Below are 72,089 nucleotides of genomic sequence, written 5' to 3' on the forward strand. Positions count from 1 at the left end.
AAATTGAGTCTATTGGGAATTTTAATACGCCGGCCAACTTTAATGACAACCTCAGGAGCTACTTTGGTTATCATCTTCACTGGAATCTTGATCTGAAACAACTGGAGTTGCAGCAAGTTGAGTGTTTGTGTCTTTATCCTTTTGTTGAGCAATGAATGGTAATTTTTCAGAACTTCTGATTTTCAAGGAATAAAGTCTCAGGAATGGTCTTAATTTTCCCCCTTGAGCTGTTCTTACTCAGGCGACTCTTGAATGTCCATCTGCTCCAGGGAGGACTTCAGTTGCAATTCCTAAGGGCCAGTGAAGGTATTTTCCATCAGTTTCAAGGAGAATTATGTCTCCAACATTCAAAGATTCATCTCGGGTATGACGACCTTTATGCAATAACATTGCTAAGTATTCGTTGCGAAATCTCGTTCTTAAATCATGCCGTAGTTTTTGAATAAAACGTAATCTTCTATTTAGGCTTTTACTGACGATTTCGTCTAAATCAGTTGTATTACTATTAGGAATGCCTTGCAAGAAACAAGAAGGTGTCAATGGCCTTAAACCCTCTGAATTATCTTCGATATATGTAAGAGGCCTGGAATTTATTGTAGCTTCACAATCACATATAAGAGTTTCCAATTCTTCATAATTAATACTCTTTTGGCCCAAAATTCTCCTTAGCATTTCTTTTAGCATGCGGATCATCCGCTCACCCCATCATGCAGCAGTTGGAGGGTTGAAATTCCATTTAATTTTCTTAATAGTGGAAAACGACATGATCTTCTTCCAATCTCGATTTTTAAAGGCATTAATTGAACCAACGAAGTTGGTGCCGTTATCAGTGTAGATTATGTTAACTCGACCTCTCCTAGCAAAAAATCTTCTTAAAGCCATTATAAAGGCTTCCGGGACAAGGAATTGACTAACTCAAGATGAACAGCTCTATAAATAGCACAGGTAAAAAGGACAATCCATATCTTTTCTCCAGAACGCAAAAACAATGGGCTTGCCAAATCAATCCCTGTGACTTCAAATGCTGCCGCAACTTTTATTCTATTTTTAGGAAGAGGTGCTAAAGGTGGCTCAGTAAGCTTGGCTTAAAATCTTTGGTAAGTGATACAATGAGAGCTTCCTTGTTTTGCTATTTTATTGACAGAAATAATCCAGTAATTTCCCCTCAAATTGGAAATGAGAGTTCGAAGTCCGGCATGTTGCAACTCACAGTTCTTCTGTTGTATCAATCGACGAATAATTTCATGGTTACCCGCCCGGCAACAATATTGGACACTTAAAATTCTCTTCTTCATCTCCCAGTATGAGCTGAGTTCTAACTTTAAGAACGTCAAAATCGTCTTCGAATGTTTGCATATTTTTCAATGCTTTCATCTTGCTTCCTTCAAAACTTTCCTTTTGAATTAGCTTTAGCAAAAAGTTTTCAGCTGATTGGACTTCTTCATAGGTTAGTTCGGTCTCCTTACATTTTTCTTTAAGGCGACAGTTTTTTATAAAACATAGTATCCACGCCAGCATTCTTAAAATCTTCGTATATTTCGAGAAATAAAGTAGATTGTCAGTAAAGTTAACCGATTCATGCTCCACATTACTGACTATTGCTTTCCTTTTCTCTGATTCAACTAAATTTTCATCAATAACTTGTTTTTCATTCAAAGGCGAGAATTCTTGTGACTTTGATAACCATTCTGGACCTTCCCACCACTTGCTCTTCAATAAAATCTTTGCATCACAACCTCTTGAAGGAAGGTCTACCGGATTCATATGACCTGGCACGAAATGCCAGTTTTCAGAATTGGTATATTTTCTTATTTCAGTTATCCTATTTCGTAGAAATGTATTCCAAGAATTCTCCCGTTTAATCCAAGTTAAGACAACAGTCGAGTCAATCCAAAAGTATACTTCATTAAATCTTAACTCAAGTCCATCCTGGCAATATAATCGGGATAATATATTCCTGGCAATATAATGGGGATAATATAAGAGATTCCAACAGTTTTAATCGAGGAATTGTAATTTCCTTTGTTTATGACACTCTTGATTTACTTGCTACTAATTGAACTGAAATTTTCCCAGTATATTCAGCATGTAAGAAAATACATGCGGCATAAGAGACTTCACTGGCGTCACTGAAACAGTGAAGATTTATCTGACAATCTTTAAAAGGATTTGCAATGAGTCTTCGTGGAATTTTGTAATCTTTTAGCAGATTTACATATTTGTACCAGGCTAAAAATTCATTACATATATCTGGTGGAAGCAAATCATCCCAATTAATTTTTCTTTTCCATGTTTTTTGTAGAATGATTTTTGGAATTAGAGTAGTTGGATTCGTAAATCCTATTGGGTCGTAAATTCGTTGAGCAATAGATAATAATGTTCGTTTAGTTCTATTTTCTTCTGAAATTTTAATAGCACTGTTACAAGAAAGTTCATCATTTTCAGTATCCCAGGAAAGTCGCAGTATTGGAATATATCTCTTTTTTGTTTCTTCTACAATTTTTTCAGAAGTAACCTAGCCTCGTAAATCAAATTTGACTGCAGACATCAGTTCTTTAGCTTCAGAAATAAATTTGGCCGCCTCTTCTCTAGTTTCTAAAATAGTTATGCAATTATCTACATAAAAAGATTTTTGAAGTCGACAAGCTGTTTCCTTCCTAATATCTCGAACATTCTCTAGATGATGAGCTGTCGTTGCCTCAAGTAAAAATGAGCTAGGAGAAGCACCAAATACCATTCGGCAATGTCTCAGGGTGATCAGTTCTTCTCGTCTTGAAAAATCTTTCCACCATAAAAACTTAAAATAATCTCTATACTTTGGGTTCAGGCTGAATTGTAAGAAGGCCTTTTTAATATATGATGTTATACCAGCAACATTTTTACGAAATTGCATTAATAATTTTGGTACTAATTCTAATAAATTTGGACCCTTTTCTAAACAATTATTCAAGCAATTTCCTTTAGAGTCTTTTGTTGAGGTATCGAAGGTAATAGTGAGGTAAATAGTGTCTTTATTCTTATCTTCATCTACAATTTCGATGATTCCCTCTCGAATCTACTCATTAAATACATCATATTATTCGCTTAAATGTCCTGATCGAATAAGATTTTTTTTAGTTGACATCAAACGCTTAGTGGCTAATTCTTTGTTGCTTTCTAACTCTGGATATCCACTTTTCCAAGGCAAACATACTTCATATCTCGTCTTCATTTCTTTTGATCATATAGAGCTGATATAAATGGAGGAAGCTAGTCGCTTGTTTCTAGTCTAAACAAGTGTACGCACCATGAGCCAAGTGAAGTGTGAGAAATCTGGCCTTTTTTGGAGCCATATCGCAAATCTTGGCATACTCAAAAACTGCCGCGCAACGTTTTGTTTCCCGGCATTGGGTCCGGTCGGTTTTCATTTCAGGTTAACATTTCCTAAATATATATATATATATATATATATATATATATATATATATATATATATATATATATTCATTCTTTGAAAACTAAGCAATCTGGTTTCGAAAATAATGTTTTCTTTTTTACATCAGTAGCCGAGTTTATTGATTTAAATTATGTTTACTTTTTTATTTTGTTTTTGGGCATTAATTAAAAGTGAGTATTTTTCTTCTTTAAAGAAACATTTTATTTCTTTACTTTACCTCAAAACATCTTTTAATTTTACATTGCATATTCAAATACTTTTATCATTATCTCATGCAGATAAAAAAAAAAAAAAAAAACTTTTTATAATAAAAGCAGATTATAAAAGTGACCCAGGTCTTTTTTTTTTTCTGGAATATTCTGAATAATATTTATTTTTGCACAAAAAATGAAAAAGATATTAATTAAAGCTGTTAAATTATTTTGAAATAATTTAGAAAGAAAAAAAAAACGCTAGCTCAGAATCGAACGCAGGTTTCCTGAATGCTACGCCAGTGCCCTAATCACTACACTACTACGAGCGCTCGTTCAGGTAATCCATTATTAATATATAAGCTAATTTGAAAGTTTTAAGGATGACAATTGAGTCTTAATATTTTCATTAATAAACATTCTAAATGTATACTATCACTATACAAAATCTCATTCCGAACTCAATTTTAAACCTCGTGCCTTCTCCTTGTTAATATCAGTTTTAAATATTTCGCTTCTGGTTTATAGTGTTGGCAGTAACTTTGCTTCTAACTACCGCAGAAACAAAATTAAATCATTTTTGGAATCTTAAATGTATTGATTTAATACAAAATAATAAGGAAATTCGAAATTTTTACGAAAACGGTGATTTTAGGGTATGTGCATATCGGAAGTTATTAATAAAGTTAACATTCAGACAAAATTTTTATCTGTAAAGATAGCATTTCTTTCTTTAATAGTTTATCTTTAGAATATCAATTAGTTTCTTATTAGATCTTAATTAAAATTCATAAAAACATGCAATTACTGCTAGCACATTTATGAAATTTTACTATAGAACATTTTCAATAAAACGTTTTAGTTCCACGATTTCATTCACAATGATGATTTAATATCTTTTACGGTATAATACGATTCGAATATTTATGGTAAAAAAAAACCAACATATTGGAAATAATAAGGAACTTTATTTGCACTAAAATAAATACACAATTATTAATCGGTCAATAGTGTTTTTTTACCATTACCAATTACCAATAGTGTTTTTAAGTAAACACTTGTATTGGCGAGAAAAAATCACGCCAAGCTTGCAGCCAAGCACTTGCAACACATTCGAGATTAAAATAAAGCAAGTAACAAAATATAATGCAGTTACATCAGTTTAAATGAAGCTTAATAACAAATTAAATAAATTTAATACAATAACTAAACCAAACTATGAAATATTATTCAGTTTTAACGCCAAAATCACTGAGTGATGGAGGTTACGAAATTTTAAATTGACTTAAAATAGATATAAACAGAATAGGTTAATTGTACATACCTGTGAAATGATACAGAACTATCCTTAGAAGCTTTTTCTTTGCATCCAATTGCACAGCAATAATTAACCATGGCTTAAATAAGTTTTAAAATCCAACAGTTAAAAGCGAGAAAAAATCTGCCATTGAAATATAATGGGGAACGGAGAATGCGGTTACAGTGAACACAAATTCTGTCCCGAAGTCACGTGATTTTATCTTGTCCTACACCAAAGTAGAGTTGCACTCCCTCTATTAGTATCTCAGCTCTATGCTCTTGATAGTTTTACGAAAAAATTCAGCTGTTTCTTCATGGCTACCTGCCTTGATTTAATTTCTACAGGATCTCGTATACCAATGGCATCTAGGCTCCATAATTCCGTCAAATTTAAATTGGTAGCATAAATAATATTCTCCAAAGATTTTGACTGTTTCGTTTGTTTACCTTGAAGTGTACATCCGAGTTTTGTTTTTATGGCTACTAAATTTGTATCAATGTGTTCAATTGATCTCGTCAGCAATGTACCAAGATAATCTGCTGCTAATAATAAATCTATTTCAGGAGTGTCTTCCCCTGTATCACTTAATTCTATATTTTTTCTCTTCAAAATGGGGAAAATTTCAGGATTTACTAACACAAGGAATAGTATCACATATTTTCTTTTAATCTAAAACGGAAATGCTGTGCCTGAAATTTGAACACAAACCTTGCAATGTAATGTTATACACATTATGGGACTTTTGTTTAATTTCACTGCCCCCCAAAAGTCCATGACTTAACATTTCTTGAACTACTGGTTCCAATCCCAGTTTATCCACAATATCCTTTTTTTATGAAAGATATCTGAACACCGGTATCGAATAATCCTCGGATAATTAAAGATCTGTCTTTATTGATTATTTTCACCAATACCGCTAACAATAATGTAGTTGAATTCCTTGGTAACAAGAGAATCTTGGCATCTAATTCAGGTGATGGATTTTGTTTCGTTTGATTTATATTTGAACACATAATACTGTGATGTTTTTTTCTTGCATATAATCCACTTCAAATAGGTCCTACAAATCTTCGAATTATGACCTGGTTTCAAACAAATAAAGCACGCACCTTTCTTCTTTAATATTTCTCTTTTCTCTTCCAGTGACATATCAGGAGCTTTAAAACATTCTGTTGTATTATGAAATGACTTATTACAAAATATGCATTGCTTGTCAATTTTATCAGCTCTTTTCTTTTCACTAGATACAATACAAGCTGCCGTAGGAGTTTTATCTTTCGGTTTAATTCTTCGGAACACTTGATCCTTCGCAAAACCGGATCGAGCAAGTTGTAATCTCTCATCATTTTTGACTTCCGCTCGAAGAAATTCTAACAAGTTTCCCAAAATATTCGGCTTGACTTTATTTTCAACTCTGCTACGTGTACGTTCCCACTCTTTTATAATCTCTTCTGGAAGAGATGACTCTACTAATGGATACAGCATTGCTTCGTACTTTTCAGATGCCACTCCTAATGGCGGCGGAAAACTTTCAACTAAATCTCTTGCTGATGAACCAATTTCCGTCGCTTGCAAAAGATATTGAAATTTATCATCCGAATCAATACTATCATCATCGTGAATTTTTTTGAATTGTCCTCAGAATCCAAGCCAGTTCTATATATCGCCGTCAAAACGTTTTAATTCTAATTTGGGAAGGCGAAAAGTTCGTTTTGTTTCATTTATAACACCGGAACTATCCCTATTTTCTACTTTCGTAGCCAAAACAAAATCGACTTCCGTGTTCACAGCAATCCATTGATCGCGATAATTTTCCGTTGTGTTAAGGTCATTAGAAAATTCTTCTTCATCAATATTTTCCATTTCGGATCATTTTACTCTTATTTTTTCATCTAATTCAAATAACCTTTCAGGTTTATCACTTAAAATATTAAATACCGGTATAAATTCAATTTTACTTACTGCTTAAGTTTTCACAGCATTTTCAACAATTTTGTAAATAATCGCCTGAGTTGTGTTCTCTCCCTTTTTAGATAATCCATAGTCCTGTCGCGGATGCCAATTTGTAAAATATCTTCAATAATTACTATGGATGTGATATGAGAGAACACTTTAATCGCTAATATTTAATCGGAAAGTTTCGAAAGCATATTTTTATCGAAAAAACGAAATTTAAATTAATTACATTGGAGTGGAGTTGAGTTGCAACTGGTAAGACGCTTACACTTATCCTGTAAAAAAAGTCCCAAGCACAAATACATACTTGCAGAAGGAGAAAAAAAAAATAATTAAATAGAAGACATTTCAAAATTATATTACGTTACCTATTCATTTTTTGGCACATAATAATGTAAATGAAATATTTAAGCTAATTCTGTGATACACTAAGCTAAATTAAAAGAGCAAGTGAAATACGTTACTTTAAAAGCACAATCAGATATGAACAGTGGTGTAATTAGAATGGGGCAGGCAGAGCAAGTGCCTTGAGCACCATTACCAATGGAGGCAAAATTGTGGAATAAATTAATTTCATTTAATAGAAAGGTACTTTTATTAACTGACTTATATGGTTTAAGTTCTCGAAAATTAAAATGGAGATTTTTTATAGCTCATTTTAATGTTTTTTAAATATTCATTTAATATAAAAAATTTCCAAAATTTAATTCATTGAGCAAACTTCGTCTGTGGCATTGATAACCGGGCCATTAAGTGTTTGGAGAAAGTTTTTTAATTAATAAAAGTAAAATTACATGTATCACCATGATTTAAACGAATCTTGCGAGCAGAATATCATACATTAGATTTCCTGGCCTCTGAATGAAAGGGAAAGAAAAAAAATTCGGCATGACATCGGGTACGATAAGAGCTCAGACACGTAAATTTTTGTTCACCAAATTAAAACAGCGATCAGGGTGTTGGGAAGGATAAAATACATTCTTCGGAATATCTGTAAAATAAACTGAATGAGAAAAACCAAGAATATATTTCGTTAAAAATAAAAGTCCCAAACATAGAAATAAGAAACAATGAAAACCTGGCTAAAATAAAAGATGCTGTGTGTAAAATAATTAACTATTTATTAATTGAGTATCTTGAGGGTGGATTGGATTTATTTCAATATAAGTTATAGACAAACAGATATAAACTTTGAATAAAAGAACTACAAAAAAAATACACTTTGACAGTTTTTTTGATCTCTAATAAAAAACATTGGGAAAAGCTGCTCTTAAAAATCAAATTCTTTGTGACAAATGGGGTTATTGCTCTGTCTAATTATATGATTCAGTTGGAGAAGTTTTCGTAGCTAGGAAGATAAAATTCATTTAATATATAGAATAATTGCTAAATAGTATTCAAAACTGAATGATTAATAAAAAAAAATGGCAAACTCACCGAATTTTAAAAGAGAAATAAAAATTATAAATTTCAGAGAACTTCAAAATATTTTCAGATACTAAAATTGCGTGCCTAATTTTTAATTTTATTTTTAAAAATGATACTTACTAATCTCCCCATCTTAATTTAATTTCAAAGTACTAGTTTTCTGTCCCTAAAAAAATTATTTTAATATCAGTATTTAAAAAAAAAAAAAAAAGACGATTTCTAGATATGATGGAACATTAAAATAAATAAATTTCAACAATGAAAACTATTGTAATCAATCAGATTTACTAATATATTATAAAATTTTCTAACATTTATAGAAAATTGTAAAGCAATTGAATGTACCACTGAAAAGATGAGATTTTTAATTAACAAAAGATGTAACATTTATTTCTGCATGTCAACATCTTCAGAAATTATCACTACACCCGATAACGTTTTGCTTCATTTTTTTTAAATTAGTAAAAACTGATCACAGTCTTGAAAAAATTCCTCCGGGATGCATATTCTCAACTTCCAAAAATGTATTTACATCAAATAAGATAACATAAAACCAGATGGTTTGGACTATATTGCACAAACAAACAGATAGTGATACATTTATATATAAATGCATTTATTTATACATTTATATAGTGATACTTTTATACATTTTCCCTTGTAATTTTAGTAGAGATATTACCAGAATGAATTTTAAAAAAGGAACAACTCATTTTTCTTACAGATATCATAAGAACATATAAAAAAATAATGGTTTCAAATATTTTAATGAAATTTGTGTACCTTGCTCAGGAAATTTTTGATACATTAATGCTTTTACCTTTAAAAAAAGCTTAAATAATAAAAAACAGAACAGTTGTTTGTGCAAAAATATAAAATGAATATGTATTTCGTTGATCTCATCAGAGTCGAAATAAATTTTATGGAGCCATCACAATGGCGCTTAACTCCAGCAACAATATTTTGGGGATCCCTTGAAAATAATAACATACATTTCAATTTGTCAGTTATTACATTTTAAAATGCTTTTACACATCCCAATTATATTTTGTGTTATGACTGCCATTATAATTGTTATATTATTTAAATTTTATTCTATATCTGACTGAATAATTAAAAAGCATGGATTGACAGCTAGACAATATTATTTCAAGAGGGTTTTTATGCAGTTATTTAGATTTAATTTCTATGAAGGCACTATTTAAATATTTGCACTAGCACCACTTTATATAGGTACGGTTCTGGAAATGTGGAGGGAATGTTGCCTGAAAAGTGCGAAATCTGGAAGATATTAGGCAACATAATTTCTTAGATATCTTTATAAATATACCAGTGACATGCAAATGAAGTGTGAAATTCAATCAATAAAAAGTGGCATTCATTTGAATTTTTATTGAGTGTGGTCATGAGGTAAGAAATATTGAATGAAGTAAATAATGCATGCAAGATAACACAAAATTTTAATACAGATAAATATAGTACAGTATAAGTATAGTATTTTAATACAGATACAGTATAGTGCATTCATATTTACATATTTTTTGAAAAGTAGTATACATTGAGATTGACATATTTTTTAGTAATTGCAAAGAAAATACCTAAGGGATTGAAAATGATAACTGAATACAAAAATTTATGAACTGGAAGACACACAAAATTTTGTTGGAAAAAATTAATTCAACATTAGGAAAAGAATATTTACAAATTTACTGTTTTCTAGTTGTGCAACAAAGCTATTAATTCTTTTAAGAAAATATTCAAAATTTATCATAATATGTGGCATGCTGTTATTTCTAATACAATTAGAAAAATGCCCCTAAAAATTATTAGAATTATGCTTAAAGGCTATATGGACTTCCAAGACCAAATTGAATGCATTGATATATTTAATGAAATCAAAACTTATTTTTGAATTTTGTTTACAAGGCTCACAATATGACAAATATTGTGTTACAATATATACTGGAATTGTATCCAAACTTTTTTACAGTTCTGAAAATTTTCTCAGGATAGAAAATAATTAGAATCTTGCATTGGTCAACAATAATTTATCACCTTAATCAATTCATCCAACAAATTCGAATTAGGTAATAAAATAAATTATGACGATTTTGTCAACAAATTTTTATAAAACATAGGAGAAAATAAATACACTTCTAGTGATTTACATAATAAAGTGTAGTTTATAAAGCAAAGATTTTAATTTCATTTATTAACAATTAAAATATTCCTACAAAATAATTTAATTATCTAATATTTTCACATATCCCTTAAGTCTTTACAATAGCAATCTAATATAAAATAAAGTGTAATAATTTATATGAAATTTGTTTACATGGGATTACATGTGAATGGCAATGTTTAGATGGTTGCTAGTAAGATCCTAGGCTCAGCAGCCTTTCATCTTCCATTCGGCTGGAATAAATGGATTATTAGCCAGACAATATATGCTGAGCATAATATTAAATTATAGGAGTGCACTGACAGTGATCAGCTGGAGAAACATTTTATTCTATCAGAATTGTTGATAAAAACAAAGACAAAAAAAATCTACAGAGGGAAAAAAGGATACTTAAATTATTCACTTATAAATAAAATTATATATTTCGTATCCTAATATGTGCATTGGCCATTATCAGCAAAACTTGAATGGTCAGTCTGGCAGATATGCGGAGAATCAAAGGGCACTTGTTATTGAATTTCTCACCAGCTTCTGCTCTTGTTTGGTTTTACCCTGGCTAATTTATATCATATATTAATAGATGTCATTACATATTTGGAAATGAAGTTATCAAATTACTCAAAACAACCTTATTAAAAAAAGTGAAAACAGCCTTTAAGCAAATCTAGAAAGTGGAAACAGGTTTATGGATGTATGCAACGGTAAGTTGCAAGTAGAAAGATGAATATTATATAGATGTTGTTGTTTTATAGATATTGTATTATATAGCTTGCAGTATGAATATGATTCTTCTTTGCTAATTCTTAAAGAACTAACATATTCATACTTCAGGCTTCTTTTTGCAGTTCAATGTGTTTCAAAAACTACTTTCATATAAATTAACATATCTTTATGAGTCAATTTAGCATCACTGCCATCATTTTATTGTTGATTAAGCTTATCTATGTCCTTTGAAACAATTCTTTATCTAATAACTAACAAAATTAGTCAGTCTTATAGAAAACACAAAGAAGACTTTAAACTATCTATCACAGTAGTCAGGTAGAGTTTTCAACAACATTAACTGCATGACAGCCAAACTGTCTACCCAATGTTTGGATTCCCAAGAACCAACACAAAGAAACAGCAAACTCAGATTAGTGAAAGCTACAGAATATATTGTTCAAATTAGTATTTTCATTTATTTCACAGTCAATTACCATTGAAATGGAATGAGGGATAATAAAACTCTCTATATAAAACTCTATGTATAAAAGAATGAATTGCATAATATCATAAAGTAGAAATTCTATTTTGGTTATCAAAACATAACTCAACCTCTGCTCTTTAAAATTGTTAGCTAACATATAATACTTAAATTTACAAGCTCATGAAAATAATTTCAAAAACAATTTTTATAGACAGTAATAATTATCAGAAGAATACAATCATTCATCACTAAATAACAAGCTTAAATACATTCCATTTGAGTTTCAAAAGTGATAAGCTTTTTTAATTTGATTATGCTAATGTACCATTTGGAAGCAACATTACAAGTATTTTGGGACAGACCTAGTAATTTTGAACCAGGATCAGAATTAGTGCGATATCTGAACTAATACCCTCTTCACAAACTTGCACACAACAGTAGAAACTAGCAAGAGAAGATTTTGCCTTGTTGTCTTAACTTGTACCCGATTTGCTTATACAACGGCTCCACCATGGAATAAAGATTCGAAACAGGGACCCTCCGTTTACAAAGAGAAATTACCACTGACATCAGAACTGAATGATCACTGAAGCTAGAATATTAAATACCAAATAAAATGCAATTTGTCTTTCTGATTTTGTTAATTTATATTTAAATTAAGCCAAAAATCTGTAATCTCTGTATATAAATAAAACAATAAAGAATAAATTATCTAAACAATGAAAGTTTTGCTTAGCAATATAATTCTGACATTCAACTAAAATCAAAGGTGATTTGAGAAATAAAAACAAATTTTTTTCAGTAAAATAATTTGAAAAACAATATTATCTTATACAATGCGGTTCAATATTCAACAGCCCTATATTTATTTGTACTTCATAATTTTTTTAAATTCCTTCCATAAAGTGCTATTGAATCTCATTTGAAGGAAAAGTAATTTTAAATTTATATGCAGATAATTTCCGCTCAACCGCGTAATTGTTTCACAGCAGAAACTCGCACATACAAATTCGCGAATCACTGGAAAAATGAATTGAATCCGAATTCGCGAATCATCAGAATTTCCATAATGGGGGAAAAAAAAAAAAAAAAAAAAAAAAAAAACACAGAAACTTCCAAATCCAAAAATATTTTTCGGCAATTTTTAAATATAGTAAAGGTCTGTCTATATACATTATCACGACTTAATAATTAGTAGACTTCAATATTCAGTAGTTTGTTGGTATACCTTTTCTTAAAAAAAATAAAAGGTTTTTTTTTTCCTCCTGTTTTAAAACTTCTCTTTTTATATTTGTGAGGAACATTTTTTAAAATTCATTTTGAGATTAAAATCTGTGAATAATCCACAATTTACTGTATATAAATTTTTAAAATATTATATATAATATTTTAAAAATTTATATTTATATATATATATATATATATATATATAATTGCTATTAAATTTTATTATGGAATATCGTTTTCGGACTTGGACTCCAAATATAATATGAACTGCTTTGCCTTTTTCGGTTATTAGGTATGCGATAGAACCGTTCACTTCCGTCAATCCGGATCTTTACAATAGCTCGAAAGTCGAAAGAACGAACTTCAAATTCCTAAGGAAATTGACAAACCAGAAAGGTAAGAAAAGTTATAATTTCATTTTAAATAATACGTAAATAATCATTTTACGTTCATTTTCTGTAAAATGTTGAAAGATTATTTTGCATTTTCTAATGAAATTTGTTGACAGTCTAAAAAAGAAAGAAAGCACATTCAGTTTCTTAATTTTGATTCTGACTGAAATAACGGTATTAAAAATGCGTGAAAGTATTGCTATTAAACATTTTCAGTATGGAAAATAATTACATTTTATTCTTCTTCAGTAAAATACTGTAGGATGAAGGCAATATAATATAGCTGAAAAGATGAAATAATGTCGGTCTGAGAAGTAAACAATGTTTTTAACTTCAACTATGAGTGAATTAACTGTATCAAAACATGCTAAAATATTAATGATAAACCTTTTCATTTATATAAACTTTGAAGTATTAGTATTTATAACACATTTTAACAAAAGTACAACATTATTCTTTAGTTTGACATATTTCTTTTCCATTATATAGCTAAAGTTGAATTCCACGTCTTATTAGGCAGTAATAATGTCTTCAAGCCATAGTGATGAAGAAAAGTCAAGGTATTTATTGTCTTTCTGTTTGATAATTTTTATTGTTGCGAATTTAATACTAATTCTTTGAAAGTAATAATTATGAATTTTTTAAGATAGTACAAGTTAATAAGCAAGTAAGATAGCACAATACTGATCAATATAAAAAACAATTGTTAAATTTTAAAACTAAGCCTTTAAAAGAGTCATTCAAATGAAAGTGGGATTCAGGTATTCTCCTATGGGGTATAATTTTGAGATTTCTCTGGCAGAACATGTTTATGTCCGCCATTAATTACCAAATTACATTAGTTAATCTTGGAATCAATGCATTAAATCAAATATTCACTAGTAGACCATGAAAAATAATGTTTTTAAACTCACCAAACTGAAATACATGTTCTAACTATATTAATATGCTAATTCATTTTTGACATTTCAAATAAAAATTTATGAAAATTTCTGATTTTTTTTTTCAAATTTTAAAATCAAATTTATAGTCTTCATATTTCGCTATGCATGAGAATATCAAAGCACATATCATAAAGTAATTTCCCCCCACCCCTGAGCAACAGGTATAGTCATCCACAAAAATAATGGAACACCTCTGTTTCCCTACTATTTATTTTCACATCTTCATAAAACCGGTTTCAATGGAAGTAGATTAAGAGGATACATTTGTTTAGATAGATAAATTAATTGAGTGAACCAATTATAAGTTAATTCATTAGAATCTCAAAATCTTAACATTATGCCTACTTTTTTTTATTTTTAATTAATCGATCATAATGAAATTAGCCATGAAAAAAATTCAAATGTCATAAAGCTTTAAAACATTGAACGTCCAATGTGAAAAACTTTTGGTGCTATCTCAAAAAATATATTTCACAAAAATAATTTTTTTTTATTTGTTTAAAGAACATACTTTTACTCCACATATAGATGAAATAAATTTATAAATGAAAAAAAAAATCTATTTTTTACTCATCTTTAAATTTTTCTGTGAGACAAAAGTGAACTGTAACAAAGTAAAATTTTTACATGACAGCAAAGCTAAGATAATAAAACATTGGATTCCCATAAATTATGCATACCTATAATAGTTTTTGAAATATTTCCAAAAACTTGCAAAATTCCCACTGTTGATTCATGTCTTGATATGCTTTTTTGTTTAAGGACTATATATAATTTCGAATTGTTTCTATTGATCTACTCATCAGGAACATTATTTTTAACTGCAGTTATAAAACTGCTTTAGATAATTTCTAGATCTGATGATTTTATATGAAGTAGGATTTCCTTTCTTATCAAAAATAAAAACATTTTATCAATTGATATAAAATCTGTAGAAAAAGATGTAGATCTAAAAGATGTAGAAGAATCTCTTATTAGATGAAAGAATACTTATGTTGCTAGATTGCAATTTTTAACGAATCGTTTAAGTTTTGTCTTTCTTTCCAAGATTTAATGATAAATAATTAGATGTACAAGTAATGCATTTTTATAATATTTTAAGTAAAATTTGGGCAGAAATTCTATAATTTAAATACAAGATTTCAAATAAGCGGCGATACAAATTGTTTTATTTATACATGACAGACAAAGATAGTTATAAATTTCTTTTTCTCATATTAAAAATTTTCTTTTTGAGAAATGAAAAAAAGAATGCTATTTTATAATTATTTATAATACTGTATTGGAATTACAATCAAGACATTTGGTTAAAATTTCTATCTCATCTGTGCTTCAAAAACAATTATAAACTTTTCCTGAAATTTCAAATTGAGATGGTATAATTCAAAGAAATTAAATCATTGAATCTATGTTAAATAGTAGACAACCAATTATCACAAAATTTGAAGTAAATAAAATGTATCTTCCCTTTTCTTGTTGCAGTAATAAATGCCTGTGCTTTGATCTGAAGTAGTAGTATAATTTATAGACAGCTTCATTTTAGAAAATACCAGAGGTGGTGTATATCAAAGTCGATACAAAATAACTGTTTTTATGATAATTATCTTCTCTTGTGATATGAATGTGAATTTCTTTTCTTTCAAACATATTCCTTTTTATATCCCTCCTGCGGCTAAATCAGCCATTTATTCTAATTAAATCTCTCGTTTGAAATTGTCAAATAAATGTCTTTTATTCTTTTATGTTAATTTGGTTATAAGAGATTAGCAATTACAATAACAAAATTCTCATTCAAATTAGAATAATAAATCGCTTGTTCTCATCACATAACCTTATTATATAAAGATAACTAAAATAAGTATTTAAAAAGACAAAAGTTATGTAGCAATAACACAAAGGTATATTAAAAAATATATAATGACATAGTTCATATTTGATACAATTCTGTTGATTGCATTTTCTTGCTTCTTTTTATGGTTTTTGATGTCTGTAATAGGATATGAATGAGAAACTTCATTATCACTAATTTCAGACACAAATTAATGGCCATTTGATCCTTTCACTTACTGCTTTTCTAACTTCGATTGCCCTCATTATGTCTGTATTGCTGATGTGTACTACTGATGAAAATATTCTAAAGGCAATTCATCTTTTAATTAATTTAAAGTAAATAAAAATGTCTTTTCAACATTAACTGATTAAATTGAAAAATTCAACATATAACTGCAGTTTTAGTGCTAAAAGTATACAAATTTTTTTTATATATATTTAGCTTGATGCATCTTAGGGCAATTTCATTTGAACACTCAGGAATTGACAGAATAACAGGCAGTCAACCCTTAGATAGAGCTGGTTAAAATTTTGATATAGTTGTTTAAGTCTTATAATAAAACTTTATACCAAATTTCATCCATCCAGATTTTTCTTTTTTGAGATAACATGTTCACATACATGTGGCTGGCTAGACAAACATGTTAACCTTTCTTATTTTGATTTAATCTAAACTCAATCAGAATACTAAATTTTTGGTGTAAAGACCATATATAAAATTTCATAGCTCTATGGGGTCAAATTGTTAGATGATTATAATGTTTTGACTTGTTTACAAAAAAGATAAAAATTTAATTCTAATAAAATAAAAAAAATATTAATTCTGGTGACAATTCAATTCATCACCATAAATATTACACATGTGCAGTTATTTAAACTAGATGACATCAGTTAAATTTCTTTTTGTTAATTTACCTTTATTTCTGTAATTAAAAATCATAAAGCATTTATTGGATTAAAATATTATTAAAATCTGTTTGAAACTAAAGAGTAATATCCTTATTTTTAAAAAAAAGTACTTCTCAATTAATTGAATTTCCTATCTGATTAACAATAGCTTCAAGATGAAAATAAAAATTCTTCTTTTATATAAATGCTGACAAATTCAATGGCTTAAATACTCATGATGCAAATTTGTCTTTTCCCAGCGAAGTAAAATTTGATGTACAATTATTAAAAGTTTCATTTTTTTCAAAAAGTTTCATATAAATGGGAATTGTTTATGGTTAAAACTGAACCAGATCAACTGTAAAGTAGAATTCAAAAATATTTTGAAAAGAAACAAAATGCTCAAATTTCCTATAAAAAAAATCACATCCATTGAAATTAGAAATCTATCGATTCAAGATAAATTTAATTTACTTTTATTTAATTTTTTGCAATCTCAGTGAAATAAAATGAAACAAATGCAAAGTTTGGTGTAAACAAACTAAGATTTACTTAATATATGGTTCTTAGTGGGTAGTTTCTCTGCAGGCAAAATTTCAAGTAAATAAAATGAATTATATTGCAAAGCCCAATGCAAATTTTGGAATGAAATTTGATACACATGCGTAAAATGGATATTGGATCGAATTATGGGAAAATCTGAATTCCTGTAATGGGGAAATTCTGAGATTCTAATAAACTCATATAATCAGTTTTTTAATTTAAATAAACTGTCTTGTAGAGTAAATTCAATTGACACTAGCTTTATGAAAATACAATAATAGATAATAAAGTTATAGAGATTTCTTTGGTTGATGACAATACCTTTGAACTGAAACTGATCACACAATGGATTTCTACAAATAGGTTCAATGTGCAGGATTCCAACTTTTACTGATAAAAGATGCTTGTTAAAATTCCTTTACCAATACCTCCAACATTGGTTACCCAGTCAACAGTAGGACTTCCTAGAAATATATTACATATAATCTACTATCAGCACATTGCTGAAGAATAGATATTTCCAAAGGATTTTAATTAATTAAAACAAATATTTTCAAATATTATTCAAAATTATTTTATAGACATTTATTATTGACTAAATATATAAGTGAAATAATTTTTAAAAAACACACAACACAACATGATATTGTTGATCAAATAAAACAACATTACTTTTTATTAATAATTTTGTTTTGTTAAATAGCAATGACTTTTGTTTTTCTTAAGTCATCATTGCTAATTTTAACATCATAACAAATTCTCATATTTATTTTTGTAATGAAAAGTGAGTCCAGTTTTTGTATTCATGCTAGTACAAGATTTCATTTATTTATTTTCTCTAACTATGCTAAAAATTCATTCATTACTAGCACTGCTCTGAGTGAGGATGTTTGGCATTTTTTGTAATTTTCTGTAGCTTTTCTCTGTATATCTGTAAATCCGTAGTTTTCCTCGATTTTCCGTGGCTGTTGGAGGATATGCTTTACAATCAAAAGAAGGATTGTTGGAATAATTGAATTAAATGTCAAAAACTCTATCTCATTCTTCTTACAATTTTCGAGCATATTTGAAAAAAATATGTTTAGGAACACGAATTTCTATTATATATTAACTATTTGTTAACTTCATTTTTATTTATACAGGCAAATGAAAATGAGTGAAATAAAAAAAAGATGCTCTAATACTAAATTTATTTCTAAATTTTAAATACTAAAAAATCAAATATTATAAAGAATTTGTGTTTGTATATCATTTAAAAACTGTAAAAATAACACTTCAATAACTGACTACTTTTTGTTTTGTAGCCATAATGTAATAACACAGTTAATATGCTTAATTTACATAACTGAATTCCTATTTTTACCAAATGGCATGAATAACAGAAAAGCCTAACATTTTTTAAAATGTTGGAAGACCATGGCATTTTAAATTTTGTAACAAAATTCTAAAGTAAATTTTGAAAAAAATTATAAACAATGATTATGAAAAGTAATTTTACACATGAATATTGTTGTAATACATTAAATATCCATTTGTAATATAATATAAAAAAACAGAAAATAAATCTTCTATTCAATATTAAAAATGAAAGAAAATAAAAATCCACATACCTGTATACAAGTGCAAGGGAAAAACCTTAAAATACATGAGCAATCATAGATTTATTTTTTTCAAGAAAAATTCTAATAATTTAAAAGATTGGTATTCATGTTAAAGAATACATTTTTTTAATGGATTCTCCAAATCAAATATAAAAGAGTAATTTAGAAGAAAAAGATAGTTGGATATTATATGTGTAAAATCAAGCAAAAAAAAAATAAATAAAAAAAAATATTATTCTTAGACATGGCAGATTAAGTTATGCTTTCTTTACCGATAAACTGAGATGTAATACACAATTTGATTTTCAGTAATTCTTCATCTGAGGATATCCTGAAACCTACCACTGTTTCCCAATAAAGAGGTAAGGGATTGTAAAATCCCATGTAAGAGATTTGCTCAAGAAGCTTTGAGGATATTTCCATTTTATGAATAGTGTAAGGTTACAGGAAACTCAGTTGACAGATCACATTTTAGAAAAAGAGAGTATCTGCAAAATGGGGTGACAAGCTATTATACCAAACCTAATTAGAGAAATGTCATCTATTGTCAAAAGATATGATCAATAACATCATTTTAAAAATGCAGCTCTGAGGCTTCGTACTTCTGTACAAGGTACATTCCTAATTAGCTAAACGATTCTGGAAACAAAATCAGTCATCTTTGAACTATTTTCAGCCACACCCATATCTAATAAGAACCTTATTACAAATTAATTTTAACATTATTTTCATCATAATATGAAGCGTACTACATACAAATTATTATTCAAAATTAGAATTCCTATTACTTACCCACACTTTCAACAACAAATGATCAAAATAGATTTTCAGATATGGATGAAAAAATGTTTTTTTTTAACAAACTTTATAAAGATCATAAAAAGATGCAATTGGCTATTCTACAACTAGGCATTAAAGTACAATTACCGAATAAAAAAAGAACTAAGATATATTTCCCTAAAATCTTAATTCATAATTTTCTTTTTTGCATTTGTGATAACATTTATAGATTCAAGTTTAGTATACAATAATATGGAATTCATTCAATAGATTGTTTTTCAAAAAAATTCATATAAAATAGTTATAATGAATATCTGTGTAAAATATTAAACATGTTTGGTATGAACAGACATGAACTTGATAAGCGTGCCAAACAATGTTGAATGATGGACCTTTATTATGATAATATACTTTTTGCTTATCAATTTTACAAAAATAATCATATTTCTAAATGCATAATGTTAATTAATTTATAATTATATTTGACTCTTTTGGTTATATTTATTATAACTTGCTCTTCTAGTTTGAGCACTGAAATTTAAATATCATACAAAATCAACTTATTAAACATTTAGTATTATTATTTTTTTAATGAAAATTGAATTTTAGATTTTTTTAGATAATAGAATTTTAGATAGTTGTTAAGTTTAAACCTTTTCAAAAAAATTGCCAGTTTTATAGTGCCTTACTGGAATACTGACAGTGGTAAAAGATTTGTAATGATTTCTTAAAGAACAAGAAAAAGACTAAATTTCCACAAAATTAAGTAATTAATCATAGAAAACACACATTATAAGCAAATATATTGTTTGAACTCTTAAACTTGAAAAAGATTAGCTGATAATTCATAGATTCGCAGGTACAAATTAATTCTTAAACATAATTGACACTTTTTTAATTTAAGATTTTTAAAAGTTTAATTTTCTGTTTCTTCCAAAACTATTACAAGTATTCCATCAACCAATTACTCTAACATTTTCAATCTAAAAAAATTATAGATTAATTACACCTATATATAATATATTTAATAAGATAATGATGTATATAATTACAGCAAAATAGAAGAGGATGAAGAAAATCAACCTGATGCAAGCCAAACTGAACAAGCTGCTGAAGAAAGGCAAGCAGAGAATGTGTCTGGTAAGTTTAAAATATTTTTACTACCTTATTAAAACCCAAAAAAATGCTATACGGCTAAAAATAATCAATCTGATGTAAAGATATTTCAGCTTTTTCTTATATTATTTTTATTCCAGTACATTTTCAATATACTAAAAAGGCAACAAAACACTCGATGTACGAAAATATTATGCAAGTTAATGTTATAAAGACACCTTAATTTTTCATGATGATAATGAAATCAGTTTTTTTTTAAAAATTGATAGCCATGAGAAAAAAAATTTGATCAATAAATGGTTAAAAATTCTAGAATCACACCTTATATAAAACAGAAAGTTTTTCTATTAACCTGTGTAATTTAATAATCCAGAAAATAAAGTTTCTAATTCTATGTAATATTTTTTAATGCAGAAACTATTTAAAAGAAAAAAAGAGTTTTTTATATAATTTATGTTTACAATAATAATTAATTTTGACTTTTCATTAAAAAAATTTAATTGAATTCACTCAAAAGGTAAAGGCTGAATCACATATTTAGATAATAAAAATAAATATGTGAAATGAGGAGATAAATTGATGTCCTAAAGAACCATTTAAATACGCCAAAACTTTCTATAGAAATCAATACTGGAGAAAAGTTTTATAATTATTTTTTAAATCAAATGCTTGCTGAAAAAATATTTTTATTCGAAAATTCAGACATTTTGAATGCAAATTACATTTATTTACGAATAAGTGTTACTATTTAAATGAAAAACTAAAATTTGCTACCGATGAAACTTAGTAACTTCATGGTTCACACCACATCTAAGAAATATTTTTACTGTTTACTCCTATTTAAAAATAAAAAAATTTGTATAAATACGGTCTTTTTAAAGAGTATTATAATTTTTTACAATCATTCTTTATTTTTTAATAACTTTTTAAATTATAATTTTAAAAAAATGTCTTCATTACCTCTAGCAATCAAAGAAAAAAACGCGCTAAAATGAAACCAAAAGTTTTATGGTAAACAGTTAAAATAACAGTTAAAATTCAAACAGGAGTTTTCATGCATGGCTGAGCAGCAGTCTTCTTTTCTATAAAGCAGCATGGTTATTTCAGACTTAATTTTTTTTACAGCTTTTCAACGTTTTAAAGATTTGCTTTTTTCATAGAATCGGATCATTATTTTCAATGACTATTCAGTGTTTAGTACCAATTTTCATTTCAACAGGCTTCGTAGACCCATATTTCTTTTAAAATATATTCTTTAAAAACGAAAAGCCATTACATTCAGAACTAATAAAACACATCAATTTTCATAATTCAAATTAATTATTACAAATATAAAAATATTATCATCTATCCAAGGAGTATATATGGAGGGAAATTTATATTCATGAGATAAATGAAAAGTATTCTGAAGTTAAAAAGAACTCTTAATGGTGTATTGGTATTTTTACTGCTAATTTTTCCCCCTTGTAACCGATCTTCCACTCACCTCTTTGTTAGAATTTGGAAATTTTGCACACTTCTGTGTTCTAGATGGTAATACACTTTTTTATATCTCTAAAACTTATTTATCATTTGATTTTTTATGTCTAAATTCTGAATAAATACTAGTTTTTTCACCTGACAAAAAAAATTAATTTCAACATTTATTGGTAATTAAAATAACAAATTATAAGTTGAAGCCTAAGAAAACGTACAAAAATCTCCAAATGATGCCATTTCTATTTTTCTGTAAAGCAATAGAAGTTATTTTTTACAACTGTTTTACGAAGTTTATTCATTATATATATATTTTGTCCACATTCATTTCTTTCGTATTGTTAGCTTCATCTGAGGAGGCCTTAACTAAATTATTTTTTTTTTTTTTTTTTTTTTTTTTTAGAATTCTATAACATATTTACTAATTTTTTTTTAAATTTTACTAACAGCATTGTGGCTGTGTTACTCTGTTATGATTCTTTGAACACTAATAATATCTCATTTGGCTTAGTGCTAAGTAAAATTAGCAAAACACGTACTATACTGATAACACTCCTATCTTTCGTTAATCCATGTTTATCTCTCTTTAATCCATGTTTATCTCTCTTTAATCCATGTTTATCTCTCGTTAATCCATGTTTCGTTAATCCCATCCAAACAATCTCTTTGATTCTTTGTTCCTAACTCGTCAACTGGTCTTTAACCTTAAACATTGTTTTACTTTCACCATCAAATTTACCCATTGAAAGAAATTTGTATTTAATATAAAGAATGAAAATAATCATTTTCATTAGCATATGAAAAATGATTTTAAAATCAAATATCTGGAAGTCAAAAAAAAAAAAAAAAAATAGTAAAATCTTGGGATGCAGATAAAACCTTTAAATAAATGTAAGCGTAATCACATTTATAATGTATCTTAATTTTTATTGATAGAATTTTGGTATTTATTTTTTCTTTGCGATATATATTCATATTATTTTTTGTGCTCCATTCTATTATAGTTTTCATTTCAACCTTTAAAAAAAAAAACAAAAAAAAAAACCCATATTTTGCTTCTTTAGTATCCTGATAAACGTAATAATTTCTAATAAAACGTTTTCCTAACTATTATTATCTGGATTTGGACTTTATTTCTTGTGAAACTCATTGAGACTTTAAAAAAGGCTCAAAACATCTAAAACATGGTTTATATAATGGTTAAATATGGTTATAAATGGTTTCTTTAATATTGGCATTGGAACGCCATAAGAAAACTATTTTATTAAATCGGGCGTTTTTTACTGATTTCACATCCATATTCTAAGTAGTAATCTGAAATTCAGTTATGAAGTAAATTATCATCTATTAAAATTTTAGATTTATAAGAATAAATTTTCTAATTTGTACATAACCAGTTTAATACTAGGAGATTACATCTCTTTCTCTCTCCACTCATCTATTTCCAAGAATCATGTAGTAATTTTATCTAGATCATTACATAATTGCATGTTGTTTCGCTCTCTCGTCGTTTATTTCTGCTAGTAATAAGATTTTATAAATACATTTATTACTAAAAGTAAAATTAAATTATTTAAATTGCATGAAATACTAACATTAATTTTTCCTCAATTACTAAGTACTAAGTCGTCAGTTTATAAAACTAACATTTTCTGGTAGCAGAGAGATATAATAATGTAAATGTTAGAAGACAAAAATATATAAATCTAAGATGTCTAAAAATCAAAATTAAATTTGCTTCTTTTTCCCTGTTTTGCTAAAATGCATTTCATTAAAATTGATCAGCTTAAAGTTAATAAGCTCGAAATAATGGCCGAAGATGGCGAGTATCAGTTAGATTAGTAAATAAGTAAGTAGTTTAAGTAAGATCAGTCAGTAATTTAGACATTTGAGTCAATTTTGAAGAACTATATCTATAAAAGATGCCATTTTATTTTGATCATATTATTTCAAATTATACTTGAACAATAATGATGGAACATTCTGTATGGTCAATTGTACTTCAAAGCGGCGAAATTAATTGACGATGCTCCTGCAGATCGGAAATGTTCCTCCAAAGATAAAAACGCTTTATTTCCTTCATTCCGACTAGAACTTCTTATGAAAGCCTTCAATTGCGCTAACAGTCCATTTTCGTTAAAATCGATTCGTAATAGAAACCACTCGACTTCATTTTTCGTATTAATCCACTCAAAGTAATAATAATTAATTAATTAATAACATTGAAGACTCAGATTTTCCGCAAGAGTATAAACAATCCGGACGTCCGAGCTGTTGCCAAGCAGCTATTAACACATTTGGTCTGATTTTGCATTCACATTAGCGTTATGTATATACAGTAATTGTTTTAGAACAGTAAATATTCTATCTCGAATAAGTTATATTCATGTTTCAACAACAAATTTCTTAATTCTTACTATAATATTCTTCATTTCTTACTTCAGATTATTTTTTAAATCAAAAGCATGGATATCAAAACAAGACCGTAAAAAATGTGATATTCAATAGAAAATACTCTGAAATTTTAATCTCATTTATAATACTACTTTCAATGAATATAGAAGAATTTCTTACTATTTCTATGGTTGCTTTATATCTTACTGTTTCTATGATATTGCTGGATTTTTCGATAGTAAAATAACCAATATTTCTAATTTTTTACTACGCTATGAAAATGATCTTTAATACCTTTATAGTTTTATTATTTTCTGCTTTTTAGTTTTATATATATTTCGTTATTCGTGGTTAGATATTTTACGGAATCGGAAAGTTATGTTTCTGAAATTAATTTATATGTGGAAATTCCTATGAAATCAATTTTTAATTAAATTAATATATTAATTAATAATTAGGAACTCTAAAATTGTTAAAATATTTGAAATCAGTAAACAGTAACAATAATATAACAACTATAGTAATAATTCTCTTACGAAATTTCAGAACTCTTCTACTCGAGGAAATAAATGAAAAATCCATTACTAAATTGCATCTTTACAACCATAAAGCATGAGAAGTTAATCAATAAGCCACATTGTCAATTGTCATTATTTAATCAGAGTTTTGAAACATTGTACCATAATATTTCTTGTTTAAATGAGATGTATGTAAAGTGTAAAAATGTTTTTGGATATAATATGCTAATTTTTCTCATTATGATATTTATATAAGTTTTTTAATTATCTTTCTTTTATCATTTTCAGTTTCAACTCAGACGATACGAGAAGTGGTAAGATAAAATAATTTTCAATTTCAAAAATGTCTCTTTTATCTTTTAAATGATATTTTTAACATAATTTTGTAATTAAAATTATTCATTTTGAATGAATGAATTAGTTTAGGTAAAATAGTTAACTGTAAAGTTTTTTATATATAATTTAAAAATTGCGTTAAAATTGCATTTATTTATTTATTTGTATTTTTTATGTGTTAAGTTGTGAATTTTAAATAATTTTAATTTGAAAACCTGATGTGTTAAAAATAACAGAAAATGGAATAACTATTGGTTTAGCTAAATTTTCTAATGATCGAAAGTAAATGTTAATCATATAAAAAATGCAGATGAAAATACTGACTAAAGAAAAAATAGTCAGATTTTTCAATAATGAAAGCGACCAATTGGAATATGCTTATCTTATAATTAATACAGTTACCATCTGTGACGACTGAGATGATAGCCATGTCTTTATTTTGTTGCTGTTATTCCCCTCTTCCTTTCTCCCTCCCATGACAGAAATGAAACTTACAAAACTTACATTTTTTATCTGGTTATATTTTTGACTTTATGAAGTCGACTAAAATCAGTTTTCCTTTATCTCAGAATATCAGTGAAATGGATTATTTTTTAATTCGAAGGGAATTAGCAAATCAAAACCAATAACAAATTACAGCTTTATTAATCAAACCTTAAAAGAAATTTAAGAGAAATATACTACAAAATTCATAAAATACACACCAACCAGGAAAACAGATTTATCGTTTATTTCATATTCATATAAAAAGCAAGTAGTTAGTTTTAAAGGCAACTTCGGCTGTTTTTAATCTTTTTCACCACTACTGCATTTTAAATTGCCCAACAACGATCGAGTGGACTTTTGAGTAGATCCACTCGATGGGAAAATGCGCAATCGATTTCGGCAGAAGTCAGAGCAGAGTAATGTATAAGAGTTGGGGATATTATTATGGGGAAAATAGCCTTTTAAGCCAAATTTTCTTTTTGTTCATCGTTAATAACATACTTGTTTTTCTTATTTTGCATTTCTTTTTACTTGAAAATTCGGGAGACGTGGAACTTTGAGATTTACGAAAAAGTGTTTTCGATTTATCTTTGTTATAGAAACAAGTTAAGGTTGGTGAAAGTTTAAAGAATTTCTGATATATAAAAACTATGTAGGATCTAATGGATTTGAAATGTTTTATTTCATTTGTGAATGAGTTGATATCATGCTCTAGAATCGAATTTCATTAAAGAATCTGAGAGGTCGGCGTTTCAGTTATATTTAAATAAAAATCCGATAGTTATCTGAAAATGAATGATGGTAAAATGAAGTCTTGAAATTACAGGTAAAATGAATGACGTTAAAATATAAATATTTTCAGCGTATTTTCAGTAAGTTTTCAGAATACTGTAGGTTTTCAGGATTATTTATGTTATAGATGTTTTTATTCTTCTTGACTGAGAAAGACATAAATAAATGAAATACTTTAAAAAAATAATTTAGAGGAAAGTAATGTGATTTGTTAAAAATGAAAAGAAAAAAAAAATGTTACAGAAAAATTTTCAAAAGCAATAAAAAAATTTTATTTTTTTTATTCCATTGTAATAATTTTTGCTTGTATTTTATATTTTAAAATGTAGATTTTGCGAAAAAGCCTGACATTAAAAGTTGTTTCTTTACTAAAATATTGATAAATGATGCTGCTTTCTACGTTTGTTATGTTTTTTCTTTTCATAACTTGGTTCATTTATCTTGCGTTTTTCGTCAAGAAGTAATTGTATTTTTATTTGTACAGGAAGGAGTTCCATTTATCGATGTGCCATCAACTTCGAGGTAATTGATATTAGGAGATATTTTACTATATGATATTAATCATTTACCGAATTAAATTAAAACTTACGACAATTCTTCTCACATTTATATGTAGATATCATTATTCTCTTTAAAATTCTTTACAATTTAGCAGTTAGAGTTTTGTGTTTTAATTATTTTTCGCTTTCTCTTACTTTTTACTGGTTTGTTTATACATTATTATATACTGATATATAACGTACTAAAATAACATAATTTTTTATACTTAGCGTTTATTCTCTCTCCTCAAAATTTGAAAGAAGTTGAAACGTTAAAAAGTGAAGCTTTTTCCATTTCTCAAATCCACCTATTGGTGATTTTCCAAGTTAGAAGGTTCACACTATAAAATTAAAAATTTTTTTTCCTAAATTCATTGAATAAAAATTGAAAAAATTCTTGAAAATTATTGCCAAACTTTATAAATTACTTTTGAAAACATAGTCAGTATAAAGATGTTTAAAATTTAATGCTTGTTTTATTCCAAACCTAGATATCTGAAAGAATTGGAATATCCTAAAAATATCCAACAAGTCAAGGCTTATTCACTCTCTGGCTCTCAAAGAAGTTCACGATACACACTTTTATAAAGAGTGTCATCATGATGATTAAAGCTCTTTTCTCATAAATGTACAAGATAATTATATTCAAAGTCTCTCTTTCAAAATGCTGTAAAAAATAACCATTCATCAGAATAGCTTCAAATTTGAACTGAATATTCTTGAAGAAGATAGAAACGGTATGGCACAAGAAAGAAAAAAAAATTCAAATAGATGGCACTGTGAGTGGAGTAACGAAAGTGGATTCGGCTACAAGTGACATTTTGAATTTCGATTCTCGATACGACGCCTTTGCTTGAGTTGTACATTAAATCAACTGTATATTGAATGTGCATGATTGTTTTTTGACGGAAAAAATGACTTCCAAGTTATTTAACATTTGTGGTACTTTTAGTGCAAAGCCCATCTACCACGGCAAGGTCATACCACATTGTATGAGAGAAATCGGTTTTTAATGATCCTTAGACCAAATAGTGCGCATTAATGATAATGATAAATAATGATTCGGTTTTTAATTGTCCTGGGGTCAAATCGCGCGTAAAAAGAAGCAATGAAAATGCCATTAATTATTCCTAGACTTGCGCAAGACATGTTCAATATGCTGTCCACTATTTTCTATTACAAGTTGAAACTTATAAATAGCATGTTCCACCACAGGCATAAGTGTCTCAGAGGACACTTTGTGAGTGTGTTGCGTAATTTGTGCTTTCGATTCCATAAATAGGGCCACTGAACACAATTTTTTAAAATAACCCCATACCCAGAAGTCACAGTATCCGGTGATCTTGATGACCAGGTTGTTGGAATATGACAGCTGATAATTCACTCAATTCCAAATTGTCTGTTGAGCAGTTGCATAACGGGTTTTACAATGTACGGAGGAGCACCATCTTGAATCAAAATGATTCTATCCAAGTATGCTCGCTGTTCAAGTGTTGGAATGACTTGGTTGCTCTCATGGCATTTACCATTAACGGTACTGGTAACGGGACCCGCAGGACACATCTCCACGAAAAAAGAATGACCTTACAGTAAATGATGGTATAAACCCGCACTACGCAGTTACATTTGCTGTTCTGGTGCATGTGTGAATGGATTTTCTTTTAAAAGTCTCGGAGATAGAAATGGGCTTCGTCAGACCAAGAAATGTTCCATGGCCATTCATTGTCCACTTCCGTGCGAGCAAGAAATTCTAGAGCAAAAGTATGTCTTACTGGCAGGTTAGTAGGAAGCAACTCCTGAACATGAGTAATTTTGTGTAGATAGCAATGTAAGATATTGCTTACAATTTTATACATCATGCTCACAGGCACGTCTACAGATCGGGCAATTACCCGCGCATTGCACATTTGCAAACTATTGCTCTCCCCTTCCTGTCATGCTGTGGCGATTCCTTCTACTGACGTCAAAGCAATTGATTTCCTCCCTCTGTCAGATTTCACTTCAAAGGAACCTATCTCTTCGAATTTCTTAATAATTTTCTTCAGATCCTTGGCAGACATCGGATCACGGCCTTTTTCATATCCTTTAATGGGCGGAATTTCTTTAAAGCTGCCAGCGCACAGTCACCGTTCTTGTAAAAGAGTTTCGGAAGCAGAGCAGGATCCTTCACTGAGAGATTCTTGGCAAGCTCCTCATCTGCCATGTGAGGAGAACGCCATGCACTCTGCGTTATTATAACAAATGCAGTGTGCCATGGGCATAAATGTTTTTTAATTTGCATAGAATACAGCTTGCATAGCAATCTATTGATACACTTTGGAACTTTTTTTCCTTATGCCATGCTGTTTCTCCCTTCTTCAAGGATGTTCATTTAAAATTTGAAAGCATTCTGATCAATGATTCTTTATTATTATTATTATTATTTTTATTTACAGCATTTTGAAAGTGAGACTAATTATAACCACACAGTATTCGAGCGTGGATAATTTGCACCTTAATAATTTATTTTTTATTGAATTAGCATTATATATTTTTGATTATTTCAGTTTTTTCTAAAAATAATAATCTCAAAATGAAATAAAGGGTTATTGTTTTCCCCCCTCAGATTTGTATTTCATGAGCTTTTATTATAATCCGCTGTTAGTGTTTTGTTGACAGTTTGATGAAAATACTGAAATTTCAATATCACTCTTAAACAAATTATAGAAAATTTAATGTCAGTTTTTTTAATGAAAGAAATTTTAGATTTCCGACAGTTGCTTTATCCAAGCTAATTTTATAAAGATTTTTTCCGTGATTTTAATTTTTAATAATATAGATCAAACTATATATATATATATATATATATATATATATATATATATATATAACTTTGAAAATAACTTCGAAAAATCCTCCAATTTTTAAAATATTAATGGATTAATGGCTTTTTTTTTGACGTTGAAAGCTATATCTATACTTATATAGAGCTCAATGTGTGTGTGTGTTAGCGCTCTACAGACCAGATCGTTCAACCTACAGCTACGAAATTTGGCACATGCATATCTTGGAGGTCGGGAATGTGCACCTGGGTCCCTTTTTTTGAATTTTTAATTAGAATTTTAATTATTAATTAAAAACTAACTTTCCCGCCAAAAAATCTTTCCATTTCTCCACCGCCAAATGAGTAAGTCTTCAGTTTTTTTCCCAAGCTAACGAGGATAGGCTTAATATATTTTCGGCTGATTATTTCAAACGATTCTGTTTATTTTCTTAGTGTTTTTTGCATTTAAAATTAAACATTGTTAATTGATCGATCTCTCAGATTCATTCTGAAGTACTTTTGAATTAAAATAAAACAGAAAAAAGGAAATTAAAAACTTCTAATCTGCGTAGCATTACCCCCAACTGGCGTAAAAAATTCACGCATGCGCATTGTGTTCTGATTGTTGACAACTCTATTTTCAACGGATACGGGTTTGGTTTTGAAGGCTTAACATGTTTCCGACCAATTATTTCAAACCATTCTGTTTATTTTCTTAGAGTTTCATGCATTTAAAACTAAACATTGTTAATTAATTGATCTGTTCATGATGAATCTGAGAAAATTTTGTGGAAAACTTCGTGAGATGTTACATAAATTAAGAAAGAGATTTTTTAGTACCCATAAGGTTTAAATACTGAGCGACTCGGTTTTTAGTACTCATATTTAATAAAATGCTTCGTTTCAGTAAAAATTGTTCTTATATTAATTGCAATTTAACCATTTTTCCACTTTAATTTATAGCATAAATTCTACGGGAGCTAAGAGAAAATTAGAGAGATACATATTACGTTATGGCTGAAGGTCTTTATAATATGAATGAATTATATGATTATCAAAATTTGAAGTTTTAAAATATTTTGATGAAGAAGCTCTTAAAATAGGAGTTACATAAAATATTTAATTATTAAAATTTTAACGAGCATTGATATTGGTGAACCGGCTGGTCGCCAAAGGCGGCTATCTTTAATAAAAACATCATATATAAGAACATTTGTAATATTTTAAATTTATGAATACTAATTTTTCTTTTTCTGGAAAATTTATTTCAATTTCTATCTTAGATGATTCATTGCATCCAAAATAGTACACTTTGTATGTAAAATTAAAGGCAAATTATTTTTTATATAAGATTGGATAATAACATAATATTTGTTTTTAAAGTGCTCCAATTGAAGAAAGAGTACTCCGAGGAAGCAAACGTAAGGCTAGTGACCTTGAGAGTGGTAAGTTTATAAAGTTTTTTTAATTTATATTTCTAATTTCATTTAAAAGAACTTGATATTCTCTTTTCAATCTAATAATGCATTCAAAGGAATTCCAACGCCAAATTTTTGTCTTCAAACGATTCACAGTTAAAATTCATAAACTTGTTAATGTCTATTGTAATTAATGTATTAATTTATTAGAGTTAATATTGGTATTGGATTATTTTCGTTGCTTCTATGTAACGAACCTTGTGGCAGCTATTATCAAACCGTGAATATAGTTTTTTAGGGGGGGGGACTCGGCGAGTTTATTTATTGTTTTTGTATAATTTCTATGTTGGAGCACTCCTTTTAAAATATTCGTTTTATTTTTATTTTCAAAATAGAAGCACGAGAAATTAAACGTCAAAAAGGAAACCCTGGAGTTACTGAGAAAGAAGGCCCTGTAAGTTAAATATTTTAAATTTTTCAATTTTTTTTTCATTTAAATTATATTTTAAAATAATGATAAATAGCGGAGAATGATGTAGTTTTGACGGCTTGCCTTTTGATCATTTCAAATTGTCCTGGCAACTGATGACAAAATTTGGGAATTTGTGCTATCAATCTTTTGCTTAGTTTAACTTAATGCTGTTATCAGTGGTGATTATTCGCGTTGGCGTTGAAGGCGATGGCTTCGTGACTGAATACCTAGGAGAGGAGCTCAAAATCTATATTGCACGATGCTCCAAATCCTTTTTTTTTCTAAATCAAATAGGCAACTTATTTTAATTTACAAGGATGCTGTATTTTAATTAATTCTATTTTAAATAAACTTTAGTTAAAATTTTAGAATATTTTTCTTAGGATTTATTTATTTCAAATTTGTTTACGGATAAGTGAGTTCTAGCTTTCTTTCTTTCGCTAACTGATTCACAAATCAACAGTTCTCAGTTATAAAAAGACAAAGAAAGAAAAATTTTCTTCTACAAGAAATGTCAATATCCTTCCCTTCACATTGAATAAAAACGCTGTGGCATTGGCCTTCCTTTAACATTATGGAGAAAGGAAAAGACTGTTAGGACAGTTCTGCTTGTTTTTGTTTCCTGTCAGACTTTTATTCTGATAAGATAATGGCACTTTTTTTGCTGAATTTTTGAAGATAGCCAGCTTTTGGACATATTTTAAAGTGTGAAGACAAACAAATAAAGCTTCTCAAAAGTAAAAATGCAATTGTTCACAGTTATAATTTTTTTTATTTGCATTTTTGAATGAATTAAAGAGAATTTATTCACTAATTTTCTGTATATGTTAAAAATTTTTATAAGAAAATGTAACATTACTTATTACGAAATATAATGAATAATAGTTAAAAAGGAAATGATAATTTTAATATTTGTTTGCAACCTACTTATCATCATATTAATCTAATATTTTTAAATAAAACGATGGAGTACTAGTTTTTTTGTAAAAATTCCATAATAAACAAGGAATAGAAAATTATTCAAATTCTCCCTTTGTGAGGTCCCAGTAAAAATAAGAAACCTTGATATATTATTCTTACTTATTTCATCAATTCTTAGGATCATTTCCAACATAAAACAATCACCTGAATAGAATTTATTTTTCAATAAAAAAAAAGAATTATTAGTAACTAAATGGTTAAATATTCATTAAAGTGATTCCATTGATAGTAAAACTAACATTTATTAAGACCTAATTAATGGAACTTAAAGATTACTCATTTAGCCTTTTATCTCTTGCGCTTTTGTTTGAATGCGTTAATTTACTTTGTTTTCACTTATTAATTTATGATTTTTAATTTTTTTTATTTTCTGTAAATTAAATTTAGATTCAGAAAAAAAAATGTGCAAGTTTCCAATTTCAATTAAATTAAATTCAAACAATAAAACGTGTTCATTATAGAAATTTTGAAGAATTAGTCTTTTTAAATATATAAATGTCTTAAAAATCAATACATATTATGTATAATATGTTAATAATTACCATAGTCAAATTATACAATTGCTTTTGCAGATTTAAAATTGTCACACAATTTAACACGAGCACTTCATTCCTTAAAAGAATTTTTTAAAAAAGCCGGACTGAAATAGGAACTTTTTATCCTTTTTTTTAAGTTGTGAAAAATATGTATTTTTTTTTTAATGTTTTGTCAGAATTATGTATATATATATACATATATATATAGCTCTGATTTTCTGGCGTTAATCCTCCTAAATAAATTGTGCGCATTTCTGCAATAAAATCCTGATAAATATTTTCATCAGCAAAAACAACTGAGGCAACGGAGCAATTCCTTCTTTTTACACTGGAACGAAGTGGAAGGCACTTGTAATTTGACACTTCTTTGCAAAAAGATGTTCAAATAACTTTATCCATTTTTTATTATGCGAAATGTTGAAAGATACTGTAACTTATACAGCTATCAGCGAACCTGCTGTGAAAGAGGAGAGCAATTGTTCTATTATTTTACGCTTTCTAGTCTTAAGTGTTTGCTTATAAAACCATGATTTTTTAAACTGTTTCTTTGAAAGTTCGGAAAATATAAATTATTAATAAATTTTTATGATAAAATAAAATAAAGAATATACTGTTGTGAACTTAATAATAATAAATAGAAATTCAGTTTGAGCTGCATTTCGGAGCAATTTTATATTTATGCCGAAATAATATCTTGCCTTTCATAACAATTTTGACGGCCAGAAGAAATAGGATTTTATTTCTTTCCACATGGTCATTAAAACAATGACTGAGATTTTAAAATAAATCTGCGAATTATTTATTCATTAATGACGTATATAATACGTATTGCCTTTTTATAACAAATAAAATTTCTGTTCGTCTTTTAAAATAAATATTTACAAAAATCTATTTAGTTTAACCGATTTAGTAACCAGAGCAGAACAAACTGCTAAGGAGAAAATATTAAATTGGCATGAAATGTTATTATTTCCAATTGCATTGCTTAAAATAATTTTTTTCGCCAGTGAAGTTTTTAGTAGCTTATCTAAAATTTCCAACCTAAAAATTGTTTGCAATTTTTTATATTTATCAATATATTTTTTACATTTTTCAGTGTTAAAACTATAGTCAAAACAACATGTTGATCCTGGTTTACGTCTGGCAACTATAAGGGTAATCAGTTTTAAAAAATCCATTTCAATTATAATCTTTTTGAATTAGAAGCTGTAGGTCTTCGCATGTCCTTGTAAGCAGATTAATCAAATTTTGAAATAAAAATTTCAATCTTTCTATATGGCAGCATTCATAATTTTTGTGAAAATGCATTAATTTTTTTAAACTTTTGTTTCATGATTTAGTGTTTATCAGTCTTTAAAGATGCTCGATATAAAGGTCAAGAATAGATTTCATTTCTTTTTCTCTTGGGAATATTCGTCATGTAATGGGAAGTGGCAAAACTGAGATCGGTGTATTTAGATTACTAGAAAAGCTTGATAATTCTGAGATACAGGCAATTGAAATAATAGATTCTCTATAGAGCGATGAGGCATATAACGAGGCATGATATTGACGAATAAGGAAAAAAAAAACATTTCGAAGATGGTTGAGAAAAGGGTGTTATACTTAGAGGAAAGGAAATAATAAGTTTCGTTATCTATAAGTTAATTTATTAACAATCTCTAAAAGTTTTACCAAAAATTTAAGTTTCGTGAAACTTTATTCACCAGTTGCATTTGAGAAAATTAGGTATCTGTAATTTTTCAACGCAGCCATTACATTCGGAACAATTGATTGTATCATATTATCATATAAGTTTATATGAATTCGTTGCAAGTTTTTCTTCATTTGTCTCGAGAAGTTGTAATATGAAGCATTTAAAATATAACATTTCAGTACCTCATTCAGATTCGATATTCTATGGATAATATTCTTCAAAGTTTTCTTTAGCCCCCTTACTTTCGACGTTGGTTGTTTTGGAAAACTAACCAAAAATCCGAATATTGAATTAGTTTTATATACGCTTCAAAACAATACAAAAACTCAGGGCATAGCATATCTTAGTTTTGTTTCGACATTTATTATTTCCTTTCCTCTAAGTATAACATCTTTCTCACAACCATCTTCAAAATGTTTTTTTCCTTATACGTCAGACTCATCGCTGTATAGAGAATAAATTATTTCATTTGCCTTCATCTCAGAATTATCAAGCGTTTCTAGTAATCTAAATACACCGATCTCAGTTTTGCCTCTTACCATTACATCACGGATACTTCCAACATAAAAAGAAAAGAAATCTATTCTTGACCTTTATATCGAGCATCTTTAAAGACTGATAAACACTAAATCATGAAACAAAAGTTTAAAAAAATTAATGCATTTTCATAAAAATTATAAATGCTGCCATATAGAAATATTGAAATTTTTATTTTAAAATTTGATTAATCTACTTACACGGACATGCGAAGATCTACAGCTTCTAATTCAAAAAAATTATAATTAAAATCTAATTTTTAAAACTGATTACCCTTATAGTTACCAGAAGAAAACAAGTATTAACATGTTATTTTGACTATAGTTTTGGCACTGAAAATTTTAGGAAATATATTTATAAATATAACAAATTGCAACCATTTTATAGAAAACAAACTTGGAAATTGTAGATAAGCTAATAAAAACTCCACTGGCAAAATTTTAAGCAATACAATTCGAAATAATAACATTTCATGTCAATATAAGGTTAATATTTTCTCCTTAGCAGTTTGTTCTGCTCTGGTTACTAAATTAGTTAAACTAAATAAATTTTGGCAAATAATTATTTAAAAAGACGCTCTGAAATTTAATTTATTATAAATAGGCAATACGTATCATATATGTCATTAATGAATAAATAATTTGCAGATTTATTCCAAAATCTCATTCATTTTTTCAATGACCATATGGAAAGAAATAAAATCTTGTTTCTTCTGGCCTTCAAAATTATTATAAAAGACAAGATATTATTTCGACATAAATATAAAATTGCTTCGAAATGCAGCTCAAACTGAATTTCTATTTATTATTATTAAGTTCACAACAGTCAAACAGAATATTCTTTATTTTATTTTATCCTAAACATTTATTAATAATTTATATTTTCCGAACTTTCTTAGAAATAGTTTAAAGGAATCATGGTTTTATAAGTAAACATATAACACTAGAAAGCTTAAAATAATAAAAAGTTTGCTCTGCTCTTTCATAGCAGGTTTGCTGATAGCTGTAGAAGTTGCAGAATTTTGCAACATCTCGCAGCTAATTCGATTGAAAAAAAATCGTCTTTATTCATATCTGTACCTGAAGCCTATTAACATTAAGAGATATTAAACATTGGGTGTTGCAGGGGTAGTGAGATATAAAAACAACTGCCTTTCCCATGGACGTAAATTTACTATCAGCCTTCCTCCTTTCTATGTGGGTAAGCTTTATTTAATCTTCTTTCTTACAGATGTGGAGGCATCATAAAATTACAAGTGTCTTCCAGTTGGTTCTAGTGTAGAACGAAGCGATTACCCTCGTTGCCTCAGTAGTAGTTTCAGTTCAGTAGAAGTTCTCAGTAGTAGCTGTCAGTTCTTATGAAACTAGTTATTAAGATTTTATTCCAGAAATGCACACATTTTACTTTAAAGAGAATAAACGCCCGGAAAAGTTAGTGTTATATATATATATATATATATATATATATATATATATATATATATATATATATATATTTATATATATATATATATATATATATATATATATATATATATATATATATATATATATATATATATATAATATTTCTAGCATTATGCATACCAAATTTTTAAAAAAATTTGAAATTAAATTTTAGCTCAGAATGATTAAAAAATATCTGTATTTCTTTAAAAATATTTAACTTTCTTTTCTAAAATGTGATTTTTATGATGTGTTCGGTACGCTTTTAAAATATATGATGCTGAGAAAACTTTAAAAAAATGCATATTTTCCGCAATATTAAAGAAAGCATAAAAATTTACGCATTTTAGTGCGTATTTTTCTTTTTTTTTCTTTTTCTTCTTTTTTCTTCCTTGAAGGAATGAAGTGTTTGTTTTAAATTGTGTGACCGTTCTTAAATTTGCTAAAGTAATTTAAAAGTAATAAATAATTAAAAAAGATTTGAATATTGTTATTCTAACAAAATGTACTATACTTAACATATATTGGTGTGTAACGCATATCAAAATATATAAAGACTAAAACTTCACAATTTCTGGAATGAAAATGTTTCATTTCTTAAATGTGATTCGATTGAAATGAGAGGCTTAACAATTTTTTTTAATGTAAATACAATTTTCAGAAAATGAAAGAGAAAAAATTCATAGTTTAACTTGAAAACAACATGCAGCTTTTCTTACCAAATTATACTGGATACGCCTGAAAATTGGAAAATATTTAATCAATTCTTGAGGTCTGTAAATAAAAAAATATATTCTTCTTCAAATATTTGACTTTCCACATAGGAAAAAAAAATCATAGCCGCATTCACAAACAAAGCATGAGTGGTTAACAATAAATGGATTTATTAAATACTGGTGAAAATTGCTTGAGGTAGTTCAACTGTTTACTGCAATACAGCAGCACATGCCGAGCGTATGATTACTATTTGTTATCGTTATATTTTAAGGTTTCAAAATTTTTTTCATAATTGAGATGACGTATTTCATTTGTGTTTTTCGCAAACTATTATTAAATTGATATTTTTTTAAAGGAGAATGTAAAGATGCCTGCGTACCTAAAGCCAGGCCTACCACCTGCCAGGTATTTAATACTTTGATACATTTGATTATATTTTCTAATATAATTTTAATAATTTAAAATGTTATTTAAAATTAATTATTCTATCTCTGCATTTATATTGAAATATAATCGTCCTATTTATAAACATCTGGTTAAATTTATTTAAAAATATTTCCTTATTACTTTCATGTTAATGGTTCCTACAATTTAACATGAATAAATAATTAGCTTTCAGAATGTTTAATGCCATTTCCGTCTAATGAAAATTCAAAAACATTTAATTTTTTTACGGCCACCATATCTTAGAATTTTTTTTGCTTATTTTTGAATCTTTTTTTTATGCTTTTATATTACTAAAACCCTAAACTGTTGCATTTTTGTGCTCATATAATGTCGGTTAGGATTTATTAAGTAATTATTCAAATGAAATGTAAAAATAAAATGAAAAAAAAATTCATTTCTTTTCAGCAATTTTCATTAAAAAAATTTCGTTTACATTAATAGCGATTTAATTTTATTTTAAATAGTAAAATATTTTTCTCTTCTGAATTTAGCCCATACAATATTTTTGAAGTTTTATATATTATTTGACAATCTTTTTAAATATATCTGGACAGAAATAATTATGTTTATTCATAATTATTAATGAACATAAATAACACTCGACTGACTTTTTCACTCCTAAATTAAGACTTTAAAAAATTTATCGCACAGTTTTTGCTGAAATATTTATCTCAGAGAAACGTAAATAATCATATTCGATTGAAATTAGATCTAAAAGAGATCCGCATATGTGCGTTCTTAGTAAATCTTCTAAGAACGTCGCATTAAATAATACTGAATTCTCTTTTCCCAAATAAAGATAAGCTATTAAGAAGACAGGTGTTCTTATCACTGTAGCATCTCTATTGTTATTTTTCTTCAGCAGGATTCTAATGCCCTGCTTCGTTACATTTTTTTGATAATTATTTTGCAAAAAATTATATAGCTTGTTTACAGCTCTTTTTTCCTATGAAATGAAAATAATATAATCCACATTAGCAGCAATTTAATTTACAGTACCAGATTTATTTAAATCCGTATTCATTAAAATCATGTTTAAGTTTTTTTTTATCTCCAATTCCAGTTTATTTATTTATTCATTCATTTATTGTGTGTGTGTGTGTGTGTGTGTGTGTGTGTGTGTGTGTGTGTGTGTGTGTGTGTGTGTGTGTGTGTGTGTGTGTGTGTGTGTGTGTGTGTGTGTGTGTTTTAAGCTCATAGCTACAAAACTTTCGTATAACAAATTAGAAAAATAGTGTCCCCATTATATCTTTTTTTAGATATTAATAAAATCAGATACAATATACAATTTTTCTCTTATTTGAAAAAAATATTTGCATTATATTATAAAAAGCTATAGAAATTTGTAACAGAAAATTACATAATTTTGTAGATATATGTCAGACGAAGAAATGGAGGACATATTTTCTCCAACGCGGCCAACACCAAAATTGGAGGTGTTGGAAAAATCTAAGAGGATTTCGGAATCTAACCAAGCATCTGGTAAGTTTCTAGTTGTTTTCCTGGATATGGTACATAGTCTTATATACCGGGTGGGTAAAAAGTCCGTAAACACTTTAAAAATTCATAAATCCCGTAAAATTAAGCAAAATAAAAAATGGTTTGCAGATTTAGCATCGATAAATCACAGGATTCTTTTTAGGTAAGAAAAAAAAAATTAATTCAAAAAACAGCCGATAAATGGCGTTTCGTACGTAAGTGAAAGAATAGACACGAAAATAACAAAAATAATTTTATCAAATAATTTATTATTGCAATATGTGTTCAACATGTCCACCAGGTCAAGTAATTACCCATTGCAGGCGTGTCCCAAACCTAGCAACGGCAGAGTGCAGCATGTCCGTCTGTATACATGACGTCTCTCGGCGGATTGAATCTTTCAATTCCGACAGATTGGATAGACGGGATCGTTACACCCTTAATTTTAAATTTCCCCATAGCCAAAAGTCTGCTGGTGTCATATCTGGTGATCGAGAATGCCATAAAAACTTGCAACGCCTGCTAATGATTCTCTCTTCCCAGAACGTCTGTATCAGGAATTACTTGACTGGAATAATAGCGTGATTTGTTGCTCCATTTTGCATAAACGTAACAGCGGAAAGCGCATCTTTTTCACGCAAACATGGAGCAACCTTTTCGCGCAGAAGCATTAAATAACGCTGGTTATTTACTGTCACCGTTTTCCACTCGTTTACCGGACCCTGTGTTTCAAAGAAGAAGGATCCTATAATGAAGGAACTTGTGAACCCACACCACACTGTGACTTTGGGGGAATGCAGTGGTTTCTCAGCGTACACTCGGGAATTTGACGTCGACCAGGTGCTATACTTATGAGTATTAAAGTCGCCATGGAGCAAAAAATGCGCTTCATTTGTCCACAAGATGTTAAAGACCCTGGAGGGATCTTGTTCAATTTTGTGGAGAGTCCACCTCGCAAATGCTTCTCTCTCAACAGTATCCGATGCTAAAAGTTCATGGCAAGACTGTAATTTGTATGGATACTGATTAAGAACACCATGAAGAATGGTGCGTATCAAGGATGGTGGTAATCCCAAGCGTCTGCCTGCTTCTCGTGCACTGCTAGTCTTTGCCGCGGTTTTGGAAGCTAATATTTTCATTTCGGCTGCGACGCGCTCCGAACGTGTCTGCGTTAGACTTGGTCGTCCGGACCTTATCACAACCACCGATAGACAAGGCCTCTGCGGTCTTTTACTAAATTTAAGGTAATTTTGAGATAACAAAATATAGCCAAACTTTCTGACGAATTTATATGCATGTAGAGCCATTAAATAAAATAATGAGCAGATTATCATCATTTCAGTGGAGTACCTTTTACTGTGCTCATTTTCAAGGCAGGTTTCTCTTTAATAAATGCGATAACATTTATTAAATTTTCTTGAGTTATATTTAAATTATCCATGAAACCATGAATCTGGAAAATAATATCTGAAATCAGCAATGAATGATTTGTTTTCATTTCTGGCAGATGCTCTAATATTTCATTTAAATCATTAATGTTATTGATTTTTATTGGTAAAGTAGTAATATTTGGCATATTCGATTGGCTTTTTCTTCCAACAAAAGCTGACATCTCCAATAAATCATTTATTACGACAGATAATGCAATTTCAGGACCAGAACTTAATTCAATATTCACAAATAAAATTTGTTTTCTTTATGAATGATATTCCAAAATTTTTTCAAATTTACTAACGAAATGAGCTGCTTCAAGATTTTTAAATACTTTTGTCTTATCGTATTCCTTTTTTTCTATTATGCTTTCCTGGAGTGCTTTTTCTATATATTGTTGCTCTAATTTCATCATTTTTATTTCCGGATTTTCCCTCTGAAATGGTGAAGATGACATGTAAGAGGCAGAATTTGGCATCTGAGATGGAATTGCTCCAATAACTAGTCTGGAATATTTAAGAAGGGCACTTAATATTTTTCTTGACTTCGAATTAAATAGATTAGCTTCTCTTTCAATATCGTTTGTTCTAAAATGTAATTCACATGCCTACAGTAAAGGCAATTATTCATAAATACTGACTCCCTTTCATGTTTAATTTAAATGCAATAACAAATATACAATATGAAACAATATATAATCATAAGTATGGAGAGTTTTTATTTTGTTTCCTCTGAGGTATTAATATTTACTCTGAGGTTATATAATAAAATTTAACTATATAAACGTAATTATAGAAGCGCTATATAATAGTAAACAAAACATGTAAACATAATTATGACAAATATTGTAATTATTATTGACAATAATACTATCTACATTACAGCATTTTATGATATAATTTTTTTATCATCCACTTGATTAATATCACGAATATTGCGTATTATCGAGCAGTTAATCTTCTAAAGTGAGAATAAACGATTTTTCATTTTGAAACATTTGGCATTACTTTATAACAGTTAAGAGCTTACCCTACTTCTTCTTGCGTACAGCCGTCCACTCCGCCACCACTGAATGTAGCAGTATCGGCAGGATTTGTTGTGGCCGGCTGTTATTTTAAGCATTGTCCATCCTTGCATTGACCGATTTGTCACATTCTCTAAGAGGTAATTGGCCACAAAGTGGACAATTACAGTCTTTATTCCTTATCTACAAACTCTGAAATGGTTGGTAAAAATTGACAATTTTTGACATCATGTCCTTCAAAGTTTTAAGATTACCTGGTACCATCAGTACTGTACTTAAGTCATTATTTATAATTTTCAGATTTTTTCTTAGTTCCGAAATTTCAATACATTCGTTTAAATAGTGATAAACAGTACCGATTCCTCCACAAATGCATTTATTTTCCTGCATTCTTCCAAATTTTTGGAAATATGCAGGGAATCTTCCATGTCCTGATATAATTTTAATTATCAGTGGATGGCATCTTCTTATTTTTATTTCTGGATTAGGAATAAAATCGAAAGTTACTCTTCCGTTTTTGGACATATCTGTCAAACCATTGCAGCTTTGTTTCTTCTCTTAATTTCCATTTTAAGAGACCATTTGATTTGGGGACAACCATATCAACACTCTCTTTCTGTGCCGCCAACTTTGCATATTGATCCGCCTTTTCATTACAATATATCCCATTATGGGCATTAACCCAATTCAACTCTATCCACTTGTTGGTTTTTACACTTTTTATCTTTTCTTTTATCGTCCATATTTCCTTATTAAAATTGTGAGATAATTGTATGACTTGTAGGACTGATAGAGAATCTGAAAAAATTGAGCATTTCTGTCCTTCCTCCACCCTTTCACAATATTCAATGATCATCTTTAAAGCTTGCACTTCTGCCCTTGTGGCATGGTTCGATAATTTCACAAGACTTTTATCGATCTCTTTCCCATAGTAGTATACTACTATTGCAGCTCCTACTTTGTTTTCATCTTTTGAACCATCTGTAAAAATTTCTATTCTATCCATATCTGGGATTTTAATTTGAAAACCATGAATAAACCATTCTGAAGGATGTAGTTTGAACTTGTCAAAATACATCTCATAATCTTTTTTGCTGAAGCATTTCTTTCCTATTTTAATTTTATTATTAGTAGTTCTTATTTGAAATTTAGTGAATATTTCCGTTGCTCTGAGGTCCACAGCAAAATTTCCGTTATCACTTGAAGGGATTCTGTAGAAATAGTTCTATATGCCCCAGACATAATGATGAGAGGGCGCCGTTGGATTGAATTTAATGTTTCTCTGATTTTCTTTAGATTTAGCCTATGTCCCCATGCTCCGTGCCCGAAAAAAACAAATGGCTCAATGGCCCCAGTGTAGATTCTTCTTAAATGATATTTCCTTTTTCTATAAAATTTATCCACAACTGTCACTAGTTTATATGTTAATACATCCACTTTTTTCTTGACCTTACTAAGATGCGACGTAAATATAAATTTACTGTCCCATGAAACTCCCAAGTATTTAATTTGATTTGACACACTTATATTGTTATTGCCCATTTTTATGCTAGACGGATCTGTTAATTTTAAACGTTCTCCAAATGTAATAGGCATTTGAATTGTTTTCCTTTCATTAAACTCAATTTTATGCATTTTGCCCCATTTTACTAGCCTATGAATTATTTGTTTTCCTTTAATTTCCAGTTCATTTTTTGTTCTTCCCGAGATTATTAGTAGCATATCATCGGCATACGCCTGTATAAAGCAGTTTACTGAAAGATTGATTTTAAATGCAGAATTCATAACCAAGTTCCAGAATAATGGAAAGCTGCATGAGCCCTGTGGCACTCCTCTAACCATTATAAATTCCCAATTATTCTCTCCATCTTGGTAAATACATTTTCTTTCATTTAAGTAATCTTTAATCACTTCAAAAAGATTGCTCGGGCATTTCATTTTTATAAGGGCATATAAAATGCTTTTCCTCCATACTGAATCAAATGCTCCAGCTACATCCAAAGATATAACTGTTGTTTTTAATTTTTGATTCATCGGGCCTTTTATTTTACTCCATAGTGCATTTTGGGCTGTTTCAAAACAGTGGTTATATCTAAAACCATGTTGATCATGATGTAGTCTATTTTATGCCCTTAATATGTGATGTACTCTTTGAGTTATCAGTTTATCCAAGATTTTACTTGCTGTTGTTAGCAAAGAAATTGGTCTATAGGATTTAGGATCCTCTAAGTCTCTATTAGTTTTAGGAATTAAAATCAGTTTTGCAACCTTCCACTGATTAGGGAACGCACCTAATTCTAAGCAGTTGTTGTATAACTCTAAAAGTATAAATGGTTTCTTTCTGTTAATTTCAGCAATCATCTCCATTGGGATGTTGTCTAATCCAGGTGTTTTCTTCTTAGCCACTTTGTTAATCGTGGTTCTTATTTCGTTTATTCTGAATATTTTATCTTTTTCTTTTGTTTTATATTCCTCAATACTTTTCCTCATTTTCTTCTGCTTTTTACTTTCTTGTTGGGACTGTTCCTCTTTGAAAAGGCATATCACAGTAGTTTCAATTCTTTTGTATTTTTGGTTTTTGTTCCATCCTGTTTTTTGACACCGTGTAAAACTGTTTTCCTTTTCATTTTATCTGCCTCTAATTTATAAGGTAGCTCAAAAGGGTTCATTCTCTATATTCCATACTTTTCTTTCTTAACATTCCTCTGTATATTGATTCATTTTTTCATATATAAATTTGTCTTCTCTTCATTCTCTCTTCAGTGTTTTTACATCGTTGGTATCTATGCCGCAAGGCTCTTGTCAGTTTTCGTTGTTTCTCCAGTTCAGTGTCAGTGTTGTATCTTTGCCGTTTGATCTTTGGCTAATTCCTTAAATGAGTTCTGTAAATTCTTTAACCCATACTTATAAATCTTTTTTAGTTTTTATCCTTTGCATTGTTTCTCTTAGCATATTTTTCAGCCACTTGAGAACTAATTTTTCGAATTTTCCATTTGCTTAATTTAAATCTGTCTACTGAAAAAACTTTGCCACCCATATCAATTTGAAAATCCAAAAAGCCATGGTCTCTGAGAATACTTTGGATTGCCTTCCAGCTCATTCATCTGTCATGCAGGTCTTTAGTTGATACGGTGACATCAATCCAGCTTCTTCCACGTGCAGATTGAAACGTTGGCAATGAGTTTGGATCATTCCAAATAACAAGGTACTTCTTAAAAATGAATTCTATAAATGAGCCGACTTCATCTTGTGGTCTATGATCGGGAATTTCATTTCCCCACAGACGCCTAAGAAAATTGAAATCTCATCCAATAAGTATGGATAATGTCCCAAACTGTTCAAACAGATTTTCAAGTTCTCTGTAGATTTCTTCTTTATTGTGAATAGGTGAGAAGTATGCCGATACCACAGTAATTTTTCTATTTCCCACTGATAAATTGGCTGTTACTATGTTTTCGCTAGTAAATCTTGTCAAAACAGAAATATCTTGGTTTCTTACTGCTATTATCTCCTTCCCGTAAAGGTGAGCAATTATTCTCCATCCTAGAAGAAGTCCGATTATTTTTCCTTTTCATTGTATAGGGTTCTTGTAACAAGTAAACATATGGAGTATTGTCCCCAAACAAATTTCGGAGTTCCTTTGTCACATATTTACCCCGACCTATATTATATTGAATAACACGCCAAGAATTATCATTCAAAGGCTTATTATTCATAATTCGTCTGTTTAATTAATTTATCTTTCTCCCTGATAAATACAGGGCAATGCTCCGATGTTGCAATATGATCTGTTCGAATCATAATTTTTGTTTTTTTGCGATACTCTGTGCAATTTCTGCATTCTGGATTTTACTTTGTGCAATTTTTATAGTTATGCATTTCCAAGCGCTTGGAGCAGCTATCTTCTTTTTGCATACATTTACATCGAACATGCCCATATTTGAGACATTTAAAACATCTAAGAGATTCCACAAATTCTCTAAATCTATACGATCCGAAACCACACTGTAGTCTTGCTCTATCTTTAATTATTCGGAACGCTTTCGGGTCCAAACTTATAACCCAGTGAGACGAGCTGTCTCTTCCTTTTTTCCTATATAGAACCCGCATATTCCCTACTATGTCATTGCGTAGCTTGATTTGATTGAGAAAATCAAATTCCTAATCCTACCTGAATCTCTCACTCTTTTCCACATCATATATAATGATTTGGGGCATTCTTATCTGTGGAGTAGTAGCCTTGCATACATTTTGCAAATTTGTAAGACTGTTAATTGCATCTTTTAACTTTATTACAATTTCCGGCGTTTCACCCTGAACCAGAACTCCATTTCCCATTGCTGGCTTTAAACCCATAATTTTAATTTCCATCTTCTTTGGGCGGATATTCGCTTCTAATGTTTTTCTCATTTTAATCGATGAGTCAATTGTCTCTGTAATTGGTCTAACCACCAGTGTAGGCAGGTTTGCTTTAGGTTTTAGCAATGGTGTTGTTTTATTATCGTTTTCATTCGGGTTTGTTATTTTTTTTTTGTTGTTGTTGTATTTGATTCCTTTCTTCCCCCACCAGCAGCTTTTTGGAGACTTGGATCCTTCTAATAAAAGTTAAACCTGGTTTTAATGGAATTTTTTTCCCACTATGCCATCACTGTTTAGATTTATACCACATTTGCGAATGTTGGTCCATGATTATCATCTGTTGAATTCATTTTGGTTGCTGAAGAATTTGACAAAACATTCAAAAATAAGTCTCTCAGTTCTTTAGCCGCGTTACCTCAATGCTATAATTATTGATAATACTTTCAAATGTTTACAATATTCCCAATGGCCCGAAGGTTGCTTATTTTCCTCTGGTATTATTTCGTTTTCACTTGCATCCACATTCTTTGCCTTTTTAGCATTTGCAACAATATCATTTCCTTCTTTCTCTTTGCCTTTACGAGGAATGCACGGTCTTTCTATCTTTAGGGCGATTTTCCCCTGTTTTCATTTTTACATTTTTCTTTTTCCGTTTTGTGGCCATTTGTATTTTGCTGTTAGTCTGCATTTACAGTTCAATTATCTCATCTGAATCAGAATCCGATGATTTTTTAAAGTCTTTATATGTTAATTCTTTAATTGGAATTGGTGTATCGGGGATTATCATTTCCGCTCCTTTTGGCGAGTAAAATAAATTCTCATCATCAGTTAGAATTCCGCTATTATCAGCATATTGTTCTTTGTCCATCTTGTTTTTGTCTGATTCCATTTTTTCTAAATTTTTTTCACAAAGTCTAAATTTCTAGAGCAACAAAGAGTAAAGCTTAAGCAAACTTTTAACGAAATATTTGGAAAGCTTTCCCAATTTTAAATTTGAATTATTAGAAACGCATGTAAAAAACTGTCCAAATAAAATCTCAATCAATTTTTTTAGCAATATAAAACTGTCTAAAGTATAACAAGAATTTTTTTTCTAATTAGATGCACTAAAGAGAACTGCAAATTTCCAAACAATTTTGTTGTTACTAATATTCAACACATTTATGGACACTTTCCATAAATTGAAATTTAAAATTGGCAAAAAAAAAAAAAAAAAAAATGCAAAATAAGAGTCTTCACCATAAAGAAATCTTTGCAGTTCGATAGCAGTTTCTTAAATGGTAAACACGCAACAAAATAGCTACCCAGGCAAGTGGGCGTTTCTGCCGCAACTACACTTCAGAAAGTCAAAAACTTCTAAGATGCTAAAGAATTTTGAATTAAAATTCAAAAACCTGTTACTCCAGGGTTTCAGCTACACTTGATCATCACATTTAAGAGAAATTATGCATCATTTTTCATTTAATAGCCATATTTTGAAGAGCACAAGAAAATATCAACTACACCGATTACTGCGGATTCGAATCTTCATAGCTTACCCTACTCTACTGAGTCAGATAAAATCCATCACGATGTATCGCACTTAACCATTTTTTTTAAAGTTCTTTCTCTTTAGGAAATGAAAAAACACTGATTCTTGGACATTTCTATAATTTCCATTACAATTTGGAACACAACAGATTAAAGGCATTTAAATTTCTTATTTTTAGTGAACTCCAAATGAATTTTCTTGCAAACAACAAAACACGCTACCTCCCTCCTCAAACACGAGAATTGAGGTGTACTGGCTAAAAAATGGCGTGGGAAGGGGAGAGTTCATTTCTTATCAGTAAGCTTGATGAGAGTGAAATTTTTCCCTCGGTCCCCAAATTCACGCCCACTCGTGTAACCTCTCGATGAGACGTCAGAACTTTCTGCGACGTAAGTGTTCTGGCCTTGTCTATCGGTGATTGTGACCTTACACGATCTTAAACAAGTCGGAATTTACGCAGTGCAACAGTCGCTGATTCCTGGTTCGGGTAAAACAGCTTCATCAACAAAGCTTTATCTTTTCTACATAGAATGCAACTGAGAACTGATTCTGGATCAAGAGCGTAAGTATTTATAATCGTCTGTCATATTTGCATGTTCCCAACTAACAAGGGGAGGGAACGGGGTTAAAATCTGAGATCAGGATGAGATTTAGTATAATGGTAGTACACCTTTACAATGTTCATTCATGAAAATATTAAAACGCAATGGCCAGTCAATTTCGAGAAAATGGTCCTCAAACTTTTGGTAAAGCTTATATTCTGATAACTTGACTCCCATCCGGATGATCCCAATGACGTTGTTGTCTAGGTAACCGTCTTGTATGCGGACGGTCAGCATTCGAACCTGGCTGGAATTTTTTTCTTCTTTTTTTAATAATTCTTATTCAATTAAAAATTTGCAATTACTTTTAATTAGTATGTTTATAATTTTTTATCCAAAAATAAATATTTATTATCGAAATTTACAATAATAAAATTATAATTTTAAAAGAAAAACTATAGATACAGATGAATTTTTTAAAAGAAAAAAAAATTATTTAAATTTAAATAACGATTTACAGATAGTTTTAATTAATATATCACTTATTTTTATGCAAAAATGAATGCTTATTCTTTTAATTCTTAAATTATAATTTAGAGTTAAAAGGAAAAATAATTAAAAACGTAAAATTAATTGCTATAGATAGTTTAACTTGCTTGCATCGTTTTCAAACAATTTTCAAACTCTTGGATTTTTATAATAATAAATTATCAATTCTAACTCAACGAATCTGTATTTATATCAAAAATTGAAGGAAGCAGCTGATATTTGTTAAATATGCAAGATATCGAAATGTTTTTTGTTTCCAATGTTTTTACTATAGTTACCATTCTGGTTCTTGTATAAAATCGAAAATAAATATATATAGGATAGTTTTTTAGAAATATTTAATAATTTTTTTTACGATGTGAGTATTTATAATTAATAATTATCACCAATTATATTTATTACTACTTTTTAAATATTAAATTACAGTTTAAGTATTAAAAGAATAAGCCTTTGTCCTTGCATAAAAATAAGTAGAATATTAATTCAAACTATCTGAAAATCCTTAATCAAATTTACATAATTTTATTTTTTTAATGTAGTCTGTATTTATAATTTTTTTTTCCTTTTAAAATTTTAATTTTATTATTATGTATTTCGACAATAAATATTTATTTTTGGAAAAAAAATTACAAACATTTTAATTAAAAGTAATTGTACATTTTTACACGCATGTCTATAAATTAAGGATAATGCAAGGAAAAAAAAGAGTCAGAAGCGTAACAAATGCGACTTATTTGTAAAGCCTATTTATTAAAGAAAAGTTAAACAGCAAAAAAGATGCTATATGTTTGATATTAATAAAAATTGCGATTTTTTGCTCCCTGGAGCAAATAACAAAACTATTTACAAAAACCAATATTACATGGTTGGTATGATGGTTAATACATAGTATGTCTCCCAGACGATGCAATATAGTCCGTACAACGTCTCGGTATGCTGAGTTTCAAATTATCGATCTGATCGCTCAGGCAATGCTCTCCGAAGGTCCGGTAGACAAGTTGGAGGTGGTTGACGGGCTGCAACTCGTCGGCCAAGAGCATGTGTGGGCCAAGAATGTCCCACACATGCTCTACTGGATTCAAGTTCTGTGAGAATGCTGGCCAGTCCATACGGGTAATATCCTCCTATCGAAGGCATTCGTTTACGATGTTTGCAAGGTGAAGACGGGTGTTGTAATCCATAAACACGAATTCTGCGCCCATGGCGCCCCAAAACAAACGTACATGTGGTTCCAGAATGACGTCCCGATAGTTTTGGCCTGTCATGGTTCCAATCTGAGCATGCAGGTCAGTTCTGGAACCCAAAATAATTCCTCCCCAAACGAGCAATCCTGCACCACTGTAACGGTGTCGTTCAATGATGTTCTCTTGGTGGTAACGGGTACCTGGCATATGAAAGTCCGGCAAGAATCAGACTGCAAGCCTAACCTGGACTCGTCCGAAAACATCACACAAGTCCACTGTTGCGGTGCCCACAATTCATGCTCTCTACTCTAGGTTAACCGCAGGCGAAAGTGAGTTGCAGTAAGTGGAACACATCGGACAGGACTACGAGCATATAGACCAACCTGCCCTAAGCATCTATACACGGTCTGCCTTAAACTGACGTACCAGTGGCTGAAGAGAGTTGACGAGACATTTCTGATGCTGTGCTCCGTCTGTTTCTTTTGTCAGTAACGGTACCCGTCTTCATTCGGCGTTGTAACTCGGGGGCGACATGTGCTGTAACATCTACTCACATTACCATCATCTTGGAATCGTTGCCAAAGCCTGAAGATGATATTCTGGACGACTCCAAGTTCCTCGGCTACTTCCCGCTGGGTAAGCCCACATTTCAGACTGCCGATAATTCTAACGCGTAAAAAATCTTCCAAATGCGTCCTTTGTGTCATAACTATGCGGTTATTGCACTGAAAGGCTTATAAAGCGCTAGCGAACAATTTTACTTCTTTGCCTGTATTCCTTATACATCACTCTCGTCATTGTGACGTACTATCTGTGTCATCTGTGGCTTCCTGAAATTTGCATATGATTTTTGAAGATGTGTGTAGTCATTTTATGGGTGATATATGTCTTTTAGAATTCTATTTCCACGTGACTCTGAATTATCCTTAATTTATGGACATGAGTGTAATTCCTTAAAAATTATGAAAAAAAAAAGAAAGGAAGAAAGAAAAATTCCCAGCCAGAAAAATTACAACCACGCCATCATGATCAACCGGACGGGACGCAAGTTATCAATTTATAAGCTTTACGAAAAGTTTGAGGACCATTTTCTCGAAATTGACTGGCCATTGCGTTTTTATATTTTCATGAATGAACATTCTAAATGTATACTATCATTATACTAAAGCTCATCCCGAACTTAGATTTCAACCCCATGCCCTTCCACTTGTAAGTCGGTCATACCAGCACCACCTATCGGCGGTTTTTTGAATTAATTATTATTTTTTTTTCCCCTTACCTAAAATAAATCCCGTGATTTATCGATGCTAAATCTGCAAACTGTTTTTTATTTTGCTTAATTTTACGGGTTTTATGATTTTACGGACTTTTTGCCCACCCGATATAACAAAATAATTCTGTAATTTTTCCTAACTATCAATACTTTATGTAAGTTAATTTTTACTTTTTTAAACTTGTCTTCTGTGGCATTTAAAATTAAAAAACTAATTTTTAACTTGGTACTATTTAAAATATTGATCAGTTAAAGGTACATTTAATATATAATTAAAACAATTTGTATATATCATTAGAATTTTTATCAATAATCAAAGTTTAAATACCTATAGAATCACATTTCTTTTAACTGCTTTGATGCAAAATTGTAAAATGGTTTTTCTTATTTGTAGCACGTAATGCTCGTACAACTGAAGAAAACAATCCACCTCCTGCATCCACTACAAGATCAACTAATCGTTGGAGGGGTATGGTCATGAGAATACGCCTAGGTGAGTTGACATTTTTTAAACAATTAATAGGATTTGAAATCTCTTAATAAAAGTAATTTAATAATTCAAACTTTAAATTAATTTAGCCATTATTTTATGTTTTATGGAGTGAAACAGTTAGCTTAATAGAAGATAGTTATATTTAAATGGAAAATCATAAAAAATGCTAAGCCACATTATTACTAAAATGTGTATCCAGACTGTTTAGTGGACACATAAGTCAGAGGACTTACATATATATGGAATTGTATGTATGTTGTATAAGTGTTGCATATTAAAACAAACATGGGATTGTATATATTTTGAGTTTATGTTATAGTTATTTTATAGAAAAGTATACTTTCTGTTATCATTCAGATCGAATGCGATATTCTCATTGAACATGTAAGACCGGCTTTCAGTATTTGGTAATTCCAATGTTTAATGTTATAACTTAAAGAACTTCAGTTTTCAAATTGTTTCACATTAAAACCCAACTTTTTTCTTGTAAGAAATATATTTTTGAATTGGTTAATAAACATGCTGTTCTTTTCTCACAAAATATGAAATTTCGAAAATTCATTCAGAGCGTAGAAGATTTGAAAAGGACCCAAAATGAATACCTGGAAATTTTCTGAGGAGTTTGAAATTGATTTCAGTGAAAATATCCGTTTACACTGCATTATTCCTTCTCAAAACATTTTTAAAATCAACTGACGCTATTAATTTAATGAAATTTCACCGTACGTTTACACCGAATATGGAAACAATCCGTGCTTAAGAACATTTTTTTTGCCGGTTAATGACATTTCCACCATCAATTTTATTGATATTTAGAGCTTGAAATTCTGAGAATAATGTAATTATTTTATCTATTTTTCTTAATTATTTAAAATGGTAACAATAGAAATAGTCTAAATTAAACATTTAAGTATTATAATACAATATCAATTGGTAATTACTAGAAAATATATGAAAATGCTATCTGGTCAGTTCCAAAATATGAAATTTTCTACATTCCAGCCTATAAGATTCTTTGTTTTAACAGGGGTTTCTCATTTAATGTACACTAGTCGCCTTATGCGATAAGCTGGTTGGCCGGGGATATTGGTTATATTTAATTCCAATTCAGTCGCTTAGACATAATTTCATGTTCATGACTCCGTCAACGTGTCAGACATTAAAACCTGTTATTTTAATTGTCTTACACACGCTCTGTTTATTGTGTACATGATACTTCTCTAATGAAGATCAGTCTCATGCAATTAATGTAATTTAATATTTGGTTAATCTCTTTTGTAATTTTCAAATATTGAAAATTCATTTTCTATCCGTCTGTAAACTACACAAATATTAAGCAGAATTCTCCTTCTTTAGCTTTCAGCAATGGAGAAAATTAAGCGATTAAATATTTGATGAAACAAATAAAACCGTATGAATTTCAGGTCAGCAATGAAATCTGTTGTTGGACATTTTAAAAAAAATTAAAATTTCCCAAAATCAAGAAATACTTAGTACGATTATTAAATTTCATCATTAAATTAACAAAATTTTTTAAAATTTTGGAACAGAGTAAAAATTTTTTTTTAATATTTTCGAAAGTTATTGGGTAAAAATGTCAAAATTTTGCTCAATTTTCAATTAATTAAAATTCTAAAATGCTGCTAAAATCTCTCCAATGTATGTATTTCTATCCTTTAAGGTGCTTCCTTCATATATGCCAAATTTAGTAAATGTAAGTTAAACGGACTGATCTGTATAGCGCCAACATATACTTTCATCTTTATTATTAGTAGAGATCAGAGAATGTGAAAAAACTTTTTAAGCGGTTTTATATAATATACGAGCTTTATAACTTCATGCGTTTCAATTTAACTGTTCTTAGTATATTTGAAATACACTGTTCTTCATCAAATTGCCAATTAACGAATGAATTTACTAATTCCTAATTGTTTCTCTTATTTTCAGTAAGAGCAGTAAAGGAAGACAGTGGAAGTAAAGAAAGACAGAAGCCTTCCGGTGATGAGAAGTCCGACAGTGATGAGAAGTCCGACAGTGATGAGAAGTCCGACAGTGAGGAGAGGACTTCCAGTGACGACGAATAAGAAATTTAGTGTATCCAGTTTCGATTAACGTTATTTTTTATTGAAAATTCTAAATTATATTGTATACAAAATCTAATGCTGCACCATATGTAACCAAACATCTTAAAATGTAATGACACAAAAATGAAAAGAAAAGCTTAAAAGTATTTAATGATGTTAAACAATATAAAAATAAAAATTCAAAGATTATTGTGGTAAAAAAAAATTATATCAAGATGCAACTTATTTTTATGACTTATCATATAAAGCTATAAAATAATCTCATGATGTTTTTCTGTAAAACAAGTTTTCATCTACAGTTTTATTTTACTGATCTCTTTAATTGAGATCACTTATTTTCCAACAACACGAATAAACGTTCCTCATTGTATCTTCTAAGAAAAGGAGCAACATTAACTAACACAAGCTTTCTTCATTTACGTTCATTTGAAAATGGTTCAAAATCGAACTTGAGATTTGGAATCTCTAATCGGGTACACTATAACTACAAGTGTGAACTAGATGAATAAAATTTGGTACACAGATTTAGCATCTAAATTGTAGGTTGTAACAAGTTTGGAACCAAATCTATCAGGGGTTGATTCTCTGTCGCTCTGTACTTCCGTATACAAGTTAGAGTGATGATTGAAAAATGTAACAACATATATACACGAAATTTAATATGTGCTTTGTTTATTAAAATTGTAGCTCTGTTTCACATTGACTTTGAACTGGTATAAAAAAACATCAAAAATATATATTCGGTTCATTTTACTCTTATGGGCTCAACTCTTATGGGCGGAACTCTTATCACCCAACTCTTATGGGCGGAAGTATGAAAATAAGAATCTTAGCAGTCATTGCGGTTACGGAATTATAAAAGGGCCACATTGTTTTTTAACTCGAAGAAGCGGAGGATAATATTTTTACTACAAAATTTCTGAAACATCATTCCAGCTGGTTTATTAAAATCAGAACCATTTTTTGTTCAACATGTTAACATTCTTATTTTTTCCGAAAAAATTCAGGAAATGAAATTCTTTATTGATTTCACTGCTTCAGTTAGATAATTATTTCTTTTTGCTAAAATGGTGGGGGGAAAAAAGTGGTTTTAAGGACTAAAGATATAAAATAAATTTATCCAAAGTAGTAAATATTTTAATTATTTGATCAATATTTTGATGATACCTTTATGAATTTTATTTAAATGCATTCAATATACAAAGGTACTAAAATTTTTAGGAGAGTATCATTATGAATAGTATTTCTATAGAGTCCGAAAAAAATCCATTTTTTTTCTTTAAATAATTAATATAAAAATGGATTTTATGAATTGAAAATTAAAGTGTAGGGGAAAAAAGTTTTGAAATTTGACAGAAGCAGGATTTTCAATCACTGAAGATTTATTCTCAATAATTGCTTATGAAAGTTCCTGACAACGCACGAGTGGTTTAAGAAATTTAAAGATTATTCCCTTCAGAGTATTGAAGACTCAATGTACGTTTATATTAGAATAATAAATACAATTCAGATGTGAATACAAGTTTAATATATATATTAAAACAACCAAAATACATTCGGATTGTAAGCGATATCTTGACATTATTTTATTAGGAAATTCAAGGGACGAAGAAAAATTAATTGAATTACCGATGAATTTAATTAAAGAACTTTACAAACAGCAAAATGTCACTGTTTAGAGCAATCTCGAAATTGTTTACAATTCTTAATTCACATTTGCAATTCTTAAAGTCTCAGAAATATAATAATGAAGACATTTTTTTTTTTTTTTTTTACATAAAAACCACTAAATATGCATTAAGTATAAGACTGACTATCAGGGTACTATGAGACCTTTTGAATTCCAGGTAAAACATTTTCATTGTGTTCGTAACTTGCATTTTACATGTGCAGCCTGGTTATTTCCGTTACTTTCGAACTGAAATTTAATAACCAAAAATTCATCCGGTTTTCCTTATTCTGAACATCAATATATGCATATACAAATAGAAATTTTGTTTAATTTAAAGACAAAAAATAGACAAATTTATTTGCTACAAATTTAAGTATAATATATGTGGGTGTGATGGGTTTTAATGCATCAGTCCACTTGGATTAGCTTAATCTTTTTATTCTTGATTAACAATTGATGATTCTGATGAACTTTACAAATGAGAATTCAATGATGAAGGAATTTATATTACATGAAGATGGATAGTTGATGTTGTTTAAAAAAAGATCTTTCCCACCTACGCGTGGTGCACTGGCATTTTCAGAGGAATCCTTCAACGCAAGAATTCCAGTTTCGGCCCTTTCTCAGAGTATCACGGCTTCTCGGTTTCCGGTCGCACCCTTCTCGGCGGACGTCCGTTCTCTCCCCTCGTCTAGTGAACTCTGAACTCTGCCCTCCGACTGCTGGCTATCACCGGATGAACTCAGAGTGCCCTCTCGTGGAGTTAATTTACCACATCGCTCGGCCATCGACATGTGAGGTCCTCCGAACTCTGAAACACACAAATGAAGGAGAAAAAAAAAAAGAGAGGACATTGAAGACAAAGGATAGAAATAAAAAAAACAAAAAAGGGTGATGATGAAAAAGGAAATGTATTGATCTCAAGTTGCAACTGCATCAGTCCAGGGCTTCATGTGATCAGCTGAAGTGGAAGTTGCCTCAGGCCCTTCATGAGATCCTACTTTTGCTACGTCGTAACGATCATGTGGCTTTATCTTGACCACTTTGTAAGGTCCAAGAAACTTAGGTCTTAGCTTCAGACCTCCTCCTAACTGTGTTCTTTTAATTGCTACCAAGTCGTTTATTTTATAGAGTGGGGCAATTCTACGATGTTTATTATATTGCCTTCGGTTCTCTTCTTGCACTTTGAAGATATTTGCTTTGGCCTCCTCACGAATTTTTTCTTTTTCTTGAATCATGGAGTGCAAGAATTCTTGATCTAGGATTTCTTTGATTCTTAGGTCCGTTTTGTTTCGCATCTTCACACCTGTCATCAACTCAAAGGGTGTGAATTTGGTGGATCTGCTGATAGTGCTGTTGATGATACGTTGAACGTCTGGTACGAATTTAAACCATTTGGCAGGATCGTCTATTGACAGTTTTGCAAGCACTGGGATAAGTGTTCCATGTATCCTTTCTATTTGGCCATTTGCTCTTGGCACTCCTGTTGTTATTTGTATATGGTCAATTCCTTCGTCCTTGCAGTAGTCCTCAAAGTCTCTAGAAGTGAAGGCAGAACCTTTGTCGGAAATAATTCTCGAAGGATTTCCGAAGACAGCTTGTTGGATCTTGAGTTTTTGCAGTGCCTCTGCTGCTGATGTTGATTTGACTGGGTAGAACCAAACGAATTTGGTGAAAGCATCTACTACCGTAAATATATGTTGATACTTCTTGCTTGTAGATGGTAAGGGACCAATAAAATCTATATGGTATGTGCTCAAAGGAGTATTGTCTTTTGGAATTGGATTCAAAAGACCTTCTCCTTTGCCTCGTTTTCTGTTACATAGGATGCACTCAACACAATTCATTAGGACTTTTTCTATTTTCCTTTTTGCGTTCGAGATATGAAAGTCTCTTTTCAGCAAATCTTCAGTTTTCTGCAGAGCAAAGTGTCCTTTGTTGTGGATCCCGCGAATGATCTCTAGCTCCATCGCTTCCGGTACAACGATGAGTTCACGTCCATCCACTTGTATGTATAAGACATCTTCTTTTATATGATAATCATCTCTGAGTCCTTTCTCGACCAGAGTTTTCAACAACTGAATACGTTCGTCAGTTTCTTGTGCAGTTGCGATCTTGGATGTAATTTCGCTTTGGGAACGGGTGACCATGCACACTGCATTCCTGCTCAATGCATCTACATGTTTCATTTGTTGACCTGTTCTGTGGACTACTTCGCACTCGAACTCCTCCAGAAATAAGGCCCATCTGGCTATCTTAGGCGCCAGGTCTTTCTTTTCCATCGTCTTTTGGAATGCATCACAGTCGGTGACTATTTTAAATTTTGCTCCCAAGAGATAACTTCGAAATTTCTTCAATGCTTCTATAATCGCAAGCACCTCTAGCTCATAACTTGATAGTTTTTCTTGCTGTGTTGATGTCTTTCTACTCATATAATGAATGGGATGTAGTTGTCCATCATCTGAGCGTTGTAATAAAACTGCTCCAAATCCATGGCTACTAGCATCAGTATGTAATTCGAGAGGTTTCCCTTGCTGGAAAATGTGGAGTACGGGACTTTGACACAAAAGTTCTTTCAGACGTTGAAATGCCTGTTTTTGTAATGGTCCAAATTCAAATTCTACACCGCTACGAAGTAAATCACTTAATGGTTTTGCAATTTTTGAATAACTTGGCACAAATTTTCTGAAATATCCTGTGAGACCTAGGAAGCTTTGCATTTGTTTAATATTCTTAGGTTCAGGGAAATTTTGAACGGCAACCGTTTTATTTGATGAAGGGCGAATTGTGCCCTCTTCAATAACATAACCTAAAAATTCAATTTTTCGTTTTAAAAGTTGGCACTTTTTAAAATTAATTTCTAATCCATACTCGGAAGCTACTTTTAAAACACGTTTAAGTTTCTCCAAACCCTCTGTTTCATTAAGTGAAGGTATAATGAAATCATCCATATAAATTACAATTGTATTATCCCTAATTAGATCCCTGAAAACGTGATATATGAATCTTAAGAATACACTAGGACTTGTGGACAAATCAAATGGAGTCCTTAAAAATTCAAATAAACCTGCATGACAAATGAATGCCAAATATTTGGTACATTTTTCCTCAACTGGAACATGAAAAAACCCATTTTTTAAATCTAAAGTTGAGAAAACTTTCGCCTCTCCTAAATGATCGAGAACCTCCTCCACTTGAGCCATAGGAAAAGAATCTTTAACAACTTTTTTGTTCAGTTGTCTGAAATCCACGCATAACCTATGCGAACCATCTCGCTTTTTGCATAACAGAATTGGGGATGCGTATTCAGAACAAGAATGTTTGATTATACCCGATTTTAACCATTCATCTATTTGTTTATCGACAATTTTTTGCTCTGCGAACGGTAATCTTCTAGACCGTTGTCGTACTGGAATATCGTCTTTCAGTACAACATTTAGGCGTAGATCAGTCTCTCGAGGTTGTTTAGATGGTTCATAATTATTTATCAATTGCAAAACCTGATCACGCAAACTATCATCAATAATATGTCTAACATCGAGTGATTCGCTCTCAATTGCCGCCGCAAAAAATGGAAGTTTACCCTCAATAGAATCTACCTGTTTATTTTCGGTGCTTACCAATTCATTATTCTGAATAAGACTCAGACATTTTGGCGGGAAAATTCCCTCCATTACTAATTGATCACTTATAACTGCCTCGATCTCAACGGGTTTACATTCTTCATTAAAAGCAAATGAAAAGGTTGCAGTTTGAGCAGAAATTTCATTTCCGAAACAAGTTTCAACTTGTATATTTCCCGTTGTTTTTTTGATAGGAAAAAATGATTTGTTCACAATTATAAGTTCACTTCCTGAATCTTTTAGAAATTTTATTTTTTTCCCATCCACAAAAATATCAATATATTCTAGCATATCTTTTGGCTTAGTTCCAATTCCCGATATAACAAATTTGTTTTCTGTCTCACTTTCATTTGTAGATTTTTCAAATCGTTTTGGACAGTTACGAGCGAAATGAAAGCTTTCTCCCTTTCCCCCGCATACATAACAAATCCTTTCCGGTTTAACATTTTGATTTTTGTTTCGACGAAATGATTCACTTTTCATTGCCTGTTTTTGAAACCTTGATGCTTTCGTTTCACTACTATGTACATTAGAATTACTGACTTCAGATAACAATTTACCCCGAGATGAAAAAAATAAATCACATTCGCGACCTAACTGAGTTGGCGGAAACCATGTTTGTCCTTCGCGAATTGCTATGTATTCTTTAGTTTTGAAATCCAAAGTTTCGAACAATTTATTAGCAACAATTAGATCAAATAATTTTTTAAAATCTCTTTTTACTTCTCTTACCTGACAATAGTAATCAAATGTTGCAGTTAATCGTGATGCAAATTGAACATGCGATTCGTTTGGTAAACGTTGAGCATTTTTAAAATTACTAAGACATTCTCGAGGTGTCGGCTGAAATTCAGCTAAAAATAACTCTTTTAATTTTTCATAATCCGACAAATCCTGCTCAGTTGCATACGTTAAAACATTATTAGCTTTAACCCCTAGCAAATTAATTAATATCTCAGCTTGGAAGTCTTTAGGAACTTCTTTAATAATAAATGCCTTTTCTAAGGAAGTAAAAAACAAATGCATTGCCTCGGGTTTATCAGGAACAGAAATTGTTAGTGTTTTAACACTTTTTATTAAACTTTCAACACTAAAGGACACGTTTGTTTGCTCACCAGGCAATGTTTGTTTTTTCAGTTTTTCTAGCTCAATCTCCTTCTCGAGTCGGGCCAATTTTATTCTTTCAATCTCTAACTTGCATTGTTCAGTAACTGCCTTAGCCGTACGATCCTCAACGATCGATTTGATGACGCCACGGACAAATTCTTGATCCGTTTTAAAAACATCAGAATTCTCAATTAATTTCTTAAGTTCCAAAATTTTAGCATTTTCTGACACAGTTTCACCGAGTTCTTCGGCAAGTATTTTTAAATCACACTTCTTTAAATTATTCAAGATACTCATTTTGAAGAAATATGAAAGACTAAATATAAAACAGAAGTAGCACAGTACCTTTTAAAATTTGCTGTTCACCGGCTTCGAGCCCCCATGGTTGTGGGTGTGATGGGTTTTAATGCATCAGTCCACTTGGATTAGCTTAATCTTTTTATTCTTGATTAACAATTGATGATTCTGATGAACTTTACAAATGAGAATTCAATGATGAAGGAATTTATATTACATGAAGATGGATAGTTGATGTTGTTTAAAAAAGGATCTTTCCCACCTACGCGTGGTGCACTGGCATTTTCAGAGGAATCCTTCAACGCAAGAATTCCAGTTTCGGCCCTTTCTCAGAGTATCACGGCTTCTCGGTTTCCGGTCGCACCCTTCTCGGCGGACGTCCGTTCTCTCCCCTCGTCTAGTGAACTCTGAACTCTGCCCTCCGACTGCTGGCTATCACCGGATGAACTCAGAGTGCCCTCTCGTGGAGTTAATTTACCACATATATTCAAAAAAAATCAAAGCTATTTTTTTCAGGTTGGCATTTGTATCTTCGTTAAGGTAAAGAATTTTATACAATTCCGTTTAATTATTTGTCTTTAACATTATCACCTGCTGCCGACTAATCGCACTGGTTTTGTGATCTGATGCATGCCGACTCCAGAGACTCTATAAATAATCTATCTTGCCCGACTTTAGACTCATCTACATGAAAAAGTAACGCATTTTTTAATCTACTATTAAAGAGTTGATTTTGGAGAATACGGGCATTGCATTCACATGAAAATGAATTGGAAGTTTTTTTTCTGCAGAGACAACTTTTTCTTTAGATAACTAAATTGTTTCCAACTCATTTTCAGTACATATTTTGCAAAAGTATCGAATTGAGAATAAAAATTTCATTAGTTACTTTTTACATTTTAATCATATTTATGCATATATTTTGGGCCTTAATTTGATTATAGGGCTGATGAACTTCACCGTTTATTATGCAAAATATGGAGGAAATCGAAAACTTATAAAGATGGTTTGGACATATCAGCAAGTAAACTAGATAAACTACAGGAGTAAAGCCAAATCAAAAAAATTTCTGTGGCATTGGATGCAAATAGGTGCATTATTTAGAAACAGTTGTGGATCTACATTCATGTCCAAAATAAGGTCACAAAAATATTTTTCAAAGTAATTCTAAATGGTTACCAGTAAAATGTAAACAAATTATATTTTATATATTGTGAAGGACTGGTAACACGATATTAACCTTTGTTGTGGGAAAAAATGTTGCTTAGCATTGGTTTTTGAGGAACTACTGAAGTTAAACCATTTAGGTATTTAGGAGTTTTGCCTGCAATTTTGTGAATATTGCATTAAAACAAAAAATTTTAACCTGTTTCCAGTGAGAATGAATTCTCATTATCGTTTAGACGATTCCTTGAGATGGAGAGCCGTTGGCAGGCTTGAAGCTGGGCAGTCTCAGGCGGAGGTGGCTTATTGATTACAAGTGGCACCGAAAGTGGTATCCAGGTTGTGGAATTAATTCCAAACAAGTGGTACTGTAACCAGGAAGGTCGGACAAGGCCGTGACAGAGCAACGACGCCTGCACAGGATCTTTATTTGGCATTTAGCGCACGATGGCATAAACTGACAACGGCTCCTAAACTTGCTCATGACCTTGCTGCTGCGTCTGGAATAAGAATTTCCAGACAAACAGTATACAGACGTCTAGCAGAGAGAGCCCTTTTTGCCCGGCGACCAGTTGAGTGCGTCCCTTTGACTGCATCCAACAGAAAAGCCCAGTTGTTGTGGTGCCGAACACATCAGTCTTGGACACAGCAAGAATGAGGGCGTGTTCTTTTCAATGATGAGTGGAGATTTACCGCACAGAGTGATACTCATCGAATCTTCATCTGGAGAGAGCGAGGAGTTCGCTATCATCCCTCCTAGTAAAAGAAATCGACAGATTTGGTGGCAGAGGAATCCTTGTCTGGGGTGGAATAATGTTGGGCAGTCGTACACCACTGCACGTCTTCGATGCGAGTACTGCCAATGCACATCGTTATAGGGATGAAATCCTTGAAGCCTATGTGTGGTTGTTCCGGGGTGCTTTTGGCTGAGACTTCATGTTTATGGACGATAACGCGCGTCCACACAGAGACCAGATCGTTGATGATTTTCTTGAGGAAGAGGATATTCGACGTATGGACTGACCCTCGAGGTCTATGGATCCCCATCCTATTGAATATGTTTGGGATGGTCTCGGAAGAGCCATTGCACAGCGTAACCCCCCTCCTAATACCCTCCAAGAGTTAAAAGCCGCGCTTTTGGGAGAATGGGCTTTGTTGCCCCAAGCATTTATGGACATACTCATAAACAGCATGAAAGCTCGTTGTGAAGTCTGTATAGCAGTGCACGGGGGTCACACTCCATATTAGACAGACTTTTCCCGAAATGCTCTATTTCTGATTTATAATGTAACACTTTTTGATATACCCTGTTTCTTGATTCCCAATTAAAATCTTTTCCATGTTGTTATGTGTCTATGTTCTTTCTTCAATTGTAGTATACCTCTGTGCCAAATTTCGTGGTAACACACTGAATAGCTTTTCATTTTTCGCAGATTTTATGTTTGTGACCTTAATTTTGGACATGAGTGTAAATCCAAAGACCTTTTCAAAGAAGTATGCTATCAGCTTTCTACACTGAAAAAAGTAAATCCATTTTTAGACTATAATCCATGACTAGCCCGGCATATTAATTATAGATCTGAAACTGCTTCTCAATATATCACATTTCAATCCTCGATATGAAAATTTTTACTAACCGTAACCTACTAATACAAAAATACCATCAAGCGTCCCCTTTATTCTTAAAGATATTGGAATATCTCTTCCTGACATAAGAAAATATTCTTTTATCAGAGAACATATTTTGTTCAAATATGAACTAGAATGATCTAGCAATTTTAGTTATCTAAATCATTCAACTTCTTCTATATGTTTGGCCTATCATATTTGAACCATTCTGCCTAAATATTCGCTCTAAGTTGCATTATACTAGCCCATCGATTTAAGCAATCGTCAAATGCATTTCGTTACTATTACGACTCATACTTAATAATGACTCTTCTACAACAATTTTCGTAGCTTCTGCTTTCTTATTACTTTTCATGGTTTTTTAAACGATAATTTTTTTTAATAAATCGCCATCCAACTCAAATAAGAAATAAAGTAAAATTACTAATTCTTAGCTTAAATTTTATATATAGCCAGAATGAGTGAAAGTAAGATAATTATAGCAACCTTTCATAAGAAGAGGCTGATTTTTTTAAAAAAATAAACAGTCAAAGCAATTGAGATTTAAAACAGCAGATTTGATATTTTCAAAGTATAAGAATCGAAGAAAATGTTTCAAATGAGGATTAAAATCTTAAAAACGAGTGCAGAAAACTAAAGATCTCCTTTTATAAAACATTGGAAAGAAGTTAGTGCTTTGGAGTTTAATGAGTTCTTAAATGGAAATATATATACATATATATATATCCACTATCAAGTTGCTATTTTGAAATTCCTGAAGTTCTATCGACTTAAAATATTGTTATAACACAGCAAAATAAGACATAATATTATCTGATTTGAGTTATGTTTATACCAGATAAAAAACTGATCGCAACAGAATTTGAAATTCTCATCACCAATCGATACTCTAACATAAAAAACGCAGGCATGTGCATGCACACTTTGGGGATAACGTACAATGGGAATATAAACTGGACGACAAATTGCCATACTCCTTTCATTTTTTTTCCTTTCCTTTCTAAGCATGCGTGTCTCTTTTATGTTAGATTGTTTACTGGTGAATTCTTTTATTCCGGATTCCATTCTTCCAACCTTCTATTGTGGACATTGATTGTTCAAAGGTCTTCCTCAAAATCAATATGATTGTACCTGGAATATCATTAAAAAATGTTTACCACATTCATATTCAGTCAACATCAAATACAAGAAATTAGAAAAACATGCAAATAAATCACTTTCCACTGAATCCAGTACTTAATGAAGCAAAGAAATTCTTATAATACAACATACCTTCAAAGTTCATATCGTAGCACCACATCTTAATTCTAGTCATATGAGCAACTGCTCCCAAACACAACAAAAAAAACCCCACCTTTCGTTAACATTAAAAGTGTCATTTTTTTCACGAAAGATCGCAGGGTAATTATGTCAGACAAATATGATTATTTGGTGTATTCACTGAAGTTTACAAACAGATGTATGAGTATAAAGACAGATAGCAGGGAGATTTTCTGATGAATATTCAATTCAGAATTCCAGCTGTTAAAACTGAAAACTGGATGCATTTTTCCCATATTTTTGCATTGTATTTTAAACATTTTTATGTATTTAACAAAATTCAAGAAAAAATAGGGGGGGGGGGTCCATAATTGTAATGGATATATTTAATTAACAAGATTTTTTCTTTGCATAAAGAAAACAATGTCGCAAAATATTTTTTAAATTATTATGAATCGAAATAAATTAAATGCCGAGAATTATCGCAACATTTAGAATGCTAGAAGAGAAAAAAATTCAAGTAAAATAACTTATTTTTAAAATCTTAATTCTCTTTTTGCTGGTAGCGATATCCTGATTGTTACATCACAATAATTATTTAAAGGCATCTGTGAATTTCAGATAAAAACTTATTACTGTTTTTTCTCTTCTTAGTTTCAAAATGTTTAGCAAAGTAATGGGGTTAATTTAAGTTCACGTGACATAAATAAAATTTTGCGCTGGCTTAAATTTGATATTCATTGCTCATCTTGGGGGAGATATAAGATCATGATCTTGCCGAATGATGATTGCAAATCATGGTGTTATATCAAGTACAGTTTTCTTTATCGTGTGACTGAAATCTCTTGAATTATTTTAATCCACTTTTTCTTACTTTGTGAAGTATGGGAAATTAAATACTGATCTTTATATATTATTTTTCCCCCACCTAAAAACTACATATCAATATTTTATACTGCTGTTTAATCTCTCGAGCGTTGTCCCTTTCCTTTTATTTATACTATGCTTAATCTAGTTATTTACTCGATTAATTTACACTCAAGACTTTTGTCTGAATGTAAATTAGTTGAATGCATTTTCTTAATAGTGAGGTCGATTTTTTAAAAATATTCTTCTAAGATTGAATAATACTTTATGGTCCTGGATTGTCAGATGCTTTATCAAATTTCTCAAGAAATGAATAAAAGATTTAAATTTTTATTTTCTATTGTAAGAATTTTTAAGGGGCCATTATACTGACTATATTGCACCAAGCTAAAATAGTAATAAATAATGTCAAGACACAGGCATATCTACAAATAAATAAAAAACGCTATTTATATTAGTTTGTAAGGAATTTAAACCCATGGCAGAAACTTTATTGTAGTATGCTCTGCTAGCCCTTAAATTTTTTTTTCTGCAAATGAATGAATGCGTGAAAATGAAGACTTGAGACATAAACACAAGAAAGAGACATTAAAGGATCCCGGTGTTGCCCTAAGAAGGCGCGTGATGTCCATGGGAATGCCATGATTGAAAAATTCCTTTCAATACCAGAAACTTTGACTCCAGCGAGAAAGAAAAAACGCTCTATGAACAAAAGAAAGTGAAGATTGATGAAAATGATTCTACTAAAAATGTATCCCTTTCTCTAGAAAAACAGAGATTAATCGAAATTCTTTTTACGTTTTCAAAAAATATCATGTTTGTTTGTAGTGTCGTTTTTCATTCTTTACTATTTTTTTCCGTATTTCCATTAGAGATAATTTTCCTTGCTATATAAGAAGAGACAAAAAATCCATTTAAGTTCTGAAATAGAACAGACAGAGGCGACGTTAGCAGAGGGACAATTGTCCTACTTGTCGGCAACCGCTTGCCCCCACCCCACCCCCGTTGGCCGGAGATTGCGAGTTTCGTCGACAAAAGTTTTCACCACTTTAAGACGGTTACAGAAAGCGGGGCATAATATAATAATTTAAAACGCCATCTTAAAGTTAATATACTGTAAACAGTCGAAATATCCAAATAACGGTTTAGGTGGTTTGACTACATTTGACAATAATTGATAAGGTGGCAAGTCTATAAGAACAATTGTCGACAATTTTGTGTCTGTGGATTTTCAGACATCTGATTCAAATGTCGTTCATTCAGCTTATAACTTCCACTATATTCAGCAGAATAATCAACAAGCTGGTAAATGAATAAGATGTTGCGTTTTTGTCGCCTGTTCTTTATCTTTCTTCTAAGATGTTTTCATGGTTTATGGGGAAAAAAATTCCTTGCATCCACTATTTCGATCACTTGTTAATGAAATTTTTAGGGAAGAAGAAGCTTTTTTACTATACGTGAATATGGCGATGAATAATCCCGAAAAGAATCATAATTTTATTCATTCAACTGATACTTCCTCCCTAATGAATTTTAAGTTCATTTCAATTATTCCATTATGAGAATTCTTTGACTAAAAACTGGTTAATAGTTCAACTATATTTTTAAAAAAAACACTCTTTTTTATCTAGACACTCTTTTACAAAATGTAATGCTAAGTTTAGTTTTAGTTATATTAACAACCCGTTTTAAAGCAAAACTGGGGCTACTTTGAGGCGGACCTCGCAATTTTGAACCGCGGTCAGACGTCGAAATCGACACCTGAACTAGCACCTCTTCTCCGAAATTCCACACCAACACGTTAAACGTGCACCAGACCAGCTTACACGACGGATCTTCGGTGGAACCGACACCCCTCCGGTTTCGAAACTAAGACCTTACTACCATGCCATCGTGGCGGCGTAATGCTAAGAAGAGTTACTTAGATGTAGCCAAGTTATGTGACTTTACTATAAATCACCATAGTAAATAAACTGCATAATTATAAATTAAGTTTATTTAAAAATAAAATATCTTTTTTTTTTCGCATTATGGTTTGTTAGGCTACAATTATTTAACTAAAGAAATATTACCGATTGCAATCGACGACAAATATAAATATTTGTGATATGGTATGTTTTCAATAACACTAAAAAAGCTTACGAAATATGCACTAAACTTGTTAAATAAATTAGCACCAAAAGTTTTCAAATTCTACCTTCAGGAGAATGCAGGAGCACAATTAATAATTTTTTAGCCCTTTCTGAAAGCAAAAAAAGTTTATAAATCACGTTATGTGTGAGTGCTGTTCTAAATATAACTTAATATTTATTGAATTATAAAGAAAAATTAGAATAATACATATCTTTCCATGTTCCAACTGATTTTTTGCCTTTAGCACGTAGTGATCTGAATAAACCCAGCAAACTTGGCATTTTTGGTGAACCATTTTTTCTTCACGCCCCAGATTTGAACAAATGCTGATCTATTTCTTTTTTCCTTTTTTTTTTTTTCTTTTTGAAATAATAAAATGGATGCTTTGGATTCCAAAGTCAAAAGTACTTCGTGCTCATTATATTTGTCAATTAGTTGTCAGCAATCGTCATTCGACCACTCCATTCCTTTGAAAGAAAGATACAAGACAAGTATAAACAAACAAGACGAAGTTTCTCACTCAAATAGTACGCCAAATGCACGTTCACATCCGAGCACCCATGTGCTGAGAATTCGTTTGATGTCTGACAAAAAATACTTAACAATTCTTCGATCGCGTTCGCAGAATTCGTAGGTTCTTGCGAAAGTCCACAAAAGATGAAAGCGAATGCGAGAACTGCTTACATAATAGTGTGGGAATATGCGAGCGCCGCATGTGTGTTCAAGTCTGAAGGCGTCTCAATAAAATGGAGGAGGGAGAGGTTCAAAGTCAAAGGTTAGTCAAAAATTTTCCAAGTTATAAAGGTTGTGATAAAAAGTAATGAGCATTATGTATGTGAGCAGAAAACGAGGAATGAGCAGTATCAAAATCTCCGAAGATCTGCTTAGTATTCCCTTAGAAGTGTTTACCTTCCCGCGACAAGCTCAACATGTATTCAAACATTTATTTCCTGCATTCTTTTGAAATCAGGTCTAGAGCTTCAGTAGCCTAATACCAATATTGCAATACAATGGCATTTTCATTATGTTAAATTACATTCAATTACTGGAATACATTATGTTGAATTACATTCATTAAACTGGAGTTATTAGTTTTCGGTATTTACTCATTATGTGTTACTTAAAAGTTCGCAAATAAAACCAGTGTGCATTATATCAAATTATAGAGCCATAATTTGATAAAATACACAATTTCCCTTTCCCTTTTTGCTCTCTATACACTAAAGGTATTATAAGTCGTTATTTTATTTATTTATTTTTTACATTTTAATGGCTGTACGAAAATCAAAGAGAAAGTTTTGAATATTTAGAATTCATCGTTAAATATTAACGCAAATTTAATTAAAAATGCTTCAATTGGATATTATATTTCTTATTATAAATTTAGCTTCTTGCAGTCAGTAGTTGCAAAAAGTAATGTTTAACCACCAGGAGTCGTCTTTTCTTATCTTTCTACTGCATTTAATCAATCTAGCACTTTCTTTTTGGTTCTTCTTTAAACAGTCGATGTTATCACAATCATTGTAGAGGATGGAAATCGAGGTAGTAAACTTCTATAATGAAAATAAAATCCTTAAGCAGTAGTGCGTTTTGTGTTTCCTATTATAGTGAGGAGCAGGGGTATTCATTTTGGACTTCTTTCTTTCGACTAGTTGGGATCAAAATCTGACAACACCTACAGTTTTAGTGACGAGATTACATATTGAATTTCATTAATCTAATTAATTACAAAAAAAATTTTACACTGAGTGGAAATTTTAGTTTTTCCTTTATAGCTACTCTAAACTAAAATCTTGTTTATTTCATGTCTTTGAATTTGATGTTCTTGGTTTAAAGTGCAGAATTCTGAAAAATGTAAGCATCATTTCTTAATGATGAGCAACAAAATCAAGAAAAGTGCACATCGTAAAGATTTGTTGATAGGTTTTCAATTATAGTTTTCAGTTATAGGTTTCGAGGACAAGTTTTACTTCAACATTTTCATCAAAACATCGAATCTTTTCCCACCACTTAAGCTTTTTATTTTGTTTTTTAGGTTCATTATTGTTAATTTTTAACAATATTTTTTGAACATAAGTAGACTTATCTGAATATTCACTTTCCTTATAATTCGCTAATTGCAACGAAATGTTTTGTCAGATATTATTGTACTGCACCATCTCTTGTAAATTACATATGTTAAATGAAAATTTAGCTTTATTGAGAATTTTGATTAAAGTTATTAAAGCATTGGCATTTCTTTCTTGGAGAAAAGCTGTTAAATTTTAATGTTCAGATGAACTTCTCATAGATAAAGTATTTGAATATTTTCAAAATTTTAGATTATATATGATATTTTTGTAGCAATTACTTTCAATAAGTTATCCCATATATTAAAATAAACCAAGTAAACTGTAATGTGGTTCTATGTAGCTGTCCTGTGAGAAAAACTCAAATTGTTAATAATTTCTTAATAAGACAGTTACTAAAACCAATAGCAGTAATGTATAAATGGAACAATTCCCAAATTAATAATAGTAGCAACGAAAAGAAACAATGAAGTTTTTTCTATTTATTGAACTAGCTTTTTAAAAAGAAGAATCTATACAGAAATTTTGCAGATTTTGCCAGCACTATTCAATCTTACTATTTTCATGTACCTTTAAGAGTTTATTGGCACTTATAAAATTATAATTTGTCACATTTCCTTAGAAATTACTTCATATAGTACTATAACATGGGATTTATTAATAATAAACCATCATACGGTTCATACACTTAATTCGTCGACTTTTCTACACTTTTTCTGCAAAAAAAAGCAAAACTCTTTTTTTTTTTTTTTTTTTTTTTTTGAATAAGTAGGTGAATAATTCATCTAAATGATCAAGTCCAGTTTTGAAAATTTCGAATCTTTTCAATTTTCTTTTTAAAAAAGACAACTATTATTTATTATTTTATTATTATTCAATCCAGTGAATCATATTGCTATAATTAACGATTCAAACTGTTTATAATCTACAATTGTAAATGACAGAATGATACAGTTTCAAAATTGAAACACAATGAATTATTATAATGACTTGCTGTTTTCAGGCTTTATTAGAAAAAAGTAATCGTCCATAAAAACTTCAAAGCAATTATTTTAAAGTAATTTAAACTATGAAAATGCAAATTATTTGCTACAATAAGTCATGAATAATAATAAGGAGATCATCTTATGAATTTTATAGTTATTAGTTGTTTTAATTACTTATTGTTAAATATATTTTATGTTAATTTTCAGCTTGTCACTTGGTGTATAAATGTTTTTAAAAAAAGATTTTTAAACGTTTATAATACAGAATGATGTGAATGAAATGTGTCGTAGCATGAAATGTACCCAAAAATAAAGAAAAAAAACCCTGTTTATTATGCAGTAATAAATCCTGTGAAACTGGAAAATGCAGTAATAACTACAGTGAAACTAATTTTTTATACGCAAAATATGTGAAAATAAATTGCTTTTATTTCATTTTTATTTTTCCAATTTCAGTAAAATGGTAAAAAACTGAGCGTCCACACATATTTCTAAGTTATTCTATCATTTCTATTACTATATATTTTGTTCTTAAGTTTTTCTCAAACGATTCTTTCATTCAATGTCAAGATATTCATAAATTAAAAATCTGGAGATCGTAGCAATTATTATTCCATCAACACTATACTCATTTTCACCATACACCAAAACTTTTGCACCTGATGCCATATGAAGTCTAGAAGTGTAAGATGAAATTACAATTAAAACTTTCCTTGTGGTTCTAATAACTTTTGATG

The 72,089-nt window shown here is 30.1% G+C and overlaps 2 protein-coding genes across 2 annotated transcripts; one reads left to right on the top strand and one right to left on the bottom strand.

Moving 5' to 3' along the window:
- Window positions 1–2,515: 2,515 nt before the first annotated feature.
- LOC129959343 (uncharacterized) lies at window positions 2,516–6,412 on the bottom strand. The gene is made up of 2 exons (XM_056072162.1): window positions 6,176–6,412; window positions 2,516–3,055 (listed from the first exon to the last, which is right to left on the bottom strand). Exons 1-2 carry the CDS (start codon window positions 6,410–6,412, stop codon window positions 2,516–2,518), a joined length of 777 nt encoding a protein of 258 aa, XP_055928137.1.
- A 7,376-nt stretch (window positions 6,413–13,788) lies between these two features.
- On the top strand, window positions 13,789–54,545 carry LOC129959344 (uncharacterized). The gene is made up of 10 exons (XM_056072163.1): window positions 13,789–13,861; window positions 20,942–21,027; window positions 25,680–25,705; window positions 27,490–27,527; window positions 31,731–31,792; window positions 32,161–32,219; window positions 38,505–38,554; window positions 39,969–40,078; window positions 52,363–52,461; window positions 54,409–54,545. Exons 1-10 carry the CDS (start codon window positions 13,827–13,829, stop codon window positions 54,543–54,545), a joined length of 702 nt encoding a protein of 233 aa, XP_055928138.1. The 5' UTR covers window positions 13,789–13,826.
- The last annotated feature ends 17,544 nt before the right edge of the window (window positions 54,546–72,089 follow it).

This window comes from Argiope bruennichi, chromosome X1 (genome assembly GCF_947563725.1).
Source record: "Argiope bruennichi chromosome X1, qqArgBrue1.1, whole genome shotgun sequence".
NCBI lineage: Eukaryota > Metazoa > Arthropoda > Arachnida > Araneae > Araneidae > Argiope > Argiope bruennichi.

Excerpts from the sequence above, each read along its gene's own strand:
- LOC129959343 (XM_056072162.1), bottom strand. The coding sequence starts at position 6,412 with ATGCTGTATCCATTAGTAGAGTCATCTCTTCCAGAAGAGATTATAAAA. Across the intron at positions 3,056-6,175 it reads CTCCTACGGCAGCTTGTATT|ATTCGAGAGGGAATCATCGA; the intron begins GTATCTAGTGAA and ends TTTAATGAGTAG.
- LOC129959344 (XM_056072163.1), top strand. The coding sequence starts at position 13,827 with ATGTCTTCAAGCCATAGTGATGAAGAAAAGTCAAG. Across the intron at positions 32,220-38,504 it reads TTACTGAGAAAGAAGGCCCT|GAGAATGTAAAGATGCCTGC; the intron begins GTAAGTTAAATA and ends ATTTTTTTAAAG. Across the intron at positions 38,555-39,968 it reads CCAGGCCTACCACCTGCCAG|ATATATGTCAGACGAAGAAA; the intron begins GTATTTAATACT and ends ATAATTTTGTAG.